Source organism: Bombina bombina, chromosome 9 (assembly GCF_027579735.1).
Source record: "Bombina bombina isolate aBomBom1 chromosome 9, aBomBom1.pri, whole genome shotgun sequence".
In the NCBI taxonomy this organism is placed as follows: Eukaryota; Metazoa; Chordata; class Amphibia; order Anura; family Bombinatoridae; genus Bombina; species Bombina bombina.
The window spans coordinates 53,187,663-53,259,751 of NC_069507.1; the positions used below are offsets into that span (position 1 = coordinate 53,187,663).

Here is a 72,089-nt window from a genome sequence, read left to right on the forward strand (position 1 = left end):
CCCTCTCTAGATCAGAGCTTGTTATTTACATTTATAACCCTGCCTGGATCCGTGCATTCACACAGCTAAGGAACGTTATGGAGTGGTAAAGTTTAAACACTAAACCTTTTTACATAGAAAAAGATGTTAATAAAATAGTGAATTTCAGTAACAGATTCTCAGCATAAACTGCAGCACAAGCTCTGCATAATAGTGAGCGAGTGCTGCGGCTATTCTTCCTCTATACAGTACATACATTATAGGGAAATATTCCGTGTGTGTGTCATGTGACTGCATTGCGCTTCACGTGACTGCTGAGCCTCAGTGTAACGTATGTTACAATATGGCACCATGCATGGAAGAATCAAGCACCTATTTAGCATTCTTCTTCAAAACAATGGTTTTCAATACTTTGGGGTAAGCTGAACAAATAAAACAGACAGACTTTAATTCATAAGAAAACATTAGTTTTAAGGATTTTTATCCAGTGTTAAGTGTCCCTTTAAGTCTTGTATACCTTAACTTCTTGCTAATTTACTCCTATTATCAATTTTTCTTTGTTCTCTTGCTATCTTTATTTTAAAAAGAAAGTCCAGAACCTTTGACAGTACTTGTTTATTGGTGGATGAATGTATCCAACAATCAGCAAGAACAACTCAGGTTATTCACCAAAATGGGCCGGCATCTAAACTTACATTCTTGCTTTTCAAACAAACATACCAAGAGAATGAAGAACATTTGCTAATAGGAGTAAATTAAAAAGTTGCTTAAAATAGCTGCTCTATCTGAATCACAAAAGAAAAAAATTGGGTTCAGTGTCCCTTTAACAGACTATTACCTATAAATGTTTAATTGCTCAGTTATCTGAGATAGCATTGCAAATATAGAAATTATATTATCATTTTTTCTTTGTTCTCTTGCTATCTTTATTTAAAAAGTAGGAATGTAAAGCTTAGGAGCTGGCCTATTTTAGGTTCATCACCCTGGATAGCGCTTGCTTATAGGTGGCTACATTTAAGCCACCAATAAGCAAGCATAGCTCAGGTTCTCAACCAACAATGGGCTGGCTCCTAAGCTTCCTTACTTTCTCTCTACAAATACACCTGCTCTAATCCTAGGGGTCCTCTCCAAAATGTATTTTTTATTTCCGCTTCATATTGCCCAGAACATTTATTGAGGATAAATCTGAATTTGTTAACACATTGTGTAAAGTAGAGCCTGTTATTACATGCAAAGCATTTCTGGGAAGTTTTAATTTGCATATTTAAATTAATGCTAATGTATCTGCTATCTATTTATTCTAAAAGTCAACTCAAGTAGAATAAAGAGTGAGCAGATATATAATTTATATCAACTTCTCTAAAGTTGATGTGTGTTTTCATCTTATTTTGAATAAGTTTGGAATAGATGGTCATTAAATTATCACCAGGCAGCTAATGCTAGACTGAGATTCTGATAGACCAATACTAGCAGAATAATCTGTAATAGTAGTGAGATTAAATCTTAATAAGCGTGTTTCCAATTTCCATTCCATGTTAATTTGTACTAAAATCTTAATAGTACGAGTACGATATAGCTGAGTTAAACAACATTGTAACATATAGACTATTATCTATAAAATTTAAATTGCTCAACTGTCTGAGCATCTGAGATAGCTTTGCACCTTTGCAAAAAAAATCATTAGTCCATGATTAAATTAGTAAAGAATTATAACTACAATAAACAAAAACTTGCTGCTAGATATTGGTCTCCCCCTTTATAGCCTGCAGATCCCCTCTAAAAATGTTTTTTTTCTATTTTAGTGCTTTATATCACCCAGAACATTTATTGAAGATATTTTCGGCTTCAAAGTCTGAAAATGTTATCAAATAGCTAAAAGAGTCTATTTAGTAGAGCTTTTCTTTCTTTTCTACACAGGCAAAGCATCTCAGGGAAGTTTTAATTTGCATATTTAAATTTATGTTAATATAGTGAACAGATATAAATCTGACATCAAAATCTAGTTAAAATCCTTTCATCTTATATTTTTGTATTGGAGTGGAGTATTTAGGAGTCAATGGAGCCAAAATAAATAAATAAAAAAGTAGGAATAAACCAAACACCCCTCTCTCACACTAACCCAAATGCAAGTGTATTAGACCGATATAAAAATATGAATATGCCCCATTACTACTTACTTTATGATGCAGAATATGTTCTATATATAAATATATGCATAAATACATATTTCTATATACAGTTGTTATCAAAATTATTTAATCCCCATTGCAATTCGGTTTATTGTCAAAAATTACAGACTTTCAGCTGTTTGCAATGAACAAATCAAACAAAAGAAGCTGAAATAGCTCAACACAACAAATGCTTCATGTGTTTTCCCCAAATTTCATGGAAAATACAACTTTTAATGTCTCAAAATTAATCAACCCCTTCATGGCAAGCATCTTTATTAGTAATTAGTAGAGCACCCTTTTGCTGTTATGATGATCTGCTACAACCAAGATGCATAGCCAGACACCAGCTTCTGGCAGTGTTCCGGAGGAATCAGCCAATTCCTCATGAGCAATGGCCTCCAGTCCAGTAATATTCTTGGATTTGCGTGCTGCAACCGCCTTCTTCAAATTCCACCAGAGATTTTCTATGGAGTTCAAGTCAGGTAACATCAATTCTTAACTTCCTTCCTGACATGCCTTTTTTTTCTAACACCTGAGACCTCATGTCTTTTTTTTGTGCAATATTTTTCAGTGTGCGGCAGAGATCGCATAAAGAGGAGGCCCCGCGCTGGATGTCGTTGTCGTCGCCGCCGGTCCTGGTCAGCTCCACACCGCCACAGCTCCACGCCAGCGGGATAAAGATAGAAGATGCCCCTGCGATGGATAAGGATGTCGTCGCCTAGATGAAGACTTCTCGCCGCCTGGATGAAGATAGATGTCTGGACTTCAGGAACTGTGAATACATTTTCTAGGGTTAGTGTTAGGTTTATTTTTTATTTTTTGGGGTGTTTTTTTTTTTAGATTAGGTTTTTTTTTTAATGGGCACAAAAGAGCTGATTGCCCTTTTAAGGGAAATGCCCATACAAATGCCCCTTTAGGGGCAATGGGAAGCTTAGGTTTTTATTTTTATTTATTTTGGGGGGGCTGGTTGGGTGGGGGGTTTTACTGTTAAGGGGGGACTTTGTAATTTTTGTAAGTTAAAGAGCTCTTTCATTTAGGGCAATGAACTACAAAAGGCCCTTTTAAAGGCTATTTGTAGTTTATTGATAGATTAGGGGGTGTTTTTATTTTGGGGTGGCTTTTTTGTTTTTATAGGGGTATTAGATTAGGTTTAATTTTTATTATTTTGGATAATTTCGTTTATTTTTTGTAATCTTAGTGGGGGGGTTTTATTATTCGTAATGTAAGTGGGTTTTTTTGTAATGTTAGGTTTTTAAAAAATTTTTGTAGTGTAAGAATTTTTTTATTTCGTAACTTAGGTTTTTTATTTTTCATTTATTTTAGTTTTTTAATATAGTAATGTTAGGTTAATTTATAGTTTAAGCTTAGGTTTCTTTATTTCACAGGTAAGTTTTTAATTATTTAAATGTAGTTATATTGTAAATTTAAAGTTAGGAGGTGTTAGGTTTAGGGGTTATTAGTTTAATTTAGTGTGTCGCTATGTGGGTGTTTGGTGGTTTAGGGGTTAATAGTTTTAGTTTAGTATTTGCAATTTGGGGACCAGCATTTTAGGGGTTAATAGGTTTATTATAGTAGTAGCAATGTGGGGGGCCGTCGGTTTAGGGGTTAATAGGTTTATTATAGTAGTAGCGATGTGGGGGGCGGCAGTTTAGGGGTTAATAGGTTTATTATAGTAGTTGTGATGTGGGGGGGCAGCGGTTTAGGGGTTAATAGGTTTATTTAGGTGTTAGCGATGCAGGTGCGGCGGTTTAGGGGTTAATAGTTTTATTTAGTGTCAGTGATATTTGGGGGGGGCGGCAGATTAGGGGTATTTAGACGAGGGTTTTATGTTAGGCTGCTAGGTTTTTACATAACTTACTTTTCCCCATAGACATCAATGGGGAATGCGTTATAGCGATCGCCATTCCGCAACCGCAGGTGTTAGTTTTTTTCTAACACTTTCTCTCCCTTAATGTCTATGGGGGAAAATGTGCACGAGCACTTAAAGTCAGGCCTTGGCTTTTGTGCCGTATTGAGTTTATCGCACCATACCACACAACAAAAGAAGATTTTTTTTGTAACTTGTAATGGCAGCGCTATGTAGAGTGCAATACCGCTAATTTTTGCGTTATTTACGCACCGGGTTTAGCGCACAACTTGTAATCTTGGTGATAGAGTGCTAAACACTTGTTCTTGCTCCTGAGCATCTATAATCCTACCTGGGTTTACTTTATAATAAAGGATGTCAAAAGAAAAAAACTAATTTAATAACATAAGTACATTTTATTACATACCCTGTTAAAACCATAAAAGTTTAATTTAGTGTCCCTTTAAATTTTCCTTACCTGTATCAGACAGTAGGTGTAAACAATCCCATCTGTGTCTAAGTAGTGGACAGTGTGTGAGTGGGATTTTGCATGTGTGGGAGAGTGAGTGAGTATGATCCCAGCGGTATCAGACAGCTGATGTCTTAGTGCTTTAGAACATTAAAAGCTAAAATAATGAAGGTGTTATGTCACAGTTATGAATATTAGTCTATTCAGAGTGTATACTGATTTTAATTTTCACTGTCACATATATTTAAAGATCTCACCAATGCATAGACCAGTAATATATACTGAAATTATGCTGAGCACCACATTTGTAATCTTTTACTCATATAAAAAAACGCCTGTATTTATAATTTGTTTTACACTCTTCTAACAATGTATTTGGTGGGGGAGGAGCTTAGGCTGTTTTTAATATTATTTTCCTCTAAGTTCCATTCAGATCATATGAACCTCACTATGTATTAGAAAAAATACTTCTACTAAAAGATATCACTGTTCTGCATCAGTGATAGTTTTTACTGTTTGTGCATTCACCTGATTGCTGTGGACATCCACATTACCAGGTTTTGTCTGTGCAGAGAGCCAGCAATGATGTGTATCCGACTGGAAATGATGCAAATTGCTGTATCAGTTGCCTCTGTCTTTCAGAAATTATAGTAAAAAGGACATAAAAGTGCAAAACAAAAATGCTGTAATGAGTTATAAAATGTGATTACCTTGTATCTAAGCCTCTGCAGACTGCCTCTTATCTCAGTGCTTTTTACAAACTTGAATTTTAGACAATTAGAGCTGGTTCATGCATAACTCCACTGGATTGAGCACAATGTTATCTGTAGGGCACACGTATGAAAAGCTAATAAAATGCACTGAGATAAGAGGCAGCCTGCAGGGGCTTAGACATAGGCAAATATTTAGAGGTTATAAAGTATATTAATATAACATTGTTGGTTGTGCAAAGCTGGAGAAATGGGTAGTAAAGGTGTTATTTATCTTTTTAAACAATAAATAAATAAAATCAAGCAGATTGTCCCTTTAACGCCACCTGTAAGCCACATATAGACTATTTTTAACCCCTTCTCTCAGCCTCTTATGGGACAGTATTTAATCCTTTTTGAGTAACATATAAAATGAACTTACCCTACGTTTTTTTCCATGGATATCTGGTTTTGAGGATGAATTTAAACTGGGAGGCTGTACTATGTTTTACTAAAACAACACTATCTGTAAATAGAAGGGGAATAATCTCTTTATAAATTGTTATATTTAGAAAACCTATATGGGATGAACTACATATCTTTCTTTGTTCTCTCTCTATCTACTGTTGCGCAATAGACCATATTACTGTGCCAGACAGGGCAATGTTGGAGTTTATTTGAAGTTTTACCATTTTTTTTCTATGGATAATTGGTTTTGAAGACAAATTCAAGTCTGGGCAAAACAGCAGGAGAATAACCTGATAAATGATTATATTTAAAGATCTTTATGGGATGGCCTATATATTCCTTTCTGTTTCTTTATCTCCCTCTCCAATTATATGAATTAATTCATTTTATATTGTTGTTTATTGTTATATTAAACCAGTCTCCTTCTTATGAAAGCTTTTTGAATAGTATTGTGCAAAACATTGTGAGTTGCAGTGTTTAATGAGGTCTCTTCTCACATTTCTATTTATAAGTTACTGGAAAGTCTTAATTGCACTTTTGAAGTTGTGGTTTCACAAGAATTGGAAGTATTTCTATACTTAAACTGGGTGGGATTAACTTATTCCTTCCAGGAAATTATCTGATGATACCTAGGGTTTAGTAAGAGTGGGTACATGTGCTGATTTACTGGTCAAGGCTCTTTGGTGACAAAATATGGGTGTCATCTACCCATAAAATATATTACATTATAATATTGCAATTTGCTTAGAAAATACCACAGATAAATGTCATCAAACTGGACAGGGGACTTATGAATACAATTTATAGATCACCAGAAAGAGACCCAACTAGGGTTGCCAACTTTTTTGAAAAAAAAAAAAAAGGGATACTAAGGAATTGTCAAATTTCACATCTGCAAAATTTCAAATCTGCAAATTATACAGTAGATACTGGGGAAAAAATGTAACACTTTATTTTAGAATTTGATACAGTTTGGTACAACAAAATTCTTTTTGCAAATCATCTTCATCCACACAGTCTAGTTTAATACATTCAACAACTTCTGCAAATCAGTAGATTCTATTTCTCGTGTATGGCACAGTGGGAGTAAAGACATTAAAATGTCAGATACTTTACAATTATAAACTAAATAAGAGTACAAGAGTACAGTATTAAATGTTTGAAATGAAAGTTTTAAATGTTGCACAAGGGAGAAAAATGTTTTAAAGGGACAGAATACTATAAAATTGCTTTTCCCTTAATGTGTTTCCAATTGCTTTTTTACCAGCTGCAAAGTATAAAATGTATGAGCTTTGCTTTTTAAGGTTTATTTGTGTATATGAACTGGCTGATTTTGTGTTTTGAAGCCACAACCTAATAAAATGGGTTGAGCTTGTAGGTATTATCAGATCTCATTATTTTATCACATTGTGTACATATACCTGCTTCTTTATCTTATATCTGTCCGTAAACCAAAGACCAATACTTGGAGAAAACAATGGACAATTAACATTTTATTACTTTTTTTTTTATACCACACTGGGAGTGTAATTTCTTCTGCTGGCTGTTTTTACACAGCTTATCTATAGCTTGGCCCTAAGGCCAGAAACTTTCATAATAGGTGGGGGATACCACATGAATCAACTATTTCAAATGCCAATAAAAGGGTAAAGTAAATACTTGTAAACAATTTAATACACTTCAGCAGGTAAAGTGGATAATTGGGTACAAATTAAAAGAGAGAACATTTTTAAGTAAACTGTCCCTTTAAGAGGAGATAAATACGTTAGCCTGGGAGACTGTAATAAAGTTTGGGCAAATAAAGGAGTTCCCTGAAAATAAAGAAGGGTGGGCAGGGCAGCCCAACAGACTCCAGGGAGATACACATTTGCCCCCTAGGAAATTCTGCCACTCTTGGCACAGACATCTTGGGAGATGAATACACATACTGTATGTGATGACTTAATTTCACAAAAAGGGTCATTTTAATTGTCCTATGTCAAAGGGCTGCTGGTACTGTAATCTGCCCCTGCTTGTAAATAAAATAAGGAAAATTAAGGCCATTTTGGCCTGAGTTGCAAACAGCTAAAAGCTCCCACTTTTAAATGTATCACCATTGTAATGATCAAGCAGAATAGAAAATGAAAACTCATAAAAAAAACAGCAAAGAAAGAGGGAGGAAAGGAAAGAGGGAAAAGGAAAGGAAAGAGTGAAGAATGGGAAAAAGGGAGCAAAGGAAAATAAAAGAAATGAAAGGTAGGAAAAGAAAGTAAATATGTACGGAAATGATAGAAAGAGGAATAAGAAATGGAAAGAAAAGAGGAAAAAGGAAAATAAATGAAAAATGTAGGAAAAGAAAGAAAAGGAAAAATGGGGAAAGGAAAGGAAAAGAAAGAGCGAGGTAAGTAGGTAACGGAAACAAAAGGGAAAAGAAAGATTGAGGAAAGGAAAGAAATGAAAAAATGAAAACAGCCTCTGTTCTGACAAACAAAACAACTGCATTTCAGTTGAAATCATTTTCTGTGGGCTCTACATAAGAGCTAAAGATACAGGGGTCCATTTATTAATGTGCGGATGGACATGATCCGATATAGCGGATCAGATCCACCACACATCGATAAATGCCAACAGCATACGCTGTCGGCATTTATCATTGCACCAGCAGTTCCTGTGAACTGCTGGTGAAATACCACCCCCTGCAGGGGGTGTCAATCAGCCTGATCATATTCAATCAGGCGGATTGCTGTCTGCCACCTCAGTGGTGGCGGACAAGATAAGGAGCAGCGGTCTTAGGGTGTTGCTATCACATATTCCAATATGCCTGAATTGATTACCTAAAATTAGCTTTTGCTACAAATTAATCTAGATTTCATGTGAGATCACATATTATACCGCTCTGAATGTCAAGATTAGCAAATACAGATCTGTGCAGGAGGGCTAAACCTCCTGTTACACTATCACACATTTTCATCTTTAAAGGGATATAAACATAATTACAAAAAGTAAAAGAACGTTTTACACTATCGCACGTTTTCATATTTAAAGGGATATAAACATAATAATAAAAAATGTTTTATTATTAAATTAATGATCACTTATAACTATGTTAACAGCTGCTGATAAGCCGTTTTAATTTTGGAAGCGATCACAATCAGCTATTTTAGCAATCACAATCAGCCATTTTAGCAATCACAATCAGCCATTTACACTGTTTATTGGCAGCACTTTTATAATGATAATTTCAGTAAAATATGTTCCTATTTAACATGTGCTCAGCAGTGACATGTATTGCATCTGGTATGCAGCTTTAACTTTAGGTTAAACGCTTTTGCAGGACTTAAAGGGACATGGAAACCCTACATAATTTTAAAAGGAACAATTCAATGCAAAGTGTGCTGGGAAAAAAGGCTGCACAGTACACAGGGTGAACCTTTCAATTTGCACAAGGTGCAAAGGTGAAGAAAGAAGGTTAATGTACCAGTAATTGCAGTAGATTCACACAATCAACAAATGCATGATAACAAGACAATGCAATAACACTTAGGGGTCCATTTTTCAAAGGCTTTTGCTAGCCTTCGACCCTCTACGACTGCAGTTTCTCACAAGAGAACCTGCAGTCTGTATTTAACAAGCAGCGGTTATCAGACCACTGCTTCCCTAACCTTTCGCTACCTCTTAGGTACCGAATTTCAATCTCCCCGGTCTCGTCTAACTGGGGAGATTGACAGCTCCTGCTCACGTGTAATTGGCTGTGTGCGGGCAGGGGGCGGCATTGCTAAAGAATGCAAAATTGTGTTCTTGCGCAATGCTGAATTCCGGCAGCGGAATTCAGCCTGCCAGAGGCGAGCTGCGGCGGACAGGGGCACATATGTGCTCCCCTGTCCCCGTAGCTTGATAAATCGACCCCTTAGTCTGAACTTTGAATGAGTAGTAGATTTTTTTCTGACAAATTTCAAACTTATGTCTATTTCCACTCCTTCTGTACCATGTGACATCCATTAGCCAATCACAAATGCATATACTTATATTCTGTGAATTCTTGCACATGCTCAGTAGGAGCTTGTGACTAAAATAGTGTAACTATAAAAAGACTGTGCACATTTTGTTATTGGAAGTAAATTGGAAAGTTGTTTAAAATTGCTGCTTTATCTGAATAATGAAAGTTTAATTTTTACTTAAGTGTCCCTTTAATGCATCATCTGCTTTACAATAGAACACTGGGACTTTTAACCTTTTAAGTCTATTTTAAAATATAGTTACAAATGAGCATTCACTTAGGGATATGAAACCCAAAATGTTTATTTTGTGATTTAGAAAGAGCATGCAATTCACTTCTCTTATCAAATTTGCTTCATTGCCATGGTATTCTTTGTTGAAGAGATACCTAGGTAGGTGTCTGCAGCACAATTTGGTAGGAGATAGTAGTGCCATCTAGGAATCTTGCAAATGGATAACATTCTTGCTGCCATATAGTGCGCCAGACACGTGCATGCTACCGAGCTTACATCCCTGCTTTTCAACAAAAGATACCAAGATAACTAAGAATAATTGATAATAGAAGTAAATAAAACAATTGTTTAAAAGTACATGCTCTATCTGAATCATGAAAGAAAAAACTGGGGTTTAATGTCCCTTTAATTATAAATGTTTCACACAGGCCACTGTATTTACTTTTGAAGCTTAAAAGGGACAGTAAACTTTTATTGTTTTTTTCTCCTGTGCCTGCAGCTGTTGTCAATGCATTATCTTATTTTAACCCCTTACAAGTATGAGTTAGTGAAGTTCTGCATCTTGTAACTCAGTGTTTCTCAACCATTGTCCTCAAATACCCCCAACAGGCCAGGTTTTCCTTATAGCTGAACCAGTGCACAGGTGAAATAATCAGCTGATGAGTAACACTATGGTTACTAACCTGCTCTCACCTATCAGCTAATTGTTTCACCTGAGCACTGGTTCAGCTACAATGAAAACTTGGCCTGTTGGGGGTACTTAAAAACTGTGGTTGAGAAACAATGTTGTACCTAATATTTGCTGTGTAACTTTTAAACTGTGCAAAAATGTAACACTTCTACTCTCTCTTATGCCATCTAAACTGAACTACTTCTGTCACAGGATACAATACGTGAGCTACAAGATGGCGGCACCCAGTATAAAATGCAGAGCTTTACCAGCTGGATTCTGTAATGAGTTCAAATAAGAGAATGGTTTTAAATAGAGCCGCAGATACAGGAGGAAAACCATAGCATAGTGAGCAGTAACCATGTTAGTGTAAATCACTGGTTTTCAAATCTGTCCTCAGAGAACTGGAGCACAGGTGAAATAATCAGCTGATTAGTAAACATGGTAATTGTACTTGCTCTCACCCAAGAAAATCCTCAAAACCTGGCCTGTGTGGGAGGCCTGAGGACAGGTTTGAAAACCAGTGGTGTAGATGTACCCAGCAATTGAATGTCCCTTTAAGCCTGTGCATTCCTTACTAGTAATCGTCTAATATATGTGTAATTACATAGAACACACTAGAATGTTGAAACTGCTTACTATCAATTACCATCTTTTTATTTTAATACCAGTCAGTGCTGGTAACATGGAAATATCTTAATGTATGTCATGTAGGGTTACAATGTTTTCCTGGCCGTGTATGGGTTACACATGCTTCGGGGTATGCTGGGAGGAACATGAATAGTGCTGCCCAGGGTGACTATTTGTGTGCTGTTTAGGTGCATGTTGCCCTCTGCACACCCTGCAGCATGTATAACTCATAAGTGTCCGAGGTGGCAACCCTAATGTCACATGCTTCTAAAGTAGCAATAAAGTGTAAAGCCATAGTTTAACCGCAGTATGTTAATTATTCATAAAAAGGGTTCCACAACTCCCAAGTTGCTGGTTAAAAAAAACTATGTGGAGATATATTTTTCAATTACTTATATCAGTGGTTTAAAAAATGGTCCCTATAGTTCTCTAACAAGTCAGAATATTAGAAGATTTGTGTTTGAGAGGGAGATCCCAATTCACAGCTATAGAATGAACTGCAACAAATGGTGAGAACCAGTGATGACACAGATCTGAAAATCAATCAGCTGGTAAAGCATAATCAGATAATCACATAAAAAATGTCAGAAATAACTGACAAATAGGTACATGGTCTGTCATTCACATTATATGAATGAGTAAAGATGGTGGCTCTCACAGAGAAAGCAAAACTATAACAGAACCTTTGATCCCGACATTAAACCTACCCATACTCCTACCCCAGTGGTGGGAATAACTTTCTGTATTATAGAGAATTTAGAGAACTTTTTGCTAACTCATGAATCCCACCACTGCCCTAGCCCTGGCCCAAACCCAATCCTCAACCCTATATCCAACCCTTGTCTTAACCTGATCTAATCAAAGCCCTGTACATAGTCTAGCCCTAACCCTAGCCCTTAGACTAGCCCTAACCCAAACCCAAATCCTCACCCCAACCCTATATCCAACCCTTGTCTTAACCTGATCTAATCAAAGCCCTGTACATAGTCTAGCCCTAGCCCTAGCCCTCAGACTAGCCCTAACCCAAACCCAAATCCTCACCCCAACCCTATACCCAACCCTTGTCTTAACCTGATCTAATCAAAGCCCTGTACATAGTCTAGCCCCAACCCTAGCTCTAAACCTAGCTCTAAACCTAGCCCTAACCCGAGCCCTAACACTAGCCCTAACACTAGCCCTAACCCTAGCCCTAACCCTAGCCCTAACTCTAGCCCTAACCCTAGTCCTATCACTAGCCATAACCCTATATCCAACCCTTGTCTTAACCTGATCTAATCAAAGCCCTGTACATAGTCTAGCCCCAACCCTAGCTCTAAACCTAGCTCTAAACCTAGCCCTAACACTAGCCCTAACACTAGCCCTAATCCTAGCCCTAACACTAGCCCTAACACTAGCCCTAACCCTAGTCCTAACCCTAGCCCTAACACTAGCCATAACCCTAGCCCTAACCCTAGCCCTAACCCTAGCCCTATCACTAGTCATAACCCTATAACTAACACTATAACTAACCCTAGCCCTAACACTAGCCCTAACACTAGCCCTAACACTAGCCATAACCCTAGCCCTAACCCTAGCCCTAACTCTAGCCCTAACTCTAGCCCTAACCCTAGCCCTATCACTAGTCATAACCCTATAACTAACACTATAACTAACCCTAGCCCTAACACTAGCCCTAACCCTATAACTAACACTAGAACTAACCCTAGCCCTAACTCTAGCCAAAGTGTTCTACTCAACATGGTTGCATAACATTATATTCATTACTCTCATAACCATGAAAATGTAGCCAGACACGAGGGAAGGGAATAAGTAGAAATACTGGGTGATTATCTGGGAAGGAGAAATGACAAAAGTGATAAGGAAGCTAGAGTACAAAACTGGCGGCATGATCATAAGAATATATGTGAGGGGACAAGGATAACATGGATTTGTCATGATGATGTTTCTTATGTTTGGCTGTTGCAAACATATACATAAATACCAAATTAAAGACATCAAATTAAAGGGACATGAAACATCTTGTAATTACAAACATTTTTCTGCAATCTCTCCCAATTAGAGGCAGATATGTGGCAGACTTAAATAGACATGAAACGTTAAATATTCATTTTGTGATTCAGAAAGAGCATGCAATTGTAAACAACTTTCCATTGTATTTAGTTCTCCTGGTATCCTTTGCTGAAGGTGCAGGAATGCACTACTGGGAGCTAGCTGAACAGATCAGATGAGCCAATGACAAAAGGCATACATGTGCTGCCATCAATCAGCAGCTAGTTCCCAGTAGTACATTGCTGCTCCTGAGCCTACCTAGGTATGCTTTTCAACAAAGGATACCAGGAGGACAAAGCAAATTATATAATAGAAGTACATTAGAGAGTAATTTAATATTGTATGTTCTATCTGAATGACAGTTTCATTTTAACTATACTGTACATTTTAATTGCATGTAAGGGGGGGGGGGGGGCAAAATAAATATTAAAAAAAATTGCAAAGTTGTTTTTCTATGCATTACTAAATATTTTATATTAAAATATTAAATGTGTTTATGTCCAAAAAAAGTAAGATTTTCCTTGTATCTACAGGAAGCCATTTTTTTTAAACGAATGCTACTATGCTAAAAAAATACTTTGGTTTTATTCTTGTGGGGAATCTCCTAGTCCATAAATAGTCTCAAAGTCAATTTAAAAAGCTTTACTTTTTCATATATATATATATATAAATATTTCCGGCACAGAAAGAACAATCGGCTAGATTACGAGTTTTGCGTTATGAGGGGTGCGGTGCTAGCTTGCAAGTTATTGTCACCGCTCACTTCCCTACTGCGCTGGTATTTAAAAACCCGGCGTTAGCAGGCAAGAAGTGAGCGTAGAGCAAAATTGAGCTCCACACCGCACTCCAATACCAACGCTGCTGAAAGCTGTGGTGAGCTGGTTTTACGTGCTCATGCACAATTTCCCCATAGACATCAATGGGGAGAGCCGGCTGAAAAAAAGTTTAACACCTGCAATAAAGCAGCGTAAAGCTCAGTAACGCAGCCCCATTGATTACTATGGGGAAACAAAATTTATGTTTACACCTAACACCCTAACATGAACCCTGAGTCTAAACACCCCCAATCTTACACTCATTAACCCCTAATCTGCCTCCCCCGACATCACCGACACCTACATTATACTTATTAACTCCTAATCTGCCGCTCCCAACATCGCCAACACCTACCTACACTTATTAACCCCTAATCTGCCATCCCCGACACCTACATTATACTTATTAACCCCTAATCTGCCGCCTCCGACATCGCCGACACCTATCTACACTTATTAACCCCTAATCTGCCGCTCGGACATCGCCGCCACTATAATAAACATATTAACCCCTAAACTCCCGCCTTGCAAACACTAGTTAAATATTATTAACCCCTAATCTGCTGCCCCTAACATTGCCACCACCTACCTACATTTATTAACCCCTAATCTGCCGCCCCCAACGTCGCCGCCACTATACTAAATTTATTAACCCCTAAACCTAAGTATAACCCTAACACCCCCTAACTTAAATATAATTCAAATAAATCTAAATAAAACCTACTATCATTACCTAAATAATTCCTATTTGAAACTAAATACTTACCTATAAAATAAACCCTAAGCTAGCTACAATATAACTAATAGTTACATTGTATCTAGCTTAGGTTTTATTTTTATTGCACAGCTAAGTTTGTATTTATTTTAACTAGGTAGAATAGTTACTAAATAGTTATTAACTATTTACTAACTACCTAGCTAAAATAAATACAAATTTACCTGTAAAATAAAACCTAACCTGAGTTACACTAACACCTAACCTTACACTACAATTAAATAAATTACCTAAATTAAATGCAATTACCTAAATTACAAAAAACAAACAAACACTAAATTACACAAAATAAAAAAAGTCATTATCAGATATTTAAACTAATTACACCTAATCTAATAGCCCTATCAAAATAAAAAAGCCCCGGAGCCCCCCCAAAATAAAAAAACCCTAGCCTAAACTAAACTACCAATAGCCCTTAAAGGGACAGTCAACACTTACTTTAACATGTTTTTATATTGAAAATAACAAAACGGAGGTCCGCCTACACTATACCCCTCCTGCCTTGCCGCCTTGCTTCTGTCCTAATCAGCGGCGCTAACTACTCTAATACCCGGTAAATATGGATGCCGGACTCCCCCCACCATTACGTAGCTGCCTTCTTCTTCAACTGATAAGCAAATCAGAATCCAGTCCTCGGACTGAAATTGCACGCGCTTGCAATTTCTGTCCGATGCCTGGATTCTGATTTGCTTATCAGTTGAAGAAGAAGGCAGCTACGTAATGGTGGGGGGAGTCCGGCATCCATATTTACCGGGTATTAGAGTAGTTAGCGCCGCTGATTAGGACAGAAGCAAGGCGGCAAGGCAGGAGGGGTATAGTGTAGGCGGACCTCCGTTTTGTTATTTTCAATATAAAAACATGTTAAAGTAAGTGTTGACTGTCCCTTTAAAAGGGCCTTTTGCGGGGCATTGCCCCAAAGAAATCAACTCTTTTACCTGTAAAAAAAAAATTCAAACATCCCCCCCAACAGTAAAACCCACCACCCACACAACCAACCCCCAAATAAAACCCTAACTAAAAAAACCTAAGCTCCCTTTCAGTTTACGGTATTTATCTTGGCGATATAGGGTGTACCGCTCACTTTTTGGCCTCCCAGGCAGACTCGTAATACCGGCGCTATGGAAGTCCCATTGAAAAAGTACTTTACGCAAATTGCGTAAGTTAATTTGCGATACGGCCAAAAAAGTGTGCGGTGCCCCTAAACCTGCAAGACTCGTAATACCAGCGGTAGTGAAAAAGCAGCATTATGAGGCTTAACGCTGCTTTTTCACTCATACCGCAAAACTCGTAATCTAGCCGAATGTTTTGTCGCACAAATATTTTAAGTTAAACACACATGCTTGTGTAGATAGCCTTTTAGTTAACTAATATTCTTTTTATAAGCAAATATATCGCATGATTACACACCCTGAGATAAGAAGCAATTAAAGGAACATGAAACCCAAAAATATTCTTTCATGATTCTGATAGAACATACAATTTTAAACAACTTACCAATTTACGTCTATTATCAAATTTGCTTCATTGTCTTTGTATCTTTGGTTGAAGAAACAGCAATGCTCAACAGGAGGTTCACTGAACATACTGCATGAGCCAATGACAGTAAGCATACAGGTGCAACCACCAATCAGCAGCTAGCTCCCTGTAGTCCATTGCTGTTTCTGAGCCTCCTTGGTATGATTGTCAACAAAGGATATCAAGAGAGGGAAACAGATTAGATAATAGAAGTAAATTGGAAAATTGTTTAAAATTGCATGCCCCGACTGAATTACAAAAGGAAAAACTTGGGTTTCATGTCCCTTTAAATGTTTATATTCCGCAGTTGTACTACAGTTTGTTAACACAAGAGGGAGACACAGATATAATAATGAGCAACTGACAGTGACTGACAAATAAACTGAATATATGCCATATGCCATGCTTTCATTTAAATGGAAACTGTACTGTTTTGTCAAAGACTTGTCGACTGTTTCTCCTGGGGATGGGTCTATATAATAACAATGTCCCCCTAGAGCCTGTCTGTTGCCAGGAAATTAGAGTAGTGAAAATATTTGAAATTTTTAAAGTGACATTAACCTCTTAAATTCAGATGATGAAGATGATCACAGCCCCCCTTTACTTAAACCCAGTAATGAGGTGGCCTAGGTTATCTGCAACACCAGGGGAATCAGGGAATGCCAGTGATGTCACCATGCATGGACAACCCCGGAAACTTAGAAGAGCCTAACTCCTGCAGAGATAGGGGAGTAATTATTTAAATGTTTGATAAAGAACTAGAGATAATAGGAAAACTAGGAAACTTGTAACCCTTAGTTTTTAGAAATAGAGAATTCAGCACGCTTTGTTCAGATAAAATGTTTTTTATTCATTAAATTATTATGCACACAGAGGTAGAACACACATACAAAAACACACACAATTAAAATATTGCAGTAATAGAACTGATACCGGTAGCTGTAGAAGTCTCCATAAAGTTCACTGAATTAACCACATGTGGTAGCCATATTATTCTTCCAACAATCATTCAACATAGAGTAAAGTTAGTTGCATGAAAAAGCCATCAAGCTTATTAATTACACTGCAGTGTTTTGGAGATTAAGGAAAAGCAGCCAATGTTCCACAACAGATGCAGTTGCAACTGATAGAGACAGAGTAGCTATATATAAGGGTGTATGCAGGCAGAGTAGGATTTCAATCAAACCAAAGTTCTGTATAGCTTATCCTCCAAACACACAGACAAAGCAACAGGAATACAGTTGTGGGGCATACATGGTTACTTTCCTCTGATATACATAAAACTTCCTCCAAATCAGCACAGCTTCGATCGAGGCTTTCGCCGCACTTTAGGTCAATTACCTTCACAGCTGATGTGTTACGGCTCCTGCCATTTAACCTGTAATTACGATCCTCTTGTCTGTGGTAAGTGTTATATACTTTTAGCGGCTTGAACTTGGCTACTGTTTGACTCTGGGATGTCTTTAGCAAACATCTTGCCCACAGAGTTTTCTGCTCACCCGATCAGTAGAAAGTTTTCTTTGTAGCAAACCTGCACACTCGGCTACCAGACGGGAACGAATGCTGGTTACATTTCCCGATGCGCGTTTCACCCATAATACCTTTTGTGAGTTTGGAGTTTGACAGGGCTGTCAGGTGTTTATTGCATATCTTGAGGCTCCTCCCATTTTGTTTACACCTTTTTTTGCTTCGGTTGGAACTCTCATTTTACAAAAATTCATGCAACATACTTGTATATTTTGTATACTTTTAAAAAAATCATGTATGGGGTTCTTATTGATTCTGAGAACAATGGTATCATTTTTACTAAAGATATATTTACAACAGCATTTTTACTTAAAATACATCTATATATACTTTTAAAACTTTTTCACTAGTATCATATATTGTGTTATATCAACGCCTTATTAGGCTATGTTTCTGTTACTATTTCACATTATTACAACAGGGAGCTTTTTCAAGGTAAAATATTGAGGCAGAAACACTCAAATTGTATTTGCCATATTTTATTTTTACAATGTTTCTTTTTAATTGGAGATTCCAAAACTGACTAAAGTTTTTGTTACATATTACACATATTTGCCACGTTTTTAACACTTTTGACATTATAACAGCAGAGGTAAAAGAATATATGCAGTGTTTTGTTTTTACTCAGTTTATTTCAAATAGGAGATTTTTTCCCTTTTTCCCAACGTGGTCTTTAGAGAATTCACTAGGTCTCTCTGGAATGTTGATATAAATCAATCTTACAAGAAACTTCTAAATTCAGATTGTAAAATAAAGTGTTTTATTATACATGTAGTCAGGGCTGCCACTAGAAATTGTGGGGCCCCTGACTTAACCATTGATCAGGACCCCCCCCCCCCTCCTTTGAAATGTGCAATTTTTGACCAAGTGACTAAAACGTATATGCACTTTATTCTTAAGTGTCTATTTAAACTTGGAAATGTAAAGGTAGTAACATACACTGAAACACACACACACACTCACACATAATGATTCACATATAGACACTCTAGCAAACACGCAAAGAAACTCAGACACAGACACCCAAACAGACACTTAGCACTTGTTTACATTGACCTGACAAGTAATGAGGTAAACTACAGTTTTGTAAAAAAAAAAAAAAAAAGGAGATTTAGAAAACAAAATATGGAGTTCTGATTATCTTTTTGTAAAGGAAGATGACAACTAAATTATGACAACAGCATGCAGTGGCTGAAAGGAAGGGCCCTGAACAGCCTAAAACAATAATTTAAAGGCTAAATGGTAGATTGGTGATTTCCGGAAAGGTCTCATTAGTCTCAAAGTCTGTAGAAAGATGTGAATAATCAGTAGTAAGGTCAAAATGTCCTAAAAAGGAACAGACAATGGACACACACACACACAAACTCAAACTTGCACATACACCCAAGGAAACACCAACACCTCAGAAAACACACAGACATACACACACACAGAGAGACACCCACAGAAAACACAGAAAGACATAGATACACACTCTCACTGAGACATCCACAGAAAACACACAAAGACATACACACACCCTCACAGAGACACCCACATAAAATACACACCCGCACAGAGACATCCACAGAAAACACAGACATACACACACACACACACACACACACCCTCACAGAGACATCCACAGAAAATACAGACATACACACACACCCTCATAGAGGCATCCAGAGAAAATACACAAAGACAAACACACGCCTACCCTCACAGAGACACCCATAGAAAAAGCTCAAAGACATATGCACACACCCTCACAGACATCCACAGAAAATGCACAAAGACATACACACCCACCCTCACAGAGATACCAACAGAAAAAAAATACATACACACTCATAGAGACACAAACCAAAGCACAAAGACATAAACACAGACACCCACAGAAACACTCACAGGAGGAAACAGTTATGCACCTTGCATCCCCTAAATCAACAGTGTTTGACATGCATGATAAAAAAAAATGCAGAAATTAAGAGATCACTTTTTAAAGAATCATATTTGTAAATGTGCAATTCTGTGAATTCAAAATTGTACATTAATGATCTGAGTAGATGGCTAGATGAAGAAAAGTACTTTTAAAAGGTTGACATATGTTTGTTTGATATTTTCCCCATTTTCCCCAACCAAGAGCACCACTTCAAATATAGTGTACAAATGTTCCCATCTGTCAGTTGTACTTGTGGATTTTGAAAATGCTGTACTCTATATGGTCTTGGTGGAACCATAAGCTGTGGTACTCATACCATTAGATCTGGTTAAATGCAGGATTTAAGCTTGTTGGTATGCATTTCAAAATTAAGTCAGCTGTAGAGTAAACTGAACAGTTTTAAGTTAACCTGTCTCATTTCCAACACTGAGCAATCTTAGTCTGAGAGTATAACATGTTATGCAGATGTAAAAATCTTAGATAAAATGCCTCCTTGTATCTGGAAAGTCCTTGCATAAAGGGGCAGTAAACTGGAATATAATATATATAATTTGTGTATTGAGGAGGAAACATTTCTGCATGGTTTTAAATATAGAATTTCTACAGAATTGTCAAATAATCATAAATACACTGCTGCTAAAAAAATGTGTCTTTATGGACCCCTGGCCCCACCATCCAACTACTACCACACTGAAGTTACAATCTTAAATTGCACAAAGAAATAAAAAACATTTGCTAAGTAATTCCTAATTCCTCTGCAAATGAAAGTGATCAGCCGTCTGACTCAGGCACACACTCTACAAACAAAGTGCCAAGTCTGTCTCACACTGTGCATAGTGGTTTAGTGCATACTCAGAAATCCTCTCAAATGCTAATACTTTACTCCTTGTAATAACATTTCCCATGCTCAATTAGCACTCTTCTGTAGTATCCACTGGTGGCTGTCAAATTTTTTTTTTTTAGTTCTTGCCTCATGGGGCCCCCCTAGCCCATTGGGCCCCTGACAGTAGTCACCCCTGTCACCCCCTGATGGCGGCCCTGCGTGTAGTAGCAAAAATGTTTCTAATAAAAGCTATAGCTATAGCTATTGCAAAAGTGTATTTAAGTATGCTCTGTGCACCAGCTTTCACAACAAAGCACTTGCTCAGAGAGCCTAAGGTGCTTCTACCATCTGGTAATTGCTGACATTGTACAAGCCCCACTGGTGCTCTGAGCAGCTGCAGTATTACAAATTCTTGTATCTAAGCCTCTGCAGACTGTCCCCTTATCTCAGTGCTTTTGACAGGCATGCAGTTTAGCCAATCAGTGCAGACTCCTAAATAACTACATGGGAGTCAGCATATTTTTTTTATCTATATGACACACATGAACTAGTACTGTCTAACTGTGAAAAACTTTCAAAATGCTCTGAGCTAAAAGGCGGTTTTCAAAGGTTTAGAAATCAGTTTGAGCCTACCTAGGTTTAGCTTTTCAAAAATACCACCAAGGGAACAAAGCAAATTTAGTGATAAAAGTCAATTGGAAAGTTGTTTAAATTTTCATGCCCTATCTGAGTCATGAAAGTTTAATTTTGACTAGACTGTCCCTTTAATAACCCATATATTCAATGATACTGTGTTGCTGGTTCTAAATGGCAAACAAGCACTTAACATTTTAATGTTTATATTTAGAGCATCAAGATGTTAACTCTTAAACATAAAGCAAATGTATTAACTAAAAGTACAAAGAAAAAAAAAATGTTTTAAACTCTATAAAATAAACAAGAGCTGTTTAAGAACCAGTTTTTAAAAAAAAAAAAAAAAATTGTAACCGTTCCCCAGTCACATACATGGACATTGTGTAACACGCCATAGCGCCATCTGTTGGTTGAAAGTTCCTTGACATGTGTAACACAGCTCCATCTATTGGTAGCAGGTTCATCACCAAAATGTGTACTAGGGAAATAGACTCATTTGCATATATTTTGCATAGAGTGACAATTCATTGTATGGTTGTGAGTTTTATCGTTTATCCCTCCCCCCGAATCCCCCTTCTTTTTGTTAGAATTATATTTTATTATTATTATACTGTTTTCTACATGTTTTCTATATATTTATGTTTTATATGGCATGTCACCCTAAATTAAATGGGGTGTTTTTAGAGTCTAGTACAAAGTCATAGAAAACACATTGAGCAGTTCATTTTGGAACTGGTTGTTTAGCCTTGCTTTTTCAGTTGGTTCTGTAGCAATCTTTGGAATGGCTGCAGTAAAGTATACAATCTTTTTGTTAAAGTTGTAGTGTGGCTATTGTAATAATGCCTGAAAAAGTACACATCAAATACATATATGAATGTTATATGATAAATTTAATGGATCAGCATTTGTAATATGCTGTGTTGTAGTGATGGGAAGTTTGGTTCATTTCGGAAAGTTCGATTAACTGAACCGATCCATGAACCGATTAATCAGTTCACTTGAGCATGTGATGCAGAGCTTCAGATTCTCTTACTGCAGACTCTCTGCCCGCTGATCCGATGTTTGAATCATGACTCATGATTCAGTGTCTGACAGTTCAGCTCCTCCTGAGTCCTCACAGGCAGCGTTGGCTCCTTCACAGATACATACAACAGTACATAGAACAAAGCATGCTGTATACTCTGTTCTATGTACTGTGTTGTATGTATTTTCAGATATGCATATCTACTCTGTATGGCTTATAAATAAATATAAGGGTGAGACCTGCTGCTTCTCTAAGGGTTAATTTAAGGTGCAGTTTGGGGTATATTTGAATCAGTGTACTGTTAACTGACTCCTTTGCAATGAATCATTCAGTTAACAGTACACCGATTCAAATATACCTCTAACTGCACCTTAAATTAACCCTTACAGAAGCAGCAGGTCTCAACCTTATATTTATTTATAAGCCATACATAGTTTGGGGCTGTTTAAACATTAATACTTTTAAAATACAATTTTATGGAGGAATGCAGTTAGGGGTATCTTTGAATCAGTGTACTGTTAACTGGATGATTCATTGCAAAGGAGTTAGTTTAGTTAACAGTACACTGATTCATTTGCAAACAGTTCACTTCTTGAATCAGTAACAACACTGGTAATATGATCCTAGAGTGAGGAGTTCTGATTCTGCTGTGTGATTCATTGCAAAGGAGGAGTTGGCAGAAGCAGAACTCACTCTAGGATCGTATTACCAGTGCTGCTGCAGACTCAGGAAGTCTGTTTGCAAACGAATCAGTTCAGTCTGGTGAACTGATTCACACAGTTCACTGAAAAGAACCAGTTCAAATGAACGATTCGTTCATGAACTGGACATCACTACTGTGTTGAGTACAAATTTGCCATCATGAGGTACAAAGGGCTTGTCACTGGGGCAGTACCCTTAAAAGGCCAGATTTGCACAATTTTTTAAGGGTACAATATGGTACCATAGGACTGAGGTCCAGTCTAGTCACCAAAGGTACATATTTGCCTTTGAAAGGTACAATCTGCAAGGGTACCAATTTGTACCCATTTTAAAGGGTACAGCAGGTGTACCTTTGAGGGTACTGCCACAGTGACAAACTGTTGTACCCCTAAAGGTACAATTTTTACACATTTTTTCTGACAGTGTCTGTGCATTAATATTTTAACCGGAATGTCCCTTTAAGCTTTAGAAACCCCCAATTGAAAAGCAATTTCCTGCTTTTTCAACTGGTGTGTGTCTTAGGAGTATAAACTATTTCTATACATTTAGTTATTTATTTATTTTTAAATACACATTTATTTAATGATGGGGTTTCAGGCCTTCAAAAACACCTAGAGGTTCTCAAGACCCTTGTTTTAAAGCCCAGAAGCCCCTCTTTAAATAAAGCTCCTGTATATGTTTTCATAGCCTGGTGATCACCAATGTAATAATGATCAACTTGCATGTGCATTTATTCGAGTAGCTATCCACGGGAGTCCTTATGTGCAGGTCAAAGTTATATACATATACCCAAAAGCCCTTATTTATATGAGAATAGCCCCTTCTTCTTTTTACAATAGAGTTTAGAAATAAATGTAATAAAAAGATACCTTTTAACACTTTTATTGTATAGTTCTCACACATAAATTAATGGTATGAATCTGCTGGAAAAAAATGTAAAATGACCTATAGGAGGGTTTAAATGTGAGCAGCATCTAAAAACTCCAAAACAGCTCATCACAGGAGTGGAAATGGCTCAGCAGTTAAGCATTGTTGCCAAGGTTTGAATAAAAAATTAGAGGGACACAATGCAGCAGAGCCACGGCCATGTATGGTTTGCATATCTCTGCCCACTCCAATTCACCTAAAAACAAGCACACGTATAATTTTATCCATACTGGTTTCTTAAACGGATAGAAAAGTCCAAATTAAACTTTCATGATTGAGGTAGAGCGTGTATTATTTAAAATTAACTTCTACTTTGTTGAAAAGGATATGTGCATATCCTCAGCAGCAATGAACTATTGGGAGCTAGTTGTTGACTGGTAGCTACAGATTGCAGAGGTTAAACACATGGTTATATGCAAGCAATAGAGAATATTAAAATGGTTCAAACTTCACCACAGTGCACCCTAGTATTATATATATGTATAAAATAAGACAGTGACATAACCTGCTAACTGCTCTGTTGGGGCTTCTGGAATAAAGAACCGTGTATATAGATATGTTGAGAATGTTTTTAGGTGGCATTTTATGAGGTTAGTAGTCATTTTAGATCTTTTCTGGTGCAGTTATTGCTGGCAGTATGGTAATAGATCCAGAAATGCCCAAGTAAATTTGGATTTTTGTGTGTGAATGTTTTGTGAATTCCAGTCCCAGCATATGAAGAGTCTGATATTCTAAGCCCTACTAAGCAAAGCCTTAGTATATACATGGTGGAAAGTAAACATGTTCCAAATTGTGCAACACTATTATTATTATACTTTATTTATGAAGCGCCTACATATTCCGCAGCGCTGTCCATGGATACAATTAATTTAAATAAAACAATACAAGAATTGTTAGAGACAGGACAACATTTACAAACACATACAGGAGGGATTGAGGGCCCTATTCCCGTGGGAACGCTATTGCGCTCTCTTGCTTCATAACCCCTTGTCTCCTATCCTACCTGGAATTATATATAATGGCTTCCCCTTACCTAACACCTGACTACACACTGCTAACCTTCTTTGCAACCGAAGACCACACATAGATAAAAATACAGAAAAAATACATACTGTTAGCAATGAGACTAGTAATGGCAATACAATAAAATCAAAAGCAACAGTGACCTTTGGGCACAGAGGTCACTGTTGCTTTTGATTTTATTGTATTGCCATTACTAGTCTCATTGCTAACAGGAGTAATGCATTGCATACAATATTATTAAAATACTGTCTAAATTGAACAAGTGACAGACTTAAAAGAAAAAGGCAGAGAGCAAAAAAACCGGACTGTCACAGGAAAAACTAGACAGTTGGAAACTATACAGTTAAAGGCTTAACCACTAAATACATTATAGAAGCACAGTACTGAGGTTATTTCCAGCCTTCCTCTAGTCAAGGGTGCCACCATTGCATTCCAGTGAGGATGTGTTTGCACATGTGCATTAACTTTACTTCAGATACCTGCAGTGTAACTCAGGTTCCAGAAGTGCAGAACCCATAATTAGAGGTAGGTGCATGACATTTATTTAGTATTTAATGTCCCTTTAAAGACTTTGTGTCATTCTAGTTGGATTTACCAATGTGAAGTTATTTTCCTCCTTTCTAGACAGGAACAGTTGAAGTAGTATTATTTTTTTCTTCTAGTCCTCTGAGTGATAAGGACTAGGACATGAGCCGTTAGTATTGGTATGGTGACTCCAGTCCAATCTGCAGTGATTTTGAAAACCACATAAGTGCAGCATTTGTCTCTCATTCTCATTGGGGGAAAAGGCAACTTAGTACATAAATAGCTTTTAACTTTCTTTTAGGAAACCGTGTTTAACCAGAGCTCCAAACTATCCCAAATCTTGTGGAATTTTGTTGGGTTGGAAGAAGTCTGCCTGATTCAGTCCTAGCACATGTCCTGAATTTTAGGGACTGTCCCAGCTCCCCCAATAAACTCCCATAGTCTGCTTGCCCGGCCCATGATGAACCTTTTTCCCACCCCACACACACTTGTACCAGCCCCTCCCATTTCAAACACACCCACAAAACACTGCAAGATCCCTCACGTCTCTGGCCAAGAAATGTTAGGAAAAATGGACTAAATATTTCTCCCAGGGCATAATTTTCAGTTTTGCCTTCAATGAGTTTTAAAAGGATCTACACCAAATATTAATGTTTGCATCAGGTTTAATGGTATTTTTATATGTTAGTTTGCAAAAAGGAATCAATAACTAACATATAAGCACTACAGAATTTGGTGGCACTTGACAAATAAATTGCTTATGACATATTTAATACTATTAGTTAGCATGCATTGTGTATGCTTAAATATTATGTTCATAGAAAAATTATTTCCTGGAGATACAAGTAAGTTTAATATTTTCTGTAAAGATTTCTCTTAAATAAAAGCTTGTTTTGCTGATTAAAAAGTATTCAAATTCTCTTTAATGAACCAGTGCCCCTTCTGGTGAAAAGTGGTATAGGACTATGTTGACTTTTCATTTTATAATCATCCAGACATCTACACTTGAGATTTGTTTTTTTATGATTCTAAGTGCTCTGAGCTTTCATGTACTAAGGGAACTTGAGCTATATTCGGCCTAGGGATCTGGTGTCTTGTAGCAATACCAACCCCCACTGTAGGCTCAGTGGATTCCTTGGAGCTATCCAAAGCCTACATTGTAGCTACTCCTTTCGCTATTCACACTAAATGTTCATATAAATTGCACACAGTCTATTTCTTACTTTTTTGAAAAGGGGAAGGTAAGTTTTTCACAATTAAAGGAAAATAAAAGTGCAAAAATGAAAATGTTCTGTTTTCCCAGTGCAATATTGCCTGCTGCAAGGGTTAAATCATACCTACCAACATTTTACAGATGCCTTCAGGGATGTGGGAGTTTGTGGATGGGCCCATGTGTGGGTGGAGTCGCACATGGAGGACAGGGAGACCTGCTGTGGCCATGTGTCTGGGAGGGAGTGGGAGTGTCTAGACGCATCATGGACATGGCTCAATCTGTCCCTTAAAGGGACATGAAATCTCTTTTGTTTAATGATTCAGATAGAGCATGTGATTGTAAACAACTTTCCAGTTCACTTCTATTATCTAATTTGTTTAGTTATTTTGTTATCCCTTGTTGAAAAGGATACATAGGTAGGCCCAGGAGTTGCTGATTGGTGACTGCTCATAGATTCCTCATGTTATTGGCTCACCCAATGTGTTAACTAGCTCCCAGTAGTGCATTGCTTCTTTTTCAACAAAGACTACCAACAGAATAAAGCAAATTAAATATTAGAAGTAAATTGGAAACATTTTTAAAATGGTATGTTCTTTCTAAATCAAAAAAAAGAAACATGTTGGGTTTCATGTCCCTTTAAAGCCAGGACACCAAGGTGCTGTGGAAACGAATATAGCCATCCACCCTAACCTGTGGAAATCCCTCAGGATGCAAGACAGTTGGCAGCCATAGTTTAAACACATATATAAAGTCAACTCCAGAGTAGAAATCCTCTACTAGGACCTAGCAGAGCACATTTAGTGAGTCAATGGCAAAAGACATATGTGTGTAGTCACCAATCAACACTTTCATCCCAGAAGTACATTGCTGCTATGCTATGCTAATAATATATTTAATCCCCTTGCAGCAAGCAATAATGGTTAAAAACTGTTAAACAGATAGTAATATGTGAGCAACAGTGCAATAATAATAGACTTAATAACAAGAGGAGCGCAACCGATAGCGCCGGGAGCGTTATCCTCTTGGGACCCTCCTCTAAGAATAGATCACAATTTGGTATTACAAGTGAACGGTAAAAAGGTAAACCAGAGATTCTTAAATGGACGGTCTACTCCAGAATTGTTATTGTCTAAAAAGACAGATAATCCCTTTATTACTTATTCCCCAGTTTTGCATAACCAACACTGTTATAGAAATACACTTTTTACCTCTGTGATTACCTTGTAGCTAAGCCTCTTCTGACAGCCCCCTTATCTCAGTTCTTTTGGCAGACTTGTATTTTAGCCAGTCAGTGCTGACTCATCAATTAGTTTTAGCTTTCAACAAAGAATACCAATAGAACAAAGCACATTTAATGGTAAATGTAAATTGGAAAGTTGTGAAGGACGCATGCATCAAGCTACATACAAGGTTATCCTGGAAGAAAATTTGCTTCCTTCTGCTCTGACAATGTTCCCTAACTCTGAGTATTGTTTTTTTTCCAGCAGGACAATGCTCCATGCCAAACAGCCAGGTCAATCAAGTTGTGAATAGAGGACCAACTGATCAAGACCCTGTCATGGCCAGCCCATTCTCCAGACCAGAACCCCATTGAAAACCTCTAGAATGTGATCAAGAGGAAGATTTTACTCAAACACATACCTATAAATAGTAAAACCAAAGAAAGTGGTCTCTTAATTGCAGTGGTCTCATATTTTTTTCTAGAGCTGTATATATACAGGTGTCCGGTAATAGACCGGACTGTCCGGTATTTCAGGTTACTGCCCGGTAATTTAATTAAAAAAAAAAACGGACATAACCTTAGGTAGTTAAGGTGTGTTTAAAAGTGTTTTACATTTTATTTATTTTATGTTGCAAAACTTGCATCTATTTCCTTGTCCTGTTGCCGGAGTCCAAGCCGCATCCCCTACCTACCCAGCAACTAAGTCAGCCCGTGTCCACCGGCACCTTTTAGCCCTAGGCTTCACTGTACTTGTCTCACAGCAGCTGATCGCCGTGCGTGCCTGCGTGCTGCTGTGAGTGTGTGTGAGACTGAGACTGTCGGACGTCACGTGATCATGCTCGTGACGTCACGACAGCAGGAAGACCTGCGGGGCGGGCTGCGCAGTCTACAGTGTCAGACAGTCTATGCTGCTTACAACTCGGTCGGTTGCAAGATAAGAATAGTGCAATTGAAGCAGTGAAATCTTAGATTAGACTCAGTCAGTCTAAATAATACAACATGAGGTATGTGTCTCAGTCTCAGACAGTTCTTTTAAAAAAAAATTATATTAATATCACCCTTCCTTCACCCACACAAAATGTGTGTATATATATATATATATATATATATATATATATACACACACACACATATATATATATATATATATATATATATATATATATATATATATATATATATATATATATATATATATATATATATACATACACACACACACAGTTTCAGGTTGACTGCCAGGGTGCTAGTAGGTATCAATATTAGTAAAGGAAAAACTTGCACTCACTGGAACTTTTCAATAAATCTTTACAGTAAAGATTTATTGAAAAGTTCCAGTGAGTGCAAGTTTTTCCCTTTACTTTATATATATATATATATATATATATATATATATATATATATATATATATATACACACACAGTATATATATATACACTTTTTTTTAACCCCCCCCCCTCCCTCCCCCCTCTTATCTGTCCGGTATTTTTGTTGCAAACATCTGGCAACCCTATATGTGTTTAATGTTTATTTATATATGTGTATGTATATCTCAATAGAAAATCATAGTTTTAAAGTTAGGGAAGAACTCCACTATTTGACCTTGAACTTTGAGCACCTTTGGTTTAGACTTGCAGGGGTGTCCAAACTTTGCTCTCCAGAGGTTTTGGAACTATATTTCCCATGATGCTCAGCCAGCATTTTATCTATCTGAGCATCATGGGAAATGTACTTCCAAAACCTCTGGAGAGCAAAGTTTGGACACCCCTAGTTTAGAGCATCTTAGCCTTAGCTCTCAAGCAATAGCCAACATGAGTTTTCCAGCATGCCCCATGAACTCTATTATGTGAGGATTTAGATCCAGGTGTTCGTTTGAGCGCCAATATATTGCTTTCAACTTGTAAGATGAGCACAAAAATAAAAGCGCTATTGATTTAACTGAATATTTTTGTGCTCTAATTATAATATAGGTCAAAATGTTCTAATACATTATAGCATTTATTTTTGCATGTTGATGTCCCTTTAAATACAGAACTATTCTCCAATACTGAAAGTATAATCACAAAACACTTCTAGTGCTTAGTGCCTCACACCAGGGGTGGTCTTGGAATATATGATTTAGAGGGGGAGGCAACAAAGGTAAATATGGTGCACAGGGACCTCATATTTTTTTTAACATTTTCTTAAAGGACCAGTAAACACAGTAGATTTGCATAATAAACAAATGCAAGATAACAATGCAATAGCACTTACTCTGAATTTCAAATGAGAAGTAGATTTTTTTATAACACATTTCAAAGTTATGCATATTTCCACTCCCCCTGTACCATGTGATAACAATCAGCCAATCACAAATGCATATACGTATAGTCTGTGAATTCTTGCACATGTTCAGTAGGAGCTGGTGACTCAAAAAGTGTAAATATAAAAGACTGTGCACCTTTTTTTTAATGGAAGTAAATTGGAAAGTTGTTTAAAATTAAATACTGTATCTGAATCATGAAAGTTTTATTTGACCTGAGTGTCCCTTTAACTGCCCTTTCCTAACTCTGCTAAATCACTGGTTACATTAAAAGGCAAATTTAGTGCATCTGGCACCTTTGATGTTTGGGGGTGCTAGGGTAATGAATAGTACTAAAACTACTACTGCTTTGGACTATTATTAGCAATATGGCAAAACTAATATAGCATTGGCCACTTATCAGTTCTATAAATGAATCTTGCAGACACAGAGTCACTACTCTGTGCACCAATATTTTTGGAGTCTCAGCTATAGGCTGTGTGTTTTATTTTTAAAGTTTGCTAGTACAAAATAAATAAATAAATAAAGCATGTAATATTTCTATAAAATGTTTAATTAGGCAAAAAAACTCATGTGTACTTTGTTTATTTTGCCTGCCTTTCCTTTCATTTAAATCTGAGAATTGAGGAGGGAGGGTTTCACTGTCGATAAAAGGCTAAAGTGCCTCCTGCAGTAATCTAAATTGTGACCCTACAGCATGCCACAATGATTGAAAGATTGCTTCCTCAAGTGCACATTCTTATTTATATATATATATATATATATATATATATATATATATATATATATATATATATATATACACTGTATATATATATATACTAATACAAACGAGGCACTCTCCGTTGTCAGAATAAACATAAAGTTTACTTAGTGAACGTTTTCGGGGTCTCCTCCGTCCTCAGACAATCAAACATTGAAGGCGTTACCTGCACCAGTGAAGCCGGATACTGCAGCGTACTCATCGCGCAACTGCGCATGCGTGTGAGATCGTACAGTAACCCGGACTATACAAAAACAAGAAGAAAAAACAAAATCCCAATTTAAAAGGCTCGGCACCCAGGCAGTGTGAACACTACATGGAAAAGTCTAATCTTAAAAATGGAGGAAATAGTGTAGCTCAACCTAACAATACTATCCCCTAGAGATAAAGGCCTCTATTTATCAAAGGTCTTGCGGACCTGATCCGACAGTGCGGACCAGGTCCGCAAGACCTCGCTAAATGCGGAGAGCAATGCGCTCTCCGCGTTTAACATTGCACCAGCAGCTCACAAGAGCTGCTGGTGCAACGCCGCCCCCTGCTGACTCGTGGCCAATCGGCCGCCAGCAGGAAGGTGTCAATCAACCCGATCGTACTCTATCGGGTTGATTTCCGGCGATTCCTGTCCGCCTGCTCAGAGCAGGTGGACAGGGTTATGGAGCAGCGGTCTTTAGACCGCTGCTTCATAACTTGTGTTTCTGGCGAGTCTGAAGACTCGCCAGAAACACGACCCTTCAAGCTCCGTACGGAGCTTGATAAATATGGGCCAAAGTGTAATATACTCTATGAAGGCATCATTTATCATGGACCTAACTTATAACCAACGATTGTATTTACTAAAATCATGGCACATGTGTCTTAAAATAATATGCTATTCTAGCCCTAAATACATGATATCTTGGATTCTGTAAATTAATTAAACAAATAAATAATAGCAGCCTTTAGCTATAATATTATATGGGTCCTCTAATCACATATTATACCTGTTCATAAATCTATTCTGGACAGATGGTATATTGTATAGTGATCCTTTAATACATTGGCTGTTATATATGAGGAGTAAGGGACCATATTTAACTAGGTATCAAATATACAATCTAGATAAAGCATTGCATATCCAGATGTACGTTGAGACCTTTGGGAGCCAAAGTATCCAACCTGATCCATTTACTCTCCCTTGGGAGTAATAATTTACCCCTGTCACCCCCCCTAGAGGGGAGATGTGATCAATAATGATGAATCTTAGGTCTGTCACTGTGTGATGTCCCTGCAAAAAATGTCTAGCAACAGGTTGGTCAGGTTTACCCTCATTGATGGCTGCTCTAATGGCTGACCTATAGTTGGTCATCCATCTGCATGAGTCATCCTGGGTCTTGCTACGTAAAATGAACAATGGATCACATAAACCACATATCTAGTTGTATGCCTAATCTCAAATTTCTTATTTGACCAGGGATGTGTGAAAAATTTGCTCTGGGTCATACCACTACAGGTGGTGCATCCACTGCATCGAAACCATTTTTTGTAGTGTGTAACTAGGCCCTAGTAGTGTAACTAGGTTTATTATCTGGTTGCATCAACGTATCATGTAAAGAGGTCACCCTCTTATATCCAACCATAGGCATGTCACCAAAAGGTAATGCAGGATCAGTAGAAATGATCTTCCAGTGTTCTCGTAAAACCTTAGGTTGGTTTGCTTTTTCAGGTGTAAATATAGATCAAAATACCAGTCTTTATCCTTCTCTGTATTCACCTTTTTCATCAGTGCTTGTTCTTGTGTCATCCCCATAGCCTCCATATACGATTCTCCCATCTGTTTGCAATTGTACCCCCCGACTCTGAAATTTGTTTCTCATCTCATTAATCTGTGTAATCTTTACATTATCATCACTGTTGTTACGTACTACACGTTTGAATTGTGATCTTGGCAAAGCTCTTTTTAAGTACGGAAGGTGACAACTTGTGCTTTTAAGAATAGAATTCCTGTCGGTCTCGTTCTGGAACAATGTGGTTTTTAATCTGGAGCCAGATTTGTAGATACGTAAATCCAAGAAGTCAATCACTTGATCATTGGATGTCTTTTTGAATTTTAGATTCTCATTTGTCGTCCCCAAACCATTGTTCCAGGTTATTTGAACTGCTGACTGACGATAAAGAGAGTGCTGGATCCACATTGGATTTGTTTATATATATATATATATATATATATATATATATATATACTGAATGTACATACACTATATAAATATATATATATATATATATATATATATATATACACACACACTGTAATATATCTGTAATGCCTATACACATTTTAAGGAGTCTTTAGAATCATGAGTTAACATCTGCTGAATGAGACTATATAGCGTATGTGTGTGTATGTAAATATATATATATATGTATAAACAGTATATAAATAAATACATTTAAAAAATATATATATTTATAGAGAGAGAGAAAAGCAAGTCTTCTGACTTGTCTAGATTTGTAAATAGTTTACACAATGAGTTATTTTCTCTACATTTTGTATTTAGTGGAGGATTTTAAACTCACTTTTCCCATAATTTTAATTGTTGTTTTATATATATATATATATATATATATATATATATATATATATATATATATATATATATATACACTGTATATATATACTAATACAAACGAGGCACTCTCCATTGTCAGAATAAACATAAAGTTTACTTAGTGAACGTTTTCGGGGTCTCCTCCGTCCTCAGACAATCAAACATTGAAGGCGTTACCTGCACCAGTGAAGCCGGATACTGCAGCGTACGTATATAAACACACACACATACACACTACTGTTATAAAAAATGCAAAATGATAGGACAAAAGAAAAATCTAAATAAAGTCAATATCTGGTGTGACCACCCTTTACCTTCAAAACACCATATATTCTTCTAAGTACACTTGCACAAAGCTTTTCAAGGAATTCGACAGGTAAGTTGTTCCAAATATCTTGGAAAACTAATCACAGTTCTTCTCTGGATTTAGGGAGCCTCAGTTACTTCTGTCTCTTGATAACTTGATGATGTTAAGATCAGGGCCCTGTGGGGGCCATACCATCACTTCCAGGTCTCCATGTTTTTCTTTATGCCGAAGATAGGCTGGAAAATAAAATTAGGCACAATCAGATAGATCCCTGACTTTATTGCATGATGGATAAGTATCTCCCTGTACTTCTCAGCATTGAGGAGACTATTAATTCTGACCAAATCCCCAGCTCCATTTGCAGAAATGCAGCCCCAAACTGCAAGGAACCTCCACTATGCTTCACTGTTGCCTTGTACCACTCTTTAGCCCTTCAGTGAACAAACTGCCTTCTGCTACAGCCAAATATTTCATATTTTTACTCATCAGTTCAGAGCACTTGCTGCAATTTTTCTGCACCCCTGTTCCTTTGTTTTTGTGCATAGTGAAGTCACTTGGCCTTGTTCCCATGTCATAGGTATGGCTTTTTGGCCGTTATTCTTCCATGAAGACCATTTCTTTCCAGACTTCTCCAGACAGTAGATGGGTACACCAGGGTCCCACTGGTTTCTGTCAATTCTCAGCAGATGGAACTGCTGGACATCTTTTAATTGTGAAGGGAAGTAAGCATTATATGTCTTTCATCTGCTGCACTGTTTCCTTGGTGGACCACTGCATCTACGATCTTCGACACTGTTTGTTTATTTGTGCTTCTTCACAAGAGCTTGGATAGAACATCTGTAAACTCCTGTCTGCCTTGAAATGTCTGCCTGCGAGACACGTTGCTTATGCAGTAGAACTACCTTGTTTGTTGTTATGCTCAGTCTTGCCATGGTGTATGACTTAAAGGGACAGTCTAGTCCAAAACGAACTTTCATTATTCAGATAGGGCATGTAATTTTAAACAATTTTCCAATTTACTTCTATCACCAATTTTTCTTTGTTCTCTTGGTATTCTTAGTTGAAAGCTAAATCTAGGAAGTTCATATGCTAATTTCTATGCCCTTGAAGGCCGCCTCTTAGCTCAGGGCATTTTGACAGTTTTTCACCACTAGAGGGTGTTAGTTTGTGCGTTTCATATAGATAACACTGTCACGCACGTGGAGTTCCTAGGAGCCAGCACTGATTGGCTAAAATGCAAGTCTGTCAAAAGAACTGAAATAAGGGGCAGTTTACAGAGGCTTAGATACAAGATAATCACAGAGGTAAAAAGTATATTAATATAACAGTGTTGGTTATGCAAAACTAGAGAATGGGTAATATAGGGATTTTCTATCTTTTAAAACAATAAATATTCTGTTGTAGACTGTCCATTTAAACTGACATCAGTAACCTCACCTTGTTAGCAGAGTCTGGCTGTTCCTTACCCAGTTGTATTCCTCCTACACAGCTATTTCTGTTTTATTTAATAATTGTGTTTCAAGCCACATATTACATTGATGATCTTTAGCACCCCTTTGGTATTATTGCTTAACCATGCACCTGACTATAATCATGGTTCTAAAAACTTCCTAAAATGTGTTATAGACATTACAAATATATTATATTCTGAATTAGGTTGCTGTTCTCATGCTCTTTTATAATTAAAGCATAAAAACTATCTCTTGCACCAAAGGGTTAATTCACAGCTGTGGAGACTTTTTATTCCACTAACAGGAGAGCACACATCTGAGCTCTTAAATTTATTTAAATGATATTCAGTGTCTAGCAGCACAGACTGAATGCTGCACATCAAGACGAGGCATCTTCTATTTGTTTCTATTTGTTTGTGTCCCCTCATTTTGGGTTCCATGTGAACATTTTACAAGCAACTAAATCTCTTATTCACACCAAAATAGGATAATGTCTCTAAAGGAAAAACGAATACATGTAAAGAAATAAGGGAATAATTGTGAAAAAATAATTTTAAACTGTTTATTCTTATTTCAGAAAACAAGTACTTTTTAACATGACATAATAATTACCTAATGTATGCTAGGCCATCAATTACATACAGTAAAGTCATACTTGCAAACTGTCCCAATTTTTCCTGGACAATCCAGAGATTTTGCTTCCTTTCCCACAATGTAATTGTCCCTTAAGTCTGTGAAATAGATATAGCACTAGCAATATGGTTAGGTATCCTCAGCTCTGTCTCAATGTATCTCTTCCCAGATAGATAAATGAATATATAAGTACAAAGTAGAAATTGTAGAGACTAAGCACTAAACAGCAAAGATACCAGGAGGGTTATTTAGGTATAAAAATGATGAATTTATTTCGGCGAAATGCTCCTATATATATAAAATGTATCACATAGGTTAAAAAATAGTCACACAAATTACTAAAAGCACAAAAAGCATTATATTTATAGAGTTAAAAAGTCCAAGTATATGTAAACAGGGACATCTCCATTTATAATGGATAAGTATCCGCAGGATATATTAGAGCTTTGTACAGATTGACAGTTCTTTCACAGGCTATACCACACCGTTTTCCACCTATAGGTGTATACAAAGAGGCCGAATTATCAAATGTCTGTCGGACCTGATCCGACAGTGTGGATCAGGTCCGACAGACATCGCTGAATGCGGAGAGCAATACGCTCTCCGTATTCAGCATTGCACCAGCAGCTCACAGTTACATGATTGGCATCGGGAGATCACATGTGACTCGTGACATCACTTTTTTCCGAGAGTTGTAATAGGCTCCAAGCGTAAGCTGAATACAATGTAGCAGTGGCCATTGCAAAATTGACACTTTTGTTCTTTCCCTCCATTCACCATGTAAACTCCTCAGGGTCAGAGTAGAAGTCAAACAAATTTCAGCCGCTAGATAATTGTTACGTCAACGCGTTTCACCGCTTCATGGGCTTTATCAAGACATAAATTATTTTGTTTCCTCACACTTTTTAAATAGCCCTCCCCTCATTCTCATTGATCCTCCTGTTTCCCAAATTATAAGGTGAAATCATGAATGTTTTTGGTGTGGTCACAGCTCTAGTTTTTGTTCTCAAGTATTTGTTGGATGCAATGGATTATTATAACACTTCATATATGAAAAAATATAGAAATTAATTTAAAAACATATATAGCAAATTACAAGAAATATAAATTTCCAATAAAATAGGAGCAGAAAATAAAATAAAATAATATTCGAACAATATATCAGTGTGTATTTTTAGATGGACTAGATATCTTCAATTGATTAAGTGATACATTCTCAAATAAAATTCTAAGTGAGAAAAGTTATTTTTAGTTAACTAATGATATATAACTAGTAAGGGTCATAGATATAATCAGCATTACTATTTATATAGTTAGACAGTACATGTTTCTAAAAGAGACTTAGGGGCCGAATTATCATTGTGCGAGCGGACGTGATCCGATATTGCGGATTATGTCCGCTGCACATCGATAAATGCCGACAGCATATGTTGTCGGCATTTATCATTGCACCAGGTGCAATGCCAGCCCCTTGCAGATTTGCGGCCAATCAGCTGCTAGCAGGGGGTGTCTATCAACCCGATCAAATTCGATCGGGTTGATTTCTGTCCGCCGCCTCAGAGCAGGTGGACAGGTTATGGAGCAGCGGTCTTTAGACCGCTGCTTTATAACTTGTGTTTCCAGTGAACCTGAAGGCTCGCCAGAAACACAGGGCAACAAGCTCCATACGGTGCTTGATAAATATGCCCCTCAATATTCTTCTTGCTATTTTTAAAATTATTTCAATATTTTCTATTTATTGGGTGGTATAGTTGCAAAATGAATTCTAAGTGTGAAAATAAAAGTGACTTTACTGCACTGCTCTATTTCTATAATAATATGTAAGTAAATCTTTAACCAACTATCAACATCAAATATATCTAGAATAAACACAGTTACATAATTGATAAATTTACATTTAGATTGTGCTACTTAAAATTAATTTTGATCATTTCCGTGTCAAAAAGAGTGTTTACTGTACATGTATATTATTGTCAAAAAATATTATATATATTAAATCAAATGTGTAAATGGTGGATTATGTAAGAAAAGGTGAAATGTCAATTTCTGAGTTGAGGCCTTCTGGATAAAGGGTTTGCATGTTGTAAATTAACTTAGCTTCCTTCTTTTGTCAGTATTTTAAGTTTACAATTATCCCCCCCCCCCCCCCCCCTCCAGTCAGGTCTAACTTTTTGAATCACCCAAAAACTAAAGTGTTTAATTTATTTTGATGTACTGTGCGAAAATGATTATAAAAATGTGTTTCTTGGTCACCCCTCTTTATACAGGAGAGGTGTTCCCGTATGCGTTCTCTTAATGTTCTTGTAATTTCCCCTATGTACTGTTTGTGACAAGAGCATTCTATTATATATATTACTCCTCTGTCTTGATATCTTACTATATATCCTTAATCTGATGGATATATCCATTTTGACTTGATTTAATTTCCTTACATTTTTTACTGAATTTACAAGATCTACATGAAAAACATGAAAAACATGGGGGAAAGCCTTGTATTGGTCCACCTTTAAGGTCTCTGTCCCTAGATGTTTTGTTTATTTATTTTTTAAACTCACTTGAAGATAGAGAACTTCTGATGTTTCTGACTTTCCTATATACTAATCTAGGGTGTGTTGGTAAGTTTTCTCCTATTATTGGATCAGTTTGTAATAGGTGCCAATGCTTCTTCATAATTTTTGTTAATAAATAATTGTCACTATTTAAATCAGTCACCATAAGTAAATTTATTAGGTTTTGTTTTTGTTCATTATTTACTTCTTCTTTAACACTGTATTTTAACAAGCTCTCCCAATCAGTATTCCCCACTTGTTCTATCACAGTTTTAATTGATTCAGGGGTATACCCTCTCTCTACAAATTTTTGTTCCAATATTTGTACTTGTTGTTCATAATCTGTCACTCTGGAACAATTCAGTTTAACTCTTAGACATTGTCCCTTAGAGATGTTCTCTTTCCTTTGTTTGTGGTGACAACTATTGTAGTGTATAAGGTAATTGGAATCTACCTTCTTGAAATGTGTCTTGGTTATAATTTCGTTATCAACTGCTTCTATATATAGATCAAGAACTATTTTCTCTGTACTATATGTATGAGTGAATTGAACTCCTATATCACTGATATCCATTTCTGACATAAAGCAATCCAAATCTGTATGGGTCCCCTTCCAAATGAAGAAGATATCATCCATAAATCTCCTAAATAGTACAAGACTCACACCCAGTCTATTCTTGATGATAAAATCCTCTTCCCATTTTCATAAAATCCTCTTCCCATTTTCCCAGAAATAGGTTAGCATAGCTGGGTGAGAATCTTGTATCCGTAGCTGTCCCTCTAGTCTGTATATAACATTTTTTATTAAATGAGAAATAGTTCTGATTTAGTATGAAGTCAATATCTTTTAGTATAAATCAGTGTTAATTTTGACTGCAAATTTCGATTTAGTCTTAGTTTTAGTCTTTTGACTAAAATGCCATTTTAGTTTTAGTCGAATTTTAGTCATCTTAATTGTTTTAGTTTTAGTCTAGTTTTAGTCGACTGAATCTCCAATAGATTTTAGTCGACTAAAATCTAAGGAGTTTAGTTAAAGTGTAATGCATTATTTAAGCATTTCTCTATAATTTGCAAACTGATTACATACTCCAGGAGTAAACATAACAACTGTTATTTATGGTATTAAGGTTTAAACCTGCAATACAGACACAGATTTAGCCGTTGTGATTTATAACGTCTTTATTAAAATTAAAATTAAATAAAACCAAGCTTCATAAACAAACAGAAGTGCAACTTTAAAATATATAAAAAAAAACTGTAAACTGTATTGGCTGTATTGCACATATTACCTAATACAAAAACTTTAACAGTTCTCTGCTAATAATTAAAACAAGTATCAAGTAACTCAACACCACAAACAGTTTCTGCAGCTAGCACAGGCACAGCATAACTTAAACCCATACTGGTGGGTTATGCTTATTTCCATAGGAAGAATCAATTAATTGATAACAGATCCGAAATATTTTCGGCAACGATATTAGCATTGCTTTAGAACTTCCAAACGCATTATATACTCCTGGAGTAAAGGTTTATTAACCTGTTTTTATTTATGGTATTAAGGTTTGAACATGCAATACAGATTTAACTGTTGTGTTATATAACATGTCTTTATCTTAAAATTAAGTTTCGTAAATTTGACAAAAGAGCAGTAATTAGATTTGGATTGATTATAACGCCTTGCATGAAATGTTTTTGTTATCAAATTTTGATTTAGTTTTAGTCATAGTATTTTGACTAAAATGCCATTTTAATTTAGTTTTAGACATAGTCTTTTGACTAAAATGCCATTTTAGTTTTAGTCGTATTTTAGTCATCAGAATTTCTTTCGTTTTCTACTCATTTTAGTCTAGTTTTAGTTGACAAAATTAAAACTGGTATAAATTCTCTTTCCATATATGATTTTGCTGCAATAAGGCCCAGGTCATGTCTTATACTTGTATATAATGAGGATACATCACATGTCCCCATAATAAAACCATCTTCCCTTTTTTTTGTTTTAGGCCATTTAGAATGTCTGTCGTATATTTTAAATATGAAGGTAGAGTTTTGACATATTCCTGTACAAATCTATCTATGTATTGTGAAAGATTGAACTTAATAGAGCCAATACCTGATATAATAGGCCTTCATGGGGGGTTAATCAAATCTTTGTGGATTTTTGGTAAATAATAGAAACTGGAACTTTTGGAAATTTCTGGGCACAGAAAATTATATTGAGAATAATACCTTTGTCCTTTGCTTCATCTAGAAATGCAATTATTTGCTAGAGATTTTTTTGGTAGGATTGAGTTTTAATTCTTTGTATGTATCTTGGTCAAATTAGTAAAATTCCACCATATTTACAACACATGATGGCGGAATTATCAATGTGCGGGATGACCGCTGCTTCTTAACTCCTGTTTCCGGCGAGCCTGAAGGCTCGCGTGGAAACAGCTGCATACAGTTTCATATGGAGCTTGATAAATCGGCCCCATACAGTATATAGGGGTTTATCATAATCTATTACTTGATAGTTATCAAATTGTTACTGGCTGTCAATGAGCCCTTTTCGTTGCTGACAAGATCACAATCAGCCACTTTTTCATTATCGGTTTGGTGAAAAATGTCCTTATACTTAGCATGTGTTCTGATCACAATCCAATTTTTTTTAAATTATCAACATATTTTCAGCGCCATTTTTACCTCTCAAATTCTACAGCTAAAAGGCTTTAATAAACTCATCACTTTTTGACTTATTACCGGGTACCTCAAAAAGTTTTCCAATGTAATATTGGTGCCCATATACAGCCCCCAAATTCTTTTAAGAATGGCTACATTGTATTTTTAATCCTTGTACTGAATGGATACTTGAGTGGCATTTAATTGTAAGAATAGAAACTCTTATTTCAAATGCTGATTGCTATAATAATCTAGATCAGTAGTGATAAACCTAAGGCATGATTGTCCAAGGTGGCTCTCAAAATATTTTTTCTGACACTCCACCTCTGTGCTCCTTGGTGGTGTCTAGAAAACTACAAAGTATGCTGCATCCTAGGATGGATTCACTGCATATGCACACACAGTGATTATCAAAGGCCCTGGGTGGCATTAAAAAACACTAGTTGACAGCAAAGCAGACATAATTTTTAAAGTAAGTGCACAGACGGACACCAATGCAAAGGGCACATTTTTAAAAAGCACTGGCACCAATGTCTTCAATGTCCCTTGCTGATGTGCTGCAGGGAATGTAGAACACATTGGTGGCAGTGTGTATGAAAATCATAAGCAATTAAAGGGGCAGGAAACCCCAAAATGTTATTTCATGATTTGGATAGAACATCCAATTTTAATCAACTTTCCAATTTACTTCTATTGTCAAATTTGCTTAATTATCTTGTTATCCTTTGCTGAAAGAACAGCATTGCACTACTGGCAGCTAGCTGAACGCATCTAGTTAGCCAATCATCAAAGAAAAGTGTGTGCAGGCACCAATCAGCAGCTAGCTCCCACTAGTGTAGGATATGTGCATATTCTTTTTCAACAAGGGATACCAAGACAATGAAGCACATTTGAAAATAGAAGTGAATTTAAAAGTGTCTTAAAATAAAATGCTCTATCTGAATCATGCAAGTTTACTTTGAACTTTCATATCCCTTTAATCATGTATTTCTGTACACACTGCCACAAATTCCCTGGGACCTTTTTTTGATCACACAGATATGAAACCCCCAAAAAAATATTTTCTGATTCAGACAGAGCATACAATTCTAAAACAGTTTCCAATTTACTTCTGTTATCAAAATTTGCTTAGTTCCCATGATAATCTGTATTGAAGAGATACCTAGGTAGGTGACTGGAGCACTACATAACAGGAAATAGTGCTGCCCTCTAGTGCTCTAGCAAATGGATAACATTCTTGCAAAACTGCTGCCATATAGTGCGCCAGACTCATGCACAATCCTGAGCTTAGGTCCCTGCTTTCAACATAAGATACCAAGAGAATAAAGAAAAAAATGATAATAGAAGTAAATTAGAAAATCGCATGCTCTATCTGAATCATGAACGAAAATGTTTAGGTTTCTTATCCCTTTAATGATGAAATGTTACACACTGCAGAACTAAAAATAAAGGCTGCAGGGGGTGTAGATATTGGTGTCAGTGTGAATTATTAAAGGGACATTAAACACTAAATAAATGCTAGATAGAATGATGCATTCAAAGAAAAGATTAGTCCATGAGTAACATGTAGATGTATTTTTTAAAGTTTCATTAGTTGTTTAAAAAGTGACAAAATAAGTGTAAAGTTTTAGTGTCTATAAAACACTGGGAGCTGCCATGTTGTAACTTGTGTTACCTTCTCTGCTGTGGCCAATTAGGGACCATTATAAATAGGTTACTAGAGTGTGCAGCCAATGGTTGTGCTGGATTTAACAGTGTTCTGCACTTCCATTTCTAACAGGAACTGAAAAGCTCACAATTTCAGAATGTAATTACAGGCAAAGAGGACAAAATAAATAATGAAAGTATATTGCAGACTTCTTTTTATATATGTGATTTATCATTTTATATTACTATCTCAAAGTGTGTAATGCCCCTTTAATAATGAAACATAAAAGGCAAAGTTTTAATGATTTAAATAAATCATGTATGTTTAGAGAAAAAAAAAATCTGATTTACTTTATTATCTTGGTATCCTTTGTTTAATGGCATACATAGGCAGGTTCAGAAGTCTGTACAACTGTTTACTCCTATTTTTTTAACCATTACTTTGATAAGGTTGTAAGCAGGTACTTAGGTTGCCTTGTGGTTAAGCTCACTCTAAAAGGAGATGTTTTAAATGAATAAAATATTTTAACATACCTAGAGGTCTATAACTGTCTGTAAAGAATGGGATATTCTAGACATGCCAACTGATCAGTGGTTTAAATCTCATTGCCCTGGCAATCCTCGGGTGCACTTTACTATTAAAACCAGCAAATAAAAGGTAACTATTTTCAGAGGAATGATATTGTACTTGCCAATAATAACACTAGGCTGGTATTTCAGATGTGTATCCCATTTTTTTCTTGAACTTGCAGTCTTATTCAGTATGAATGGCTGTTATATTCAGTCCAGAGCAGGTTAAATATTGGTCTTTCTGTCCAGGGACAACTTCATGTCCAGCAGTGGATGCAATCACCCCCCCCCCTCCCACCCCCAGTGGGACCAGATCAGACATCACAAAACCACTATACATAAGAGCATACAATCACTGGTCTGTGTTCATAGGGAGAGGTGGCAGTCTTGTAATCACAGATCTCTCTCATCACTGGCTGCAAGCATATATGCGTCACTGCCTGTGCTAAGGATTATGGGAAGTATGTGCTCTGTTACATTATCAGTGCGTCTGTTGCCATCTGATTTGTTATACAACTTATTTCCTATTGTTCTCAGGAGTTTCTCATTACTATATCACTAGGAGCAGTTCAGTTAGTACATGTACAAAGTCTGAAAATAAATACATAAATAACAGTGTCTAAACAAAGAACATCTAATTCATTTGAAGTCAGCTTTGTAGATAGGGAAAGAGATGACAGAGAGTGAGCATAGGGAGAGAGTGCAGTGAGAGTGAGCAAGTAATTAAAGAGAGAGTGAAAAGGGTACCGGGTCAGAGCTAAAGAATGTAGAATGTAAAAGTAGTGAGGAAGGAATGGGTTAATGATGCTTCATAGGACACTGGGTAAGACAGAAGGTGGGCAAAGAAAGCGGGAATACAACCATAAATAGTGCATAGACTAACATTGGGGATGAGTGCAGAGAGAGCATAGGGAGGTGAATGAGTGCAGAAAAAGGGGATGGTGCATACGAGCACAGAGAAAAAAAACATATGGAACAGAGTATGCAAAGACAAAGGTGCAGATGAGTACAGGAAAATCAAAGAATAAGAGTGCAGAGAGAAGGAAAGACAAGCAACAGGTTTAGGATAGGTACAATATCTCACAAAAGTGAGTACATCCCTCAAATTTTTGTAAATATTTTATTATATCTTTTCATGTGACAACACTGAAGAAATTACACTTTGCTACAATATAAAGTAATGAGTGAACAGCCTGTATAACAGTGTAAATTTGCTTTCCCCTCAAAATAACTTAACACACAGCCATTAATGTCTATCTAAACTGTTGGCAACAAAAGTGAGTAAAAGTGGAAAAGTCCAAATTGGTCCCAAAGTGTCAATATTTTGTGTGGCCACCATTATTTTCCAGCACTGCCTTAACCCTCTTGGACATAGAGTTCACCAGAGCTTCACAGGTTGCCACTGGAGTCCTCCTCCACTCCTCCATGACGACATCACAGAGCTGGTGGATGTTAGAGACCTTGCGCTCCCCCACATTCCATTTGAGGATGCCCCACAGATGCTCAATAGGGTTTATGTCTGGAGACATTCTTGGCCAGTCCATCACATTTACCCTCAGCTTATTTAAGGCAGTGGTCATCTTGGAGGTGTGTTTGGGGTCGTTATCATGTTGGAATACTGCCCTGCGGCCCAGTCTCCAAAGGGAGGGGATCATGCTCTGCTTCAGTATGTCACAGTACAGGTTGGCATTCATGGTTCCCTCAATGAACTGTAGCTCCCTAGTGTTGGCAGCACTCATGCAGGCCCAGACCATGACACTCCCATCCCCATGCTTGACTGTAGGCAAGACACACTTGTCTTTGTACTCCTCATCTGGTTGGCGCCACACATGCTTGACACCATCTGAACCAAATAAGTTTATCTTCCAGTAATCCATGTCCTTAGTGTGCTTGTCTTCAGCAAACTGTTTGTGGGCATTCTTGTGCATCATCTTTAGAAGAGGTTTCCTTCTGGGATGACAGCCATGCAGACCAATTTGATTCAGTGTGTGGCGTATGGTCTGAGCACTGACAGGCTGACCCCCCACCTATTTAACCTCTGCAGCCATGCTGGCAGCACTCATACGTCTATTTCACAACCTTTGGATATGACACTCAGCATGTGCACTCAACTACTTTGGTTGACCATGGTGAGACCTGTTCTGAGTGGAACCTGTCCTGTGAAACCGCTGTATGGTCTTGCCCACTGTGCTGCAGCTCAGTTTCAGGGTCTTGGCAATCTTCTTATAGCCTACGCCATCTTTATGTAGAGCAACAATTCTTTTTTTAGATCCTCAGAGAGTTATTTGCCATGAGGTGCAATGTTGAACTTCCAGTAACCAGTATGAGAGAGTGTGAGAGCAATAACACCAAAGTTAACACACCTGCTCCCTATTCACACCTGAGACCTTGTAACACTAACGAGTCACATGACACCGGGGAGGGAACATGGCTAATTGGGCCCAATTTGGACATTTCCACTTAGGGGTGTACTCACTTTTGTTGCCAACACTTTAGACATTAATGGGGACAGGAAATTTACACTGTTATACAGGCTGCACACTCAGTATATTACATTGTAACAAAGTGTCATTTCTTCAGTGTTGTCCCATGAAAAGATGTAATAAAATATTTACAAAAATGTGAGGGGTGTACTCACTTTTGTGAGATACTGTATATGATTACGGGCAACAGAAGTACGTGAGATATCTATAAATATTAGTTTTTATGTGTTTTTATATTGAAATTATGTATAGAATATACAGGAATGTGATGGGGTGCAGAATTGGAGGAGATATCACAAGCAGTAGTAGCAAGACTAAGGGCCGGTTATCTGGTGAGATTATCTAAGAAGTCGTGTCAGGAATGCAACATCTTCAAAAAATATTAGGCCTAGATTTAGAGTTTGGCGGTAGCCGTGAAAACCAGCGTTAGAGGCTCCTAACGCTGGTTTTAGGCTACCGCCGGTATTTGGAGTCAGTCAGGAAAGGGTCTAACGCTCACTTTTCAGCCGCGACTTTTCCATACCGCAGATCCCCTTACGTCAATTGCGTATCCTATCTTTTCAATGGGATCTTTCTAACTCCAGTATTTAGAGTCGTGGCTGAAGTGAGCGTTAGAAATCTAACGACAAAACTCCAGCCGCAGAAAAAAGTCAGTAGTTAAGAGCTTTCTGGGCTAACGCCGGTTTATAAAGCTCCTAACTACTGTGCTCTAAAGTACACTAACACCCATAAACTACCTATGCACCCCTAAACCGAGGTCCCCCCACATCGCCGCCACTCGATTAAATATTTTTAACCCCTAATCTGCCGACCGCCACCTACGTTATACTTATGTACCCCTAATCTGCTCTCCCTAACACCGCCGACCCCTATATTATATTTATTAACCCCTAATCTGCCGCCCCCGCTATCGCTGACCCCTGCATATTATTATTAACCCCTAATCTGCCGTCCGCAGGCCGCCGTCAGCTACATTATAGCTATGTACCCCTAATCTGCTGCCCCTAACACTGCCGACCCCTATATTATATTTATTAACCCCTAATCTGCCCCCCTCAACGTCGCCTCCACCTGCCTACACTTATTAACCCCTAATCTGCCGAGCGGACTGCACCGCTACTATAATAAAGTTATTAACCCCTAATCCGCCTCACTAACCCTATAATAAATAGTATTAACCCCTAATCTGCCCTCCCTAACATCGCCGACACCTAACTTCAAACATTAACCCCTAATCTGCCGACTGGAGCTCACCGCTATTCTAATAAATGTATTAACCCCTAAAGCTAAGTCTAACCCTAACACTAACACCCCCCTAAGTTAAATATAATTTAAATCTAACGAAATTAATTAACTCTTATTAAATAAATTATTCCTATTTAAAGCTAAATACTTACCTGTAAAATAAACCTTAATATAGCTACAATATAAATTATAATTATATTGTAGCTATTTTAGGATTAATATTTATTTTACAGGCAACTATGGCCTCGCTTCCATTGAGTCGTAATTCAGTTTGCGTGCACTCGCAAACCGATAAATATGCTGTCGAAAGCAATAGCGTTTAACGACTGTTTCCAATGGCGCGTTATACCTCAATATCGGCTGCCGGACTTCGGCTGCCGAAAAGATTTTCGCGTCCCATAGAAAGTAATAGAAGCCGTTAATCGATAAATTATACCAGGTTTCCATTGAAAGCGCTAACCGTTAATACACTGTCGGAGGCTGTCGATACATTGAGAAATATTACCCCCAGCTCAACTAGGTGTAATAGAGGAAAATTGTGCTTTTTGAGACCTATTTTCTATTGAAATGATAAAACTTGCATATAATGCAAGTGTTTTAATGTAGAAATAAATTGTTATAAGTAATATTTATTGTTGTCTCATGTATAGAAATAGTTGAACTTATATTCTAATAGAAATATCAGTATATATTTAAATACAATAATATATGCAAGAACATATCTACAGAATGCAAACTAGACCTATGCCTAGGGCAGCAATAAATATTACTTATATTTATGAAGTGTTAAATATAATTATATTAGAAAATAGTATTTGATTATTAAAAATATGGATAAGTGTTTTTTTATTTTTCTTGAGAGGCGATCACAGGTAAGAAGCACAGACGTTAAACGTAAATTCTATAGCGTAAGGTCGGGTTACCTTAGCAACTAATTGATTTTCAAGAAATCCGACGTCAGATGGAAGCGTTAACACAACGTTAACTTACAGCTACACGAAAAGAGCGACTGCGTGCAACACGCTAATCTTTTCAATGGAAACCTGGTACTAAAATGCAGCCGTAAATTACTTTTAGCTGTCGGCCGCTTCGGTAGCTTACGGCTCCATTTTTAACGACTCAATGGAAGCGAGGCCTTTGTATTTATTTTAACCAGGTACAATAGCTATTAAATAGTTAAGAACTATTTAATAGCTAAAATAGTTAAAATAATTACAAATTTACCTGTAAAATAAATCCTAACCTAAGTTACAATTAAAACTAACACTACACTATCAATAAATGAATTAAATACAATATCTACAAATAAATACAATTAAATAAACTAACTAAAGTAAAAAAAATAAAAAAGAACTAAGTTACAAAAAATAACAAAAATATTTACAAACATAAGAAAAATATTACAACAATTTTAAACTAATTACACCTACTCTAAGCCCCCTAATAAAATAACAAAGCCCCCCAAAATACACAATACAATACCCCCCCCCAACATTACAACCCACCACCCACATACCTCTAATCTAACCCAAACCCCCTTAAATAAACCTAACACTAAGCCCCTGAAGATCTCCCTACCTTGTCTTCACCTCACTGGGTCCCGATCTGTCCAGAAGAGGGTCCGAAGTCTTGATCCAAGCCCAAGCGGGGGGGCTGAAGAGTGACGTCCATCCTCGGGCTGAAGTCTGGATCCAAGCGGCGGCTGAAGAACTCCATCATCGGGCTGAAGTCGGAAGTCCATCATCGGGATGAAGTCGCATCTTCAATCTTCTTTCTTCCGGAGCGGAGCGGAGCCATCTTCTTCCAAGCCGACGCAGAACATCCTCTTCAACCGACGCCTACTCACCGAATGACGGTTCCTTTAAATGACGTCATCCAAGATGGCGTCCCTCGAATTCCGATTGGCTGATAGGATTCTATCAGCCAATCGGAACTAAGGTAGGAATATTCTGATTGGCTGATGGAATCAGCCAATCAGATTCAAGTTCAATCCGATTGGCTGATCCAATCAGCCAATCAGATTGAGCTTGCATTCTATTGGCTCATCGGAACAGCCAATAGAATGCGAGCTCAATCTGCTTGGCTGATCGGATCAGCCAATCGGATTGAACTTGATTCTGATTGGCTGATTCCATCCGCCAATCAGAATTTTCCTACCTTAATTCCGATTGGCTGATAGAATCCTATCAGCCAATCGGAATTCGAGGGACGCCATCTTGGATGACGTCCCTTAAAGGAACCGTCATTCGTCGGGAAATCGTTGTCGGAAGAAGATGGGTCCGCGCTGGAGGTCTTCACGATGGAGCCGGTCCTCATTGGATGAAGATAGAAGATGCCGCTTGGAAGAAGATGGTTGCCGGTCCGGATCTACTCTTCTTCCCGGATAGGATGAAGACTTTGGACCCTCTTCAGCCGTCGGATGATGGATGTCTAGCCACCGCTTGGGTTGGATAAAGATATCGGAGCCAGGACGGATCGGTGTGATACCCGGTGAGGTGAAGACAAGGTAGGAAGATCTTCAGGGGCTTAGTGTTAGGTTTATTTAAGGGGGGTTTGGGTTAGATTAGGGATATGTGGGTGGTGGGTTGTAATGTTGGGGGGGGGGGTATTGTATGTGTTTTTTTACAGGAAAAAGAGCTGAATTTCTTGGGGCATGCCCCGCAAAGGGCCCTGTTCAGGGCTGGTAAGGTAAAAGAGCTTTGAACTTTTGTAATTTAGAATAGGGTAGGGCATTTTTTTATTTTGGGGGGCTTTGTTATTTCATTAGGTGTAATTAGTTTAAAATTGTTGTAATGTTTTTCTTATGTTTGTAAATATTTTATTTTTTGTAACTTAGTTCTTTTTTATTTTTTGTACTTTAGTTAGTTTATTTAATTGTAGTTATTTGTAGGTATTGTATTTAATTCATTTATTGATAGTGTAGTGTTAGGTTTAATTGTAGGTAATTGTAGGTATTTTATTTAATTTATTTATTGATAGTGTAGTGTTAGGTTATATTGTAACTTAGGTTAGGATTTATTTTACAGGTAAATTTGTAATTATTTTAACTATTTTAGCTATTAAATAGTTCTTAACTATTTAATAGCTATTGTACCTGGTTAAAATAAATACAAAGTTACCTGTAAAATAAATATAAATCCTAAAATAGCTATAATATAATTATAATTTATATTGTAGCTATATTAGGATTTATTTTACAGGTAAGTATTTAGCTTTAAATAGGAATAATTTATTTAATAAGAGTTAATTAATTTCGTTAGATTTAAATTATATTTAATTTAGGGGGGTGTTAGTGTTAGGGTTAGACTTAGCTTTAGGGGTTAATACATTTATTAGAATAGCGGTGAGCTCCAGTCGGCAGATTAGGGATTAATGTTTGAAGTTAGGTGTCGGCGATGTTAGGGAGGGCAGATTAGGGGTTAATACTATTTATTATAGGGTTAATGAGGCGGATTAGGGGTTAATAACTTTATTACAATAGCGGTGTGGTCCGCTCGGCAGATTAGGGGTTAATAAGTGTAGGCAGGTGGAGGCGACGTTGTGGGGGGCAGATTAGGGGTTAATAAATATAATATAGGGGTCGGCGGTGTTAGGGGCAGCAGATTAGGGGTACATAGGGATAATGCAAGTAGCGGCGGTTTACGGAGCGGCAGATTAGGGGTTAAAAATAATATGCAGGGGTCAGCGATAGCGGGGGCGGCAGAATAGGGGTTAATAAGTGTAAGGTTAGGGGTGTTTAGACTCGGGGTACATGTTAGGGTGTTAGGTGCAGACGTAGGAAGTGTTTCCCCATAGACAACAATGGGGCTGCGTTAGGAGCTGAACGCGGCTTTTTTGCAGATGTTAGGTTTTTTTTCAGCTCAAACAGCCCCATTGTTTTCTATGGGGGAATCATGCACGAGCACGTTTTTTAAGCTGGCCGCTTCCGTAAGCAACTCTGGTATCGAGAGTTGCAGTGGCGTTAAATATGCCCTACGCTCCCTTTTTGGAGCCTAACGCAGCCATTCTGTGAACTCTCAATACCAGAGGTATTTAAAAGGTGCGGCCAGAAAAAAGCCAGCATTAGCTACGCGGGTCGTTACCGACAAAACTCTAAATCTAGGCCTTAGAAAGGTAAATTTTAGCTTGAGAGCTGATAATCTTGCTAACAGGGTCTTGCATGTGAAGGAAAGACACCAACATTACTTTATGATGTTTAAAAAAAGTCCTCGAAGATTTTGCTGGACTAATGTGCATGCACGTTTTTGATGGTTGGGACTTGAGAGACATATACAATGGTATGGAGATTTGTTGTTCTCAGGGCAGGGACAGAACTACATGGGGTGCAGAGGTCGCAACTGCCCAGCTTAAAAAAAAAATGTTTTTATCTTTTTTCAATAAAAAAAACGTTGCCACTGCCTGCACTGATATCATGTGAGTGTGACATGATGCTTCACTAGTGTCACTGTCTCTGACTACAGGGGTTAGTGTTTCTGTTTTACCCATTGGTGTTTATGTGTGTGTGTATGTATGTATGTGACTGTGTGTGTATTTATGCATGTATGTGTGTGTGTGTGTATGTTTGTGGAACCAGCAAATTACAGACCTAGTTACTACAGCATGGGAGGCAGGGGGTAAACAGTGTCAATCTATACAGTACCACTATATACCGTATGGGGGGGCTGGACCATGTCACAGACTACTGTGGTCCCTTTCTAAAGTACTAGGGAGGGTAGGGTCAGGCCAGCCATCTCACCGGCAGATTACAGACTGTGTCACTAACTCACTACATACAGTACTGGTGGGTTAAACAGTGCCACTTTATACAGTAATAGGGGGTCAGACCATCTCACAGAATGTGGGCACAGGGTACCTCCTTTTGCAGACATGTAATCTAATTCACTTTTTTTTCTGTGTTAAATGTTAAATAATAGAAGATATGTATCAAATTCACCTTTTTGGGGTGGGGGGCCCTTCTTAGATTTTTGCCTGGGCCCTGTGGTTTCTAGTTATGCCTCTGTCTCAGGGTGTTCATATGATGCAGTGCAGAGGTGGGAAAGGGATTTTAGCAATTTGTGTAGCTCATAACAACAGACTTGATATGATGACAGAACAAATGGACCTATAGCTATTGCATGTGATGAGGTGTAAGACAAAGACCACATACATGTGCTTTTCTATTAGGTTAATAAAATAAGTGTTTTCTATACAGTGATATCTGCAAAAGGAAAATGATCAGAATATTTGCAAGACCTGGCAGAGACCTTTTAAGCTACGCCCATGGAACAACCCTGTTCAGCCCACTAGCAGCGATGGGGAAACTCATTTTACAATAAGATAATAAATACACTTTGTATTTTGTACACATTTTGCAGCATTTGCATGTGCATTTTATACTGTGCATTTTATACTGTACATTTTATACTGTGCATTTTAAACTGTACATTTTATACTGTGCATGTTATACTGTACATTTTATACTGTACATTTTATACTGTACATTTTATACTGTGCATTTTATACTGTGCATGTTATGCTGTACATTTTATACTGAACATTTTATACTGTGCATTTTATACTGTACATTTTATACTGAACATTTTATACTGTGCATTTTATACTGTACATTTTATACTGAACATTTTATACTGTGCATTTTATACTGTGCATTTTATACTGTACATTTTATACTGTGCATGTTATACTGTGCATGTTATACTGTGCATGTTATACTGTACATTTTATACTGTGCATTTTATACTGTGCATTTTATACTGTACATTTTATACTGTGCATTTTATACTATACATTTTATACTGTACATTTTATACTGTGCATTTTATACTGAACATTTTATACTGTGCATTTTATACTGTGCATTTTATACTGTACATTTTATACTGTGCATGTTATACTGAACATTTTATACTGTGCATTTTATACTGTACATTTTATACTGTGCATTTTATACTATACATTTTATACTGTACATTTTATACTGTGCATTTTATACTGAACATTTTATACTGAACATTTTATACTGTGCATTTTATACTGTACATTTTATACTGTGCATGTTATACTGAACATTTTATACTGTGCATTTTATACTGAACATTTTATACTGTGCATTTTATACTGTACATTTTATACTGTGCATGTTATACTGAACATTTTATACTGTGCATTTTATACTGTGCATTTTATACTGTACATTTTATACTGTGCATTTTATACTGTGCATTTTATACTGTACATTTTATACTGAACATTTTATACTGAACATTTTATACTGAACATTTTATACTGTGCATTTTATACTGTACATTTTATACTGTGCATTTTATACTGAGCATTTTATACTGTGCATTTTATACTGTACATTTTATACTGTACATTTTATACTGTACATTTTATACTGTGCATTTTATACTGTACATTTTATACTGTGCATGTTATACTGTGCATTTTATACTGTGCATTTTATACTGTACATTTTATACTGTACATTTTATACTGTGCATGTTATACTGTGCATTTTATACTGTGCATTTTATACTGTGCATTTTATACTGTGCATGTTATGCTGTGCATTTTATACTGTACATTTTATACTGTACATTTTATACTGTGCTGCATGTTATACTGTGCATTTTATACTGTACATTTTATACTGTGCTGCATGTTATAATGTGCATTTTATACTGTGCATTTTATACTGTGCTGCATGTTATACTGTGCATTTTATACTGTATATTTTATACTGTGCATGTTATACTGTGCATTTTATACTGTGCATTTTATACTGTGCATGTTATGCTGTGCATTTTATACTGTACATTTTATACTGTACATTTTATACTGTGCTGCATATTATACTGTGCATTTTATACTGTACATTTTATACTGTGCATGTTATACTGTACATTTTATACTGTGCTGCATGTTATACTGTGCATTTTATACTGTACATTTTATACTGTGCATGTTATGCTGTGCATTTTATACTGTGCATTTTATACTGTGCATGTTATACTGTGCATTTTATACTGTGCATGTTATGCTGTGCATTTTATACTGTACATTTTATACTGAACATTTTATACTGTGCATTTTATACTGTGCATTTTATACTGTGCATTTTATACTGTGCAGGTTATGCTGTGCATTTTATACTGTACATTTTATACTGTACATTTTATACTGTGCATGTTATACTGTACATTTTATACTGTGCTGCATGTTATACTGTGCATTTTATACTGTACATTTTATACTGTGCACATTAAATATGGATTTGTTCTGCCTAATTTCAATATGAATTAAAATGTTTCCATAAAATAGAGTTTTCCCATAACAATTTTGTTACATTTTGAATTCAATTTAACAAATACATTTTATGGCATCTTTTTATTTCAATTTCTATTTTGTTTCATATGATTTGACTGCTGTCAAGGTAAAAACAACCAACACATTAGATACTAAAAGTAAACTGGAACATTGTTTAAAATTGTATTCTCTATCTAAATCATGCAAGTTTATTTTTTTACTTTACTGTCTGTTTAAAGGGGCATATGTGGTTGAAAGGAATATGAAGATAGAAAGAATGTTTACAAGGGAAATAAAAAAAAAAATAGAAAATGTGCACATGTTGTGACGGAATAGTGGGTGCCCAGGCTCACTGATGGGGGGTTGGGCTCACATGTTTTCTCTTATTCTGTGTCTTGGAGCTTGCCTCTCGTGCATGTATGTCAATAACAGTGGTGTATTGCTATTTGTACAAATTGTGTCACAAGCCAGTGTACAAAGAAAGATTTTCACAGTCTCTGCTTAAAAGACTGATTTACATATCTGAGCAGGCTGCTTCAAAGCAGAGAGTTAATTACTCATGGATGGCAGCAAATCTTCTAGGGACAAAACTGGTATCTGGTCCATCTATTACCCTATTACCCTCAGATCTGGCACTTCAAAAGGCTGCATTTGTACATCCTCAGCCAGACTGCCTAAAATCTCAGCAGGTGATCAGGGGTGACAGCTGTTAACAGTGATGCCTCTCTGTGTACTGGGTTATGATTGGATGCTAAGATCATCGCTAGGGTGCATGTTGTCAGCTGACAAGAGAGATGGGCAGTTTTCAAAACCACTTGGTGTTGGAAAAAAGGGAGAGTTATTCCAAGTTGCCTGAACTATACAGGGGTCGATTACCCAAGAGCTCTCTAAGGGACTATAACAAGACTGTGCTAGAGGACTATTTGTATTTACCTGGATTCTCTGGATTCTACTGACTGTGGCTGATAGAACAGGGTAGTTTTTCTCCTAGCCTCAAAGTGAGTGTGTTCTTTCTGTATTTTGTGTACTTCTGTGTGTTTGCCTATTTTTAGTGAATAAAGTACAATTTATTTCACCATTTGTTTTGCTAATTGAAATGATCACAGTTAAACAACGGTATAGAGTGCTGGTCTCCCATGACAGACTCTAAAAGGAAATTAATGGTGGCAGCGGCGGGATCATTGAGCTTTTATGTTTAAAATCCTGCGCGGTCTAACATAAAAGAGAGCTTGCAGATTGCAAGCCCTCAAAACGAATAGTGACTTACACATGAAACACAAATCAGGAAAGGCACAGGTTCTCTCTGTCACTTAGCTTAGTGCCAGCAGGCAAACATGGACCAGCGGTCAGGACAATTCTGATCATGGGACCGCGTCAGGATTGTGGACCCATGTAGCAGCTATGGGCTACCAACGGACAGTCGGTTCAAGATGGAGCTGGAGCAGGACTTGGAATCTCATGAAGCAGGATTTGCTTGTCCGCAGGGGAAGGGCCCCTCAGCTACAGTGGCAGCAGCCGGCAGACAACCCAGGGTGCAGGAGATTAATCCAGCCCCGGTGGTGGAAGGACATTTGGAGGGTGAAGGTGTTTGTCTGGATACGGATGGACTTGTTTTGGGGAGTGCGGAGGGGGTAGTCCCTGTGGCTACTGGACTCACCACACTATTGGCCTCATGGGGAGATTGGGCAACAACCGATAAGTGAATTTAGATGATGGCAGCCATTCATGGAACAGCACCCCACTCCCACCTTGTCAACAGGGAGCAGTCAGCCCCCCGAGTGGACCACCACAGTTTTGGGAAATTTGTTGATGGGATGGATCAGTTTGATGGGTTGTTAAGAGATTTTGAGACCCAGTGTCGAAGATACTGTGTGCCACCTCGGGATTGGGTTTTGAGACTAAGCCCATTGTTATTCGGGAAGGCTAAAAAAACTTTGCAGTCCATTCCTAGGGAGGATGGGGATTATTATCGCATTGTGAAGGCTATGATCTTGGCGCAATATGCACTCACCACAGAAGCTTACAGGGGCAAGTTCAGGACTGAGGAAAAGTTACCCCAAGAGTCCTACATGGAATATGGGGCTCGCATGGCCTTGTATGGGAATCAGTGGGTTGGTAAATACCACACCCTGCTGGACTTAATGTTCCAAGAACAACTTTTGCAGCAGTGCCCCTTGGACGTGAGGGCATTTGTTTTTGACAGTAAACCTAAATCCCATGTGGAAGCTGCTAAGCTGGCGGATGAGTTTGTGGTCAGTCGGACAGTAATTCACCAAAAACTGACTCCTAAACATGTGGCTGTGCCAGCTAAAGGAATTACAAATACCGCTCCTTGGGCACCCAAGCCAGCTGAAGCGTGTGCCCCCAAAACTGGAGAATTTAAGCACAAGCGGCGGTGTTACCATTGCAACAAAGTGGGTCACATCCAACCAGATTGTCCAGATCGGGACAACTACAGGGTACCCTGTCAGGGGCAAAGCACCCTAACTGCGAGGCCAGTCACGCGTATGTGGCTGGCACACACAGAGGAACAAAGTGCAACCATGGCATCAACCCTGCGGGAGGTGGTGGCAGAGAGATCTGTACTTGGCCCTCAGAGCCCCACAGCAGAGACGGAATGGCATCAGGTTGCACTAGTCGGGATGCAGCCCAACGCTGTCCGGCAGAAGCATCTCTGAACGTTGACTATTGGGGACCAACAGGCAGCCGGTTTGTTGGACTCTGGTGCCACCGTGACCCTGATATGGTCGAGCCAAAGGATTTACTCCCGGGGCCTGGGATGCAAGTGACCATGCCGGATGGAGGACCACGGTCTCTCCAAATTGCCAGGGTCTTTTTGGATTGGGGAGTTGGAAGAGACATGAGGGAGGTGGGTGTATTACCTGGATTGGATGCAGAGGTTCTACTTGGCAATGATCTGGGGCATGTGACATGTGTATTTACCACAGAGCTGGCTCCTGTTGCAGCGATCACCAGGAGCCAGTCAGCAAGGATTACCAATCAGAACTATATAGGGGTCGATTACCCAAGAGCTCTCTAAGGGACTATAACAAGACTGTGCAAGAGGACTATTTGGGAGATATTTATGAAAGCCTCAACCGCAAATACGCCAGAATTCTGCAGCGTTTTTTGCAAGATTGATCTGACATAGTTATCAAAGCCTACAGACAGGCAAATGTTGAAATTTGTGACGTAACATGCGATCCGCCGGTCTCAATCCAACGTAGATCAATGCTTACGTCATTACAGACGTTCCGAATACACATTCGGCTCTATTTGACACCTTTTCCCAGTTATCAAACTTTTAACAGGCTATTCTGGCCAAACGTACCTGGTTTTCAATCCGCCACCCTGGAGGCCGCGGATGCCATAGAAATCAATGGGAAACTGAAAGCAGCGAAAGCTTATGTTCGATGCTGCCAGATATCCCATTGATTTATATGGTAGAAAAGATGTAACATTTACACCTAATACCCCAACATAAACCCGAGTCTAAACACCCCTAATCTGCCACCCCTGACATCGCGGCCACCTAAATAAAATGTATTAACTACTATTCCGCCGCTCCCCAACACCACTGCCACTAATATATACTTATTAACCCCTAAACCTCTGGCTTCCCACATCACCACAACTAACTAAACCTATTAACCCCTAAACCGTCAGCCCACCACATCACAAAAAACTAAATTAAGCTATTAACCAATAAACCTAACAACCCCCTAACTTTAAATTAAAATTACAACATCCTTATCTTAAAATAAATAAAAACTTACCTGTAGAATTAAAATAAACTAATTTTAAACTATTTTATTTAACCTACCCTAACTATTATACTACAATTAAATTAAACTACCAATTAAATAAACTAAATTACATATTAAAAAAACCTAACCCTACTAAAATTATTTAAATAAACTATAAAACATTATTACAAATTACAAACAAACACTAAGTTACGAAAAATAAAAAACCACATTATCAAAAATAAAAAAGAATTACACCTAATCTAATAGCCCTATCAAAATTAAAAAGCCCCCCTAAAATAAAAAACCCTAGTCTACAATAAACTACCAATGGCTCTTAAAAGGGCCTTTTGTGGGGCATTGCCCCAAAGATATCAGCTCTTTTACCTGTAAAAAAAATACAAACACCCCCAAACAGTAAAACCCACCACCCAACCAACCAACCCCCCAAATAAAAAACCTAACTAAAATAACCTAAGCTCTCAATTGCCCTGAAAAGAGCATTTGTATGGGCATTGGCCTTAAAAGGGCATTTAGCTCTTTTACATGCCCAGACCCTAATTTAAAAAGTAAACCCACCCAAAAAAAACTTTCAAAAACCTAACACTAACCCCGACGATCCACTTACAGATCTTGAATTCCCGCTTGTAGGATCCATCTGGAGAAGTCATCATCCAGGCGGCAATAGAAGTCCCCATCCAGACGGCATCTTCTATCTTCATCCATCCGGCATGGAGCGGGTCCATCCTGAACACATCCAGTGCGGAGCATCCTCTTCATATGGTCGCCACCGTAAACTGGAACTTCAATGCAAGTGACGTCATCCAAGATGGCGTCCCTTGCATTCCTATTGGCTGAAAGATATCAATTAGCCAATAGGATTAGAGCTGCTAAAATCCTATTGGCTGATTGGGACAGCCAATAGGATTTTAGCAGCTCTAATACTATTGGCTGATTGGAACAGCCAATAGGATTTTAGCAGCTCTAATCCTATTGGCTGATTGAAATCTTTCAGCCAATAGGAGTGCAAGTGATGCCATCTTGGATGACGTCACTTGCATTGAAGTTCCAGTTTACGGCAGCGACCATATGAAGAGGATGCTCCGCAACGGATGTCTTCAGGATGGACCCACTCCGCGCCAGATGGATGAAGATAGAAGATGCCGCCTGGATGATGTCTTCTTGCCGCCTGGATGATGACTTCTCCAGCTCCGGATGGATCCTTCGAACGGGACTTCGAGAATTGTAAGTGGATCATTGGGTGTTAGTGTTAGGTTTTTTTAAGGGCTTTTTGGGTGGTTTTTATTTTTAGAATAGGGTCTGGGCATGTAAAAGAGCTAAATGCCCTTTTAAGGGCAATGCCCATACAAATGCCCTTTTCAGGGCAATGGGGAGCTTAGGTTATTTTAGATAGGTTTTTTATTTGGGGGGGGTTTGGTTGGTTGGTTGGGTGGTGGGTTTTACTGTTGGGGGGGGGGTGTTTGTATTTTTTTACAGGTAAAGGAGCTGATACATTCGAGGCAATGCCCCACAAAAGGCCCTTTTAATGGCCATCGGAAGTTTATTGTAGGCTAGGGTTTTTTTTATTTTGGGGGGCTTTTTTATTTTATAGGGCTATTCAATTAGGAATAATTCTTTTTTATTTTTGATAATGTGTTTTTTTATTTTTAAATTAGTTTATTTTAATTCTACAGGTAAGTTTAAATTTATTTGAAGATAGGGATGTTGTAATTATAATTTAAGGTTAGCGGGTTGTTAGGTTTAGGGGTTAATAGCTTAATTTAGTTTATGGCGATGTGGGGGGCTGACGGTTTAGGGGTTAATAGGTTTAGTTAGTGGTAGAGATGTGGGAGGCCAGAGGTTTAGGGGTTAATACATTTATTTAGTGGCGGCGGTGTCGGGGAGCGGCGTGATAGAGGTTAATAACTTTATTTAGGTTGTGGCGTGTCGGGCGCGGCGGGATACTGGTTAATAACTTTATTTAGGTTGCGGCGGTGTCAGATAGCGGCGGGATAGGGGTTAAACATTTTAGTATAGTGGCAGCGTTTAGTGACAGGGTATAAATAAAGTTGTGAAAAAGCCGAATAGACACGAGATTGATGACTGTTAGTTAACAACAGTCCGATGCTCATCGCCTCGTACTTGGTGCACATCTTTTTGCAGGCTTTTTTTATAAATAAGGAGAGTGTATTGAGATACGCGGCCGCGATGTTAGGTGATGTTAGGCGAGCGTATTGGTGCCAGCGAATGCAACAAAATTGAGGCTTTGATAAATATCCCCCTTTGTATTTATCTGGATTCTACTGACTGTGGCTGATAGAACAGGGTAGTTTTTCTCCTAGCCCCAAAGTGAGTGTGTTCTTTTTGCATTTTGTGTACTTCTGTGTGTTTGCCTATTTTTACTGAATAAAGAACAATTTATTTCACCATTCGTTTTGCTTATTGAAATGATCCCAGTTAAACAACGGTATAGAGTGCTGGCTCTAAAAGGAAATTAATGGTGGCAGCGGTGGGATCATTGAGCTTTTATGTTTAAAATCCAATGCGGTCCAGTGCTGGTCTCCCGTGACACTTGTACTTTGTTCATTTCTTGTATAAGTCTTATGCTCTCACTTTTACATGCTAGCTTAGTAATACAAATATACATTAGTGCAGTAGTCTCAAAGTACCGGACCCAGGGCCAAATGTGGCCCTCAAAATAGTTTCATCTGGCCCTCCCTTGTTTGATTGGTAAACCATCAACTTGGGCTGTCAATATTTTTTTTTAGGGTTCTAAGAGGTGTAACTAGTTGATGTTCTAAATAGGCAATCTCAAGACAAATATAAAGACAAGCATCCAGTGTAGACTCCACCACACACTGCGTTGGGTAAATGTTACTTTTTACATTGCTATACAGTTCCAAGATGATCACTTCATTTGGCACTCGCAAGATAAATATAGACAATTGTGTATGTCTATTGTGGGCTAAAACTCGCCCCATGCACTACTACTTGGCTGAATGTCACTTTCATTTCCTAGTATATCCAGTTCTGAGGCACTTACTTAGTTCAAGGGGCCCCAATGGGAGAAGAACACCTGGTAAGAACTTTACTATTCATTCCCCAGCTTTGCACAACCAACATTGTTATATTAATATACTTTATAACCTTTAAAACTCTTAATTTCTGTCTGTTTTTAAGCCACTATAGGCCACAACTTATCTTAGTACAGTTTTATAGCTTTTTCCAGCAAGACATTTCTAGTTCCTGTGTGCCATATAGATAACTAATTAGTTAAAATGTAAGACTGTAAATAGCACTAAGATAAGGGGGCAGTCTGCAGAGGCTTAGATACAAAATAATCACATAGGTATAACGTATATTAATATAATAGTGTTCGTTATGCAAAACTGGGGAATGAGTAATAAAGGGATTATCTTTATTTTTAAACAATACATTTTTTTGGAGTACAGTGTCCCTTTAAAATAAAGTTTCAAGGTAGGTGCCCATTCTTTCCCACATGGATTGCGGACAGCAGCCCTAGCAGGAGGTTTCTTCAAGTTACGTGCTTAGGGTATTGCTTAATATCTGAGTACAGGGGCACCACATTAGGGTAGGACTTTTAGTTACTTAAAGGGACACTCAAGTCAAAATTAAACTTTCATGATTCAGATAGAGCATGCAGTTTAAGGGAACTTTCCAATTTACTTCCATTAACAAATGTGCACAGCCTTTTTATATTTATACTTTTTTATTTACCAGCTCCTACTGAGAATGTGCCAGAATTCACAGAATATATGTATACTAGTCCTAAAGCCCATGTACACAGGCAAGTTTTTTGCAGTACAGCGGTCCAACCCCTTGCTCCCTCCCCCCTCTATTTTGCTCTCTTTCTTCCCCCTTTCTTTTGCGCTCTCTCTCCCCTCTCTTTTGATCTCTCTCTCCCCCCCTCTCTTTTGACCTCTCTCCCCTCTCTTTTGTGCTCTCTCTCTCCCCCCTCTCTTTTGCTCTCTCTGCCCTCTCTTTTGCTCTCTCTCTCCACCCTCTCTTTTGCACTCTCTCTCCCCTCCTCTCTTTTGCGCTCTCTCTCCCCCTCTCTTTTGCTCTCTCTACCCCTCTCTTTTGCTCTCTCTACCCCTCTCTTTTGCTCTCTCTCTCCCCCTTTCTTTTGCTCTCTCTCTCCCCCCTCTCTTGCTCTCTCTCCCCTCTCTTTCGCTCTCTCTCTCAACCCTCTCTTGCTCTCTCTCTTCCCCCTCTGTTTTGCACTCTCTCCCGTTTCTATTGCACTCTCTCTCCCACCTCTCTTTTTCTCTCTCTCCCCCTTCTGTTTTGCGCTCTCCCCCCTCTCTTTTGCTCTCTCTCTCCAATTTTTTTGCTCTCTCTCCCCCCCCTTCTCCTTTACTCTCTCCCCTCTCTCTTTTGCTCTCTTTCTCCCCCTCTCTTTTGCTCTCTCTCTCTCTCCCCCTCTCTTTTGCACTCTCTCTCACCTTCTCTTTTGCCCGCCCTCTCTCTCACCCTCTCTTTTGCTTGCTCTCTCTCTCCCCCCTCTCTTTTGCTTTCTCTCTCTCCCCCTCTCTTTTGCACTCTCTCCCCTCTCTTTTGCTCTCTCCCCCCTCTCTTTTTCACTCTCTCTCCACCCTCTCTTTTGCTCTCTCTGTCTCCCCTATCTTTTGCTCTCTCTCCCTCTCTCTTTTGCTCTTTCTTTCTCCCCCTTTTTTTCGTTCTCTCTCCCCCCTCTCTTTTGCTCTCTCTCCCCTTATATTTTGCTCTCTCTCTCTCCCTCTCTCTTTTGCTCTCTCCCCCTCTTTTTTACTCTCTCTCCCCCCCCCCTCTCTTTTGATCTCCCCCTCCTCTCTTTTGATCTCTCTCTCATCCCCCCCTCTCTCCCATCTCTTTTGCTCTCTCTGCCTCCCCCTCTCATTTGCTCTCTCTCTCCCCCTCTTTTGCACTCTCTCTCCCCCTCTTTTGCTCTCTCTCCCCCTTTTTTGCTCACTCTCTCCCCCTCTCTTTTGCTCTCACCCTCCCCTGTATTTTGCTCTCTCTCACCCCTCTTTTTTGCTCTCTCTCACCCTTCTCTTTTACTCTCTCTCACCCCTCTCTTTTGCTCTCTCTCACCCCTCTCTTTTGCTCTCTCTCACCCCTCTCTTTTGCTCTCTCTCCCCCTCTTTTGCTTTATATCTCCCCTCTTGTGCTGCTCTCTCTCTCTCATGCAGACACACAGACAGCCACGGCAGCTCCCGCCTGGCCCTGCCCAGTGACACTCAGACTCCACCCATTTGTGCCGGCTACGCCCCCTTCACTGCCCGGCCCCGCCCTTTCACGGTATGTCAGCTCTGCCCCTTCACGGATTAGGTGCCAGCAGCCAGCCCAGGTCAGTTTGTTGAAGGCCAGGTGTGTTTGTTCTTGTGCTGTCTCTACTGCGCATGACAGCTTCGGACAAACACACTTGGCCTTTTATATTATAGGATGGATTTGTGATTGGCTGATGGCTGTCACCTGATACAGGAGGAGTGGAAAAAGACATATCTTTGAAATTTGTCAGAAAAAAATCTACTTCTTATTTGAAGTTCAGACAAAGGCGCCGATTTACTAATGTGCGGGCGGACATGATCCCTGTAGCGGATCATGTCCGCCACACATCGATAAATGCTGACAGCATACGCTGTCGGCATTTATCATTGCACAAGCATTTCTATCTAAATATGCACAATTTTTTTATATACACACTCTGAGGCACCAGTTCCAACTAAGCATGTGCAAGATTCACAGCATATATGTTTATGCATTTTGTGATTGGCCAATGTCTGTCACATGATAAAGTGGGAAGAAAAACTATTTTTTTTCACTAGTGTATAATTGTCCTGTTTTTATTTTGGTAAAGGCTTCAGGGAATGGGATAAGGTTAAATACATAGTTAAAGTTGTGCACAGGAGCTTCATTGCTCAGTACCACCATGGCGATATGCGTTGCACAAGTTTGTAAGGAGCATTTAACATAGTAACAAAGAAGATGAGGTTGAAAAAAGAAGTCCATCAAGTTCAACCTATACAAATCTTACTATACTTACAATAGAAGCTTCAGTTTAAGGGCCATAATACCCAAATGTTTAAACACTTAAAAGTGATGCAGTATAGCTGTAAAAAGCTGACTAGAAAATATCACCTGAACATCTCTATGTAAAAAAGAAAGATATTTTACCTCAAAATTTTCTCAGTAGCCACATCCCATTGTAAAGGACTTCTAAGCAACAAATCAGTATGTCTGTCCCGGGACAGCGGAAGGAGTGAGCTTACGTGCACTCTCATCTTATTTCCCTATTCAGGTTAAGGAAGTTTACATTGAAATCTCATGAGAGTTAAGTCAAATCTCATGAGATCACAGTAAAACAGTTCATGACCTAAGCACTGTTGATGCTGATTGGCTGCTGTTCATTTCTTCATTTATTTATTTTTTTACCTGCAGCTGAGCAGCAGGTTAGTATAACTTTTACACAGAACTTACTCTGCTGAGCTGAGGAGATTTTGAGGTAAAATATCTTCCTTTTTTACATAGAGATGCTCAGGTGATATTTTCCTGTCAGCTTTTTACAGTTATACTGCATCACTTTCAAGTGATTTAGCATATGAGTATTATGTCCCTTTAAGCTTAAATTAATCAAATTACGTTGCAGGAGATTAAATCTCCTTTCGTTCAGCCTTAAATTGTGACCTGACCTCTTGTGACAAACATTTTTTTTGGAATAAACAGAGCTTCTGTTATCTCTGTATATGGGCCCTGAATATATTTATATAAAGTCATGTCACCTCTCATGCACCTTTTATCTAAATAAAACAGACCCAGTTTGGCTTTGACTCTCCTTAAATTCTCCATTCCCCTTATTAGCCTTTGTGGCCCTTATCTGAACTTTTTCTAAGTCTGCAATATCTTTTTTTTTGGTATTGGTCCCAGAACTGCAGTGCACTCCATACTCAAGGTGAGGTCTTACCAGGGATTTATATAGTGACAGAATTATGCTTTCCTCCCTTGAATCAATGCCTCTTTTAATACCTGTTAGTATAGTATTAGCCTTAGAAGCCGCTGCCCTGCATTGTGCGCCCATCTTTAGCTTGTTATCTATTACTACTCCCAAATCCATTCTTTTGCTCCTTAAAAAAAAAAAAAAAAAAAACCTATTCCTATCTCTCTATTCAAGAATAAAATAATAAATACAAGTTGTGATAGAAAATATATTAAACATGCAAACTATAGGCAACTCATTTTCACAGACTTGATATGTCTTGATTTTAAAGAGACATTAAACCCAAAAATGTTCTTTCATGATTCATATAGAACATGCAATTTTAAACAACTTTTCAATTTACTTCTGTTATCTAATTTGCTTTGTTCCTTTGGTATCATTTGTTGAAAAGTAGGTTTAGAAGCAGCAATACATTACTAGGAGCTGCTGATATATGAATGCCTCTTGTCATTGGCTCAACTTATATGTTCAGCTAGCTCCCAGTAGTGCATTGCTGGTTCCTCAATAAAGAATACCAAGAGAATGAAGCAAATTTGATAACAGAAGTAAATTGGAAAGTTGTTTAAAATGATATGCACTTAGCATTAAAGGGATAGTAAAGTCCAAATTAAACTGTCATGATTTAGATCGGGCATGTAATTTTAAACAACTTTCTAATTTACTTTGATCATCAAATTGACTTTGTTCTTTTGTTATTCTTAGTTGAAAGCTTAACCTAGGTAGGCTCATATGCTAATTTATAAGCCCTTGAAGGCCGCCTCTGCATTTGGCAGTTTTTCACAGCTAGAGGACGTTAGTTCATGTGTTTCAAATAGATAAAATTGTGCTCACAAAGAACGTCTCACAATGCAAACAAAAACTCAAGTTGTAAAGCCAAATTACCTCCAAGTGCTAAAACAAGGCAAGTTTCCCAGTTGTGTCATCTTAGCATTCAGCTCCTGCCCCATAATCCTCAAGGGTGTTGTGTCCAGCAAGAATTGTCATCTAAGATAAAATAAGCTCACAAGTACATAGCAGACAATGATGTAATATGTAATACAACATATATTAAAACATTAAAAATGAACAGCATCATTATTTGGCCATTTATCAAGCGCATACACCTGACACTTCTATTTAAATACACTATGCATTACATAACATACACATAACAAACGTTTATCATCCCTTTTTTAATTACCATAAATGTTTGATATATATCTTAGTTTTTAAGTATATAAATATATAGTTATCATAGTGCAACAAATGTGACATATTAAACAATGAAAACAATGATTCATCCAAATTTAAATAAACTAATAACAAAAAAAAGTCCAACCTGGAATCAGATCAAAAACTACTTGATCAAGTGTTAGCCAATAATGATAACTATAAGCCAACCAATAACAAAATAATGATAACTATAAGCCAACCAATAACAAAATAATGATAAATATAAGCCAACCAATAACAAAATAATGACTGTACCAAATGACTACACTATTCACTGTAAAACATACACATATACCCCCTTAAGGACACAGCTTTAGTTTGTTCAATTGTTCCATGATGGAATAATTCTGTTATTGGTCATTAAAGGGACCGTCTAGGCAAAATTAAACTTACATGAATCAGATAGGGCATGCAATTTTAAACAACTTTCCAATGTACTTTTATCATTAAATTTGCTTTGTTCTCTTGGTATTCTTTGTTGAAAGCAAAACCTAGGTAGGTTCATATGCTAATTTATAAGCCGCCTCTTATCTCAGTGCATTTTGACAGTTTTTTTTTAAGCTAGACAGGGCTAGTTCATGTGTGCCATATAGATAACATTGTGCTCACCCCTGTGGGGTTACCTGGGAGTCATCATTGATTGGCTGTAATGCAATGTAATGACAGTCTGCGGAGCATTAGATACAAGGTAATCACAGAGGTAAAACGTGTAACTGTGTTGGTTATGCAAAATTGGTCATTGGGTAATAAAGGGATTATCTATCTTTTTAAACAATAACAATTCTAGAGTAAACTTTCCTTTTAAGGGGATACTTTAAACCCTGTCATTACATATTATGTAAAATTAAAATACTTAGTACATAAACACATGTATATACTATAAGGTCTCAAAGTGCAAATAATCCTTCTTTATTGCTAACCTTATAAGCACTACGTATTTAAATAAAAATACATCAAAAATATGGCAAAGTTTACTAGGTCCCTTTACAAAATAAATCCATGTTTAGCTTATAATGAACATAAAATAAAAGACAAATGGACACTGTCTTAAGAGATAAACCAATTGCAATAATTGGAGGCAAACAGTGGCCTTTATTCAGTTATAACCAAAAAAAAAACTAATTTATATGCAAATCTATTCACAAAAAAATGCCAATAGGCCTTTTTTCCATCTATTTTCATGTTCCTTTAGACCTCACGTATTCGGGCCATGTAAAATACTGCTATTTTCAGATCAAATATTTGCATATTGTTTATGTTTATTTGTCCTCTAACTGGTGTATAAATAGTTTGTATTAACAGTGTTTATCAAGCACAGAAGACCCCTGTTAATAACACTCATTCTATTGCTTGTCTTAGCCTAAAATCATTATTAATACAACACAATGGGGCCTATTTATTAAATGTCTGTCGGACCTAATCCGACAGTGCGGATCAGGTCCGCAAGACCTCGCTGAATGCGGAGAGCAATACGCTCTAGTCTCCGCATTTAACATTGCACCAGCAGCTCACAAGAGCTGCTGGTGCAACGCCGCCCCCTGCTGACTCGCGGCCAATCGGCCGCCAGCAGGGAGGTGTCAATCAACCCGATTGTACTCGATTGGGTTGATTTCCGGCGATTCCTGTCCGCCATATCAGAACAGGCGGACAGGGTTATGGAGTCTGAAGACTCGCCAGAAACACGGGCCCATAAGCTCCGTTCGGAGCTTGATAAATGGGCCCCATAATATCTTGAATTAGAGGGCCATTTTATTTATATAGGTGTACTGGCTGAAAACTGCACATTATAAGATTATCTTAAAGTATAATTGGCACTAACAATCGGTTTTATAGTGTAGAGTGCACACAATTCCACTCTTAGAAGAACAATTTGAAAGGGTTTTCTCATGGTTTTCAAATTGAACGTGATTCCAGCCCATGAGAAAACCTTATTTATTTTTTGCTTTATAATGTTTTCTGATGACTTTGAACAATGTTATTATGTTATTTTTAATATATATATATATACATACAATAGATAGATAGATAGATAGATAGATAGATATAGATATGTATATTATGATGCAATATGTATCATGTACATTTTGATAAGTGATTAAAGTCTTTGTTAATATTAAATAGAGATTTGAGTTTAACCCCTTTCTGAGTAATAAAGAGAGAAAACCATATATCCCCTTTCTAAGAGGAGAGCCTAAACCCTTAGGGCTAGATTTATCAAAGGCTAGGAGAACTCTGTATGTTCTTCGCCTGTAACTGCGCCCCAGCTCGCCTCCGGAGAGGCGCACATGTGTGCCTAAATTTATAAAAAAAATAGACGTAGCTTTGCGCAGGTGAGCTGGGGCGTAGTAATGATAAATTGCACCTGTCGGGAACAGCATTTACTCCCTATTTACTCCCTATAAATATGTGCGCCGCCATGTTTTGATTATTAAAAAAACATTTTTTAGGTAACTAATTAGCTAATATTTATATTACACAATGTTTCTGTGCTGTTTGTGCCATAAGTTGACACAAAAATCATGAATATATCAATATATCGATATATACATATAAAACTTTTAGTACCATATGCGCCTTTGGAAGCGCAAATTACTGGGAATAACAGTATCTTCTTTGCGCTGAACTTTTGAAAAATTAGTTGAAAGAGTAAAGTACTGCATCTCAAGATGTAAAAGCATGTATTATAATGGTGTTCAACTCAGTCTGTATGGCGAAATATACAACACGCAATTACAACCGGAATTATCGGCGCAAAGCAATGATGAATAAGTAACTAGGCGTATTTGTAGGTCGGGCTGTTAAATTACGCCTATTACTAATGTATATTGGTGCACTCGGGAGCGCGCCTGTGCGCCTAGGCGAATGCAAGTGAAGTGCGAAGAAGTTTCTTTCAGATTTGCGCAATTATAGGCGCAGAGTGCTTTGATAAATATGAGGATCCGTTTGTATGCGTTATTTTGGACGATATTAGAGGAGAATGGCTTTGATAAATCTAGCCTTTAGTCACAGAGCAATACAATTAATTCACCTGAGAGTTATGTGCCCTGGGCTGGTATGATTTCTGCGTATTGCTTTTCTGTTGGTGTTGCTGAGCTGGCTATATGGGCAGCCTGCTTGTGAGACAGTAGGAGGAAGAAGCCTTTCTGCTTTGGCACTAGCTGGTATCTGCCATTGTGCGTGCCTGCTGTTACTTGAAAAATCTGCATACCACAAAAATACTGGGTAAGTCAGCCATTCCCATTGCCTAAAATTATTCATAACAAAAACATGTGCAGAGCAAACCCCATTTATTTAAGTCATATACCCCCAAAAGACCTCAGATCAGAAACATATGACCACTCTTCAGCAACCTCCATGACGAAGACTTCAGAGAAGGATATCACTACTCCTCTGCAACCCTCATATTCTGCCATTCCTATACCCAAAGAAAACTTTGATCAGAAGTATGTGCACAGTTCCCAAGCATTCCTTAATGTATGTACAGGTACTATGTGCTTGGTGTGAAGGAGGTGGGGATGACAAAGACAAAGAGTGTTAGAACTGGCTGCAGCAATGGCAATGACAACATGGAATAAATGTGGCAAGGCTGCATCCAGAGGGAATACAACTGCCATCCCTATAAGCACCACAATGGTGTAGTGCCTGTGCGATTGCACAGGTCACCACATCCATTTGCCTAATGACCACAGGCATATTTATGTTTGGGCACATAAAGCCCATTATGTGTAGTGCCCAGGTTCTTAAATATTATAGTTCATCAAAAGGCTGCTTCTGTAAGCCTGGGCATTAATGAGCCAAAAGTTGTTAGGCAAAGTAGGCAGGTTCCTATGAAGCATTCTCACTATATCTGGTACATGTTTTGCTAGTAAGTTATTCTACTTAGCAACCAACCCTCTCATTTAAAGGGATATGAAACCCAACATTTTTCTTATATGATTCAGATAGATTCATTCTCTTGGTATATTTTGTTGAAAAGCTATGCTTCGAAGCCGGCCCATTTATGTTGCACAATATGACAGCATTTTTGCAAGAATGTTATCCATTTGCAAGCGCACTAGATGGCAACACTTTTTCCTGCCATGTAGTGCTATATAGGTATCTCTTCAACATAAAATATCATGAGAACAAAGCAAACTTTTATAAAATGGTAAGCTCTGTCTGAATCACAAAATATTTTTTTGGGGGGGTTTCATGTCCCTTTAACATTGTTTTGTTGCCAACAATGATGTCGACTACAGACAGAAGTTCTTCTTCTATGACTTCTATTTCAATAAGACATTGGAAAGCCCCTTTTTTTGCATCTACCATTTTTTTCTGACACAGAATGTTTTTTCCCTAAAAACAGCAAAAACAGCTGTTGTTCAGCCATTGGTAAATGTTTTGTGCTGTATGTCAGTCAGGTGACAAACACCTGCCACCTTATGTAAGTAACTTATTAACACATTCAGCCTCATCAGGACTTCTGACTTCCTGTGCTGGGTTGTACATTCCTGATTCAAACGTTTTGGGGTCACAATGCACACTTCAAAGTGGCTTTTGATTCCACAGTATTTCAAAGTCTTCTGCTTCATACTGTTTATCCTGATGTCTCATTATACATCATAGGTGCCAACATTCTTATTTTCCCCAGATTCCAAAATAAATAGGACAACACAAAATTTGCAAATAGTTAAGACCCTTTTTCCTAATCCTATGTAGCAATGTTTAGGAATAAACTAATTAACAAATGATACACCATAAATAGTTATATATGTACAAATTGTACCAATGAGAAATTCATATGGGTGGACTGCAGATGAGGGGATTCTATTGTACACTCTGAATCCCAAACAATATTGTGCACTTTTATTACTTTGTTTTTATTAAAGTTGTTTTTATATATTTACAACTGGCTATTAAAGTGAAGGTTAAGTTTGCTCAATTATATTATTGCGCCTGTAAATACTCTAAAATTGAATGGTACTTTAATTCATGAATTTTTTTATTTTCTTATATTTACTTAGGCCTAGATTTAGAGTTTGGCATTAGCCGTGAAAACCAGCGTTAGAGGCTCCTAACGCTGGTTTTAGGCTACCGCCGGTATTTGGAGTCACTCAAAATAGGGTCTAACACTCACTTTTCAGCCGCGACTTTTCCATACCGCAGATCCCCTTACGTCAATTGCGTATCCTATCTTTTCAATGGGATCTTTCTAACTCCGGTATTTAGAGTCGTTTCTGAAGTGAGCGTTAGAAATCTAACGACAAAACTCCAGCCGCAGGAAAAAAGTCAGTAGTTGAGCTTTCTGGGCTAACGCCGGTTTATAAAGCTCTTAACTACTGTACTCTAAAGTACACTAACACCCATAAACTACCTATGTACCCCTAAACCGAGGTCCCCCCACATCGCCGACACTCGAATAATTTTTTTTAACCCCTAATCTGCCGACCGCCACCTACGTTATCCTTATGTACCCCTAATCTGCTGCCCCTAACACCGCCGACCCCTATATTATATTTATTAACCCCTAATCTGCCCCCCACAACGTCGCCTCCACCTGCCTACACTTATTAACCCCTAATCTGCCGACCGCAAAGCGCCGCCACCTACGTTATCCTTATGTACCCCTAATCTGCTGCCCCTAACACCGCCGACCCCTATATTATATTTATTAACCCCTAATCTGCCCCCCACAACGTCGCCTCCACCTGCCTACACTTATTAACTCCTAATCTGCCGAGCGGACCTGAGCGCTACTATAATAAAGTTATTAACCCCTAATCCGCCTCACTAACCCTATATTAAATAGTATTAACCCCTAATCTG

At 37.8% G+C, this 72,089-nt stretch overlaps 1 long non-coding RNA gene across 1 annotated transcript; it reads left to right on the forward strand.

Annotated features, from left to right (window-relative positions):
* Positions 1–17,480: 17,480 nt before the first annotated feature.
* Positions 17,481–28,282, forward strand: LOC128639880 (uncharacterized). Its single transcript, XR_008399271.1, has 2 exons — positions 17,481–17,688; positions 28,090–28,282. It is a non-coding gene; the product is annotated as an uncharacterized LOC128639880 (long non-coding RNA).
* Positions 28,283–72,089: the final 43,807 nt, after the last annotated feature.